Source organism: Numenius arquata, chromosome 1, assembly GCF_964106895.1.
Source record: "Numenius arquata chromosome 1, bNumArq3.hap1.1, whole genome shotgun sequence".
In the NCBI taxonomy this organism is placed as follows: domain Eukaryota; kingdom Metazoa; phylum Chordata; class Aves; order Charadriiformes; family Scolopacidae; genus Numenius; species Numenius arquata.
Genome location: NC_133576.1, coordinates 39720053 through 39773174, shown reverse-complemented (window position 1 = coordinate 39773174; position 53122 = coordinate 39720053). Strand labels below are relative to the sequence as shown.

The window sequence follows — 53122 nt, the reverse complement described above, 5'->3', positions numbered from 1 at the left end:
TCCTGTTTTCATAAGCCTTTCACGTTTTTGAAGACTATAATGTTGCCATCAAACTTCTTTTTGCCAGAACACATAATACCATCTTTCTTCACAAAGCATACTTTTTGTCCTCCGCCTGACTTTTTCCAGCACTGGATATAGCTCTCCACATGGCCTTACTAGTGCTAAATAGCAGGAAGGATTATTTTACGTTTCATGGACTATAGTGTGGTTTGTGTATTCTCTATGGCATTTGCCTCTTTCACAACAGTGAGACATTGACTCATTGACAGTTTATGACCCATTATAAGCCTCACATTTGTCTCCGTTCACCTAGACCAGTTTTCCTTAACTTTTCTATGACAATATCTTGTAAGATATGAAAAATCTTACTAAAGTCAAAATATAACCTACCTAACCTACCTTTGTCTTGTGCACAAAGTTCATCGATGTTCACTGAAAGGAATTAGATCAAATTTTTCTTAATACATTGGTATTCTGAAGCTGTGATAGTTTTTCTATATAGCTTTGGAAGCTAAAAACATTACAAATGAAGTATATATTAAAAAAGAAACCAACCCACCAGCTTCTTTCTCAGCACTGTGTTTGAACATGTGGGCTCTATTTTCACATTTCTTGGACAAAGTGTGATTGGACTGCTGTGCTCTCATGAAACCCCACTTCATAAAAGTTAGGTATGTCCCCCCCTTCCAAATAGCATGGCATGAACTATAGCAAGGCTACAGTTAAGGAGTTTTCTGCAAGTAAACGCTTTTTTCAATGTAGAGAGGTACGTGTTTATGCAATGCAAGTTCTTCCTCCACGTGTTACAAGCAATTTGCTTTTGAGACTTCAATCTCATTGGGACTGGGATATTTCACATTGAGGAAAGCAACATAATAGCAGTTCAATTTTTCCAAAATATTTCGATCTCCCTTCTCATTCTAATTTGCGCTTCAGTCTGATCAACTGCTCTGTGGCTTTTATTGTAGCAAAGATTAAATGGTGGGGTGTTACATCCCTGGTTCCTGCATCTTTGCAGGTTTGTACCATAGTGGGAATTTCTTCCTTAATTTTACTGGTATTGTCCAGGACACGATTATAATTTGAGATGAGAACTGATGAGCTAACTTAAGCCTTCCAGGTGGTGCTTCTCCTCTACCTTGCAATCTCAATCTCTTTTTCTTCTGCGGCTTCTTAAGGGGTAAAGAATTCCTCCATATGGTCCAGGTGTCCAGGCTTCAGCCACCATCAGAGGAGCAAGTGAGTTCTTTAGGGTAATGAGGACAATACCTGACACCAATTTTAATCTTTTTATTAGTTGCTCTAGCAAACTGCCCTTTCTCTTTAGGAAAAATGTGAGCAAGGCCTTGCTTCCAGGAGAGGCTTCCCGAGTTGTAAGAGTGGCTCTTACTGCATGAGAGTTGCAAGGCTCCAGTCCCTGCTTCTGCAGAGACTGGTGCAAAGACAAGAGCTAAAATTGTTTGTTTCTCACAGCTGCTCCCGCACTGGTGCTGAAATGACACACCATTTGCCTGCTCCGTGCACCCTTCTGGTCTCTCCTTTGGTGTGTTCTGGACATTCAGCACTGCAGGCACCAGTTTTTCAATTTTTGGAAAGGTCAGGTTCAGAGCTGGAATGATAAAGGTGGGAGTGCTACACAGCAGGACTTTATTATTACAAAGGATATTTCAAAAGATATTTCCTGCATTAGTATTTTATTCTCACACTCATGAAATTCTGGAAAGACGCTTAGGTTCAGCTCTCGACCTTTTCTTTTGACCTTCCAACCTAAGATCTACAAGGACAAAGTTGGGTTTGGGACAGATGTAATTCCGTGTATCAGAAATGTTTTTAGTCATGAGACAGCTGAATATTTTCAGCATGTAGGAAAACGCAGGTAAATAAAGCACAGGCATCTGGTCAGATGAACAGTGCATTAGGTTTTGAAGGACAGAGGGGTCATAATTTGCATCAACCAGGCTGGAAGAATGTGGAAAGCCTGCTGTCAACCTGTCTTTTTACAGCCTGTGGAGACCTGTCTGGTCTCTTCAAAATGCCCAGCTATAATCCATCTACAACTTTCATCTTCATAGATAATATTTCATAATGATCAGCAAGTTTTGCTTGGTTAGGGGGAGTTTCAGAGCCTGGTTGTACTGTTACGTCAGCATGTCTGAAAATCTAACCCATGTGCAAAGCTCCAGTTGTGATTTACATTGTCTTTGTAACTACATTACTCACACAGATTGGAAAAGAAAGTCCCTGCTCTGAGGACTTTGCAGTCTAGTTTTAAAAAGTGCAATGTAAACAACAGGAGCTGAGAGAAGGGAGTAGAAATGAGAGGCAGTATTTGTGTGATGTCAGTGTTAATGGGAAAACTGAAGAGCTGAAAGTTATTGAACAGATTCTTTGGTTTGGTGCTTTCTCCACGGTGAAAGCACATCAGTGCTGCTGGAGCCAGGATTTCCTCTGCAGGATTTCCCCAGTGGTTTCTCATTTATCTTTTTGATATCATTATCATTCCATGCCTTCAGTCTTTTACAGTAATTGCTTGAAAGCATGCAAAATTAACTTAATGAAATCCAATTTATAAGGAAGAAATAAGAAAGGACTCTGCTTAGGAAGTGCAATTGAGGAATTTCCAGTATATTGTATGCAGATGGTCAGATAAGCCTGTTGATTATTTGCAGTTCTTTCTGTAAAACAGCTATTTCCACCTTTCTTTTTCATGACGGTGCAATGTCTACGGAAGGAGCCTTGATTTGCACAGACACTCCATAGCACTTATTCAATAACCGATGATTACTAGAAAATTACATTTTGCCAAGTAATAATGGTTATTTCCCATTACCTGCCTCAGAATAAAATAAGCAGCTTAACACCACAAATTCTTATGCTGTATTTCTGGTTAAGAATCTATTTAAAAGCTTTTTCTATAGCTTGTCATGAATGTAAAGTTTCTGAAAGCCTTTCCACCTATGCTGTTCAGCAGGACTCTTTCTGGCCAGACAGCAGATGCAGATTTGCGCTCTGCAGCCAGTCAGCCTTCCCTGATGCCTCCAGGAGGGGCCAGGGAGGGAAAACGAAGCTACAAAAACTGAAAGATAAAAGAAAAATGTGTCCCTTGGTTGGCCATGGGCTCCATCCAGTGTTCCCTTTCTCCCTGAAATGCTCACTCCATTCGCTTGACTGGAACCTGCTAAACTCCTGTTCCTTCTCTTACCTCATTGCCCTCATCTGTAATCTGTTTTGTTCACCTCAAGCCTAGGCTGGTCTCCCTCAGTTTTCCCTACTTCTCCATTCCTTAATCATCCCGCTCTGCTTTGCATTTAATGTCTAAAATATTTTTCCAATAACTCCCAGGTGTTCGACGTAGTCTGTTTTACTCCTCACTTTGCCAAACCCTTGGCACGCTGTTCCAGAGTTAGCAGCGTACTTCCATACTTTGCAATTTAAATCATAACACAGTTAGAAGTTCACTAATGTTATTGATGCATTTTCGTTGTACTCTCCACAAGCTTAACTCAAGATCAGCTCTTCTTTGAAGAGGCACTAGGTGCCATGTACTGCTTGGGCTACATGTAGGGCCATGCAGCCCATTTGGGTACAGCCAGAGGCTGCACCTTGTCCCCAGGCCTGTTGGCTCATTTTACACATCCTATTGAAGCTGTGGCTTTTGTGGCTGAAGAAGAGGGCTCTCACCTACAAATGCTTTCCTGTGAGGACTCAGTTTGGATCAGGAGGACTTCTGAAGCAAACCAAACTGCAGGTCAGCCTCAAGAAAAAAAATCTGTACTGCTTTTATGAGCTTTTAGGAAAGGTTGATCTTTAAAAATAAAAGTCAGCTTTAATTCTTCTTGTGGCCCTGTGATACCTGACCTCAGTCATGCCTGTCCTCGGTGCCAGTCACAACTAGATTCCCAACTTCCCTGCAGAGCAGAAAGGAATACAAGATGTCTGAGTGGCATTTGTATGGACTAACCTTGCCTAAGAGGAAACAGTAGCCTAGGATTTTCCTGTAGTCATCAAGAAAAGAGATGCTTGTCCAGGCAGTTGCCTTCTGAAGGAGCTACTGTCTTGGGAGAGCCCAGGGAATTGCCCTTATGGGGCTAGAAATAGAGTTTCTGAATACATCACCCTTGTCGCTTAGTCCTTTTATCTAACTATAACCGATTTACTGGGTCTTAGCCCATTAAATAACAAAACACTGGAAAAACCCCAAATTCCCAGGAATAGCTAATTAGCAACACATGAGAAAAAGCTGTAGACATTAATAACTTAGCTGGGTTTTAGTCAGGTTAATATGAAATGAAGTGAACAAAATATGTCAGAAGTGAGAAGTGAAAAATGAGCCGGGCTTTCCCTTTCCATAGCGCTGTGAATTCTTCCTGTCTTTGTTGCACTGCTCTGTATTTGCACTTCATATCATGTGCCTGAAATTTTACATAAAGTTCCTTTTGTTTGTGGAGGAAGAAACTTGTTTGTCTGTGGCAGGTTCCTTCCTCTGCTGTGGATTGTGCCGGGAGGTGAACACACTCTGTTAACCTCAAGTCAGGTCTCAATGAGCACCACATGTAAGAGCTCTGAAGTACAGCTTATCACCATCTTTTTAGTCATAAACCCTCTTCTGAGGTAAGAAGAGTGAACTTTAGCAAAGAAAATAGGAGTCATCCAAGAAATGCCTTGTCTGGTTCAGCAAGCTAAATCTGTCTTCTAGCAGTCACTGAACGTACAGCTTCTCCTGTCCTCCTCACGGTGTGTTGAACAGCCTTGCTGAGATCTCTCAGGTGCTGTACATGTTTGCTGCAGGCCTTACCCCACTCCTGCTTGTTCTGTCATTACTCACACGATATCTGTCTGCTTAATTAGGGGGCTTCTCTCTTTCCCATCACTGTAGTGTCTGCATACCATAATCTCCATTTAAGAGCTGAGGAATTATAATGATAATGCAACTAAGTGCTTTTACCTGAGATGAGAAGTCAGTAACGAAGCATTAATCACAGTCCTCCACATGAATTTAACATTACTTTTTAATTCCTTTATAAACAGGAATACAAATGATGCTTTGCTACACGGCACAAATGCACATGCTGGACGCTTATGTCATAAAGGGAGAGCAAACAAGCAAGCAGACACCAGTGAAGGAGGATGCCATGACTACAAGATTAGCTTTACATGAAATAAAAGTACCAGATAATCGAATGAAGATTTCACAGAATGTCTCTCTGCCCTTTCAGGCTGATCTTTATTAAATTCTGCATTAGAGCCTTCATTTCTGTTCCTGTGTGGCATATAATTTCCTAACTTTATTTACCAAATTATATCACAGAATCACAGAATACCAGGTTGGAAGAACCTCAGGGATCATCTGGTCCAACTTTTCTTGGCAAAAGCATGGTCTAGACAAGATGGCCCAGCATCCTGTCCAGTTCAATCTCAAAAGTGTCCAATGTTGGGGAATCCACCACTTCCCTAGGGAGATTATTCCAATGGCTGATCGTTCTCATTGTGAACAATTGTCCTCTTGTGTCCAATCGGAATCTCCCCTGGAGTAACTTGGATCTGTTACCCCTTGTCTTTTCCCTGTGACTACTTGTAAAAAGGGAGTCTCCATCTTCTTTGTAGCCACACTTTAAATACTGGAACATGGTGATAAGGTCTCCCCTATGCATTCTTTTCTCAAGGCTGAACAAATCCAATTCTCTCAGCCTCTCCTCATATCACAGGCTTCCCAGTCCTTTGATCATCTTGGTGGCCCTTCTCTGGACTCTCTCCAGCCTGCCCACATCTTTTTTGTATAGCAGGGACCAAAACTGAGCACAGTATTCCAGGTGTGGCCCGACAGGCAGAGTGTAGAGTGGGATAATGACTTCTTTACCTCTGCTGGTGATGCACCAGCCACGAAGCCAGAGGTTGATTTGCATGATACCTCTATTTCTGGCTGCACCCTTGGCCTTCATTAAGGTCAGCACTCACAGAGCAGCTCTGGTGAGAAGTGAAGAAAAGCATCAATAAAACAAGTACCTCTATTTCTGGCTGCACCCATCCATAAAATGGAAGAAAAGATAACTTGGGCGTCAGTACTTTTTGCTTGCACCCCCAGGACTTTGTAGTTTTCCTTGATTCTGCCCAGGTTCTGGTTTGTGGTGTCATTCGTGCCCGTATGGAAGAGTAGCAATGGATAGTAGTCCGTGCTCTTGACAAGTTGTAGCACCCTCTCAGCAACATCTCAGACCTTAGCTCTCAGAAGGCAGTTTACCTCACATGACTCTCATCAGGCTGGCAGATGGACACCTCAGTGCCCCTTAACAGAGAGTCACCCACTACGAGCACTTGTTGTTTCTTTTCGCAGTATCCATTGTGTGCTGGCACAGTTTCTCCTTGCAGACCTTGCTTGTGGGTGTCTACAGCTGTTAAAGCTTCATATCTGTTTATGGTTGTCATGCTGGAGGGTGGAGACTGAAGAAGACTCCTGCTTTTGTGGGTTACCAGGGTCCAAGGTGCCTCATTCTGTGGTGTATGCCATAGGAGCATGGTTCTGAAGCCACTTATCTATGTCCATCTTAGCCTCTCTGATACTGCACAGCCTTTTAACCGTTTCCTGCAGCTCAGCCACCAGACACAACAGATCAACAGCCTGTGAACAGCTTTTGCTGGTACTTTCCTTTTCTCCAGGAGAAGGGTCTGGGCACTTGTTGCAACCTACCATCAGTCTTCTTTCTTACCAGTTCCATCTGGGTAGAAATGTTCGACATCACAGGGCCTTTCTCTGTAGAAACACTGGTTTTAGCTCCAAGGCGAGTGCCCACCACCCTGGCAGAGACCTCTTGAGCTGATAGGGTGCCTGGGTGCCCTGCCACACAAACTGCCGCCCCATGCTCCACTTATATTAGAATAACACAATGGTGTAGTCCAACAGCTCTGGTCAGCTTGATGTCCTCAGACAACTGGAGCATGGTATGATGGAGGGTTGAACCTTTGCTAGGATCGTACAGGTCTCTGAACTTTCTACAAACTTTGGCGACATATTGAGATGCAGAGTTGGGGAATTCATTCCTATTCCATGCTAGTTGTGGGGCAGCTGAAATCTTAATATGTTTTTCATTTTAGAATTCACTATATAAAGACTTTAATTCACTATATAAAGGCTTTTTGAAGATGATATAGACAGTAGGTTAAAGAGGGGCTCAGTTGAACATAAAACAGCTGTTTCTTTAAAGTCACCGTGTTCCATATCAAAGAAAAGTTAAACAAACAAAGCGGTCAGGGCACATCCTTCCTTTTCCCAGGTGTCTGGATGTGTTGAAAGAGGAAGCAGTATTCTGAGAACAGTCTTTCCCTCCCCTCTCATGTGATAGTACAATTGGTATTGGCAAAGACACGGGGGGAAATGCTTCCTCTTTTTAAATGAGAGAAGTGAACCTCTCAAAATTTCAGAGGTGATGTTCTTGCACACATTCTTTCTGCTTTAATCTAAAAAGACTGTTATCTCTGAATAGCCAAGATTATTTTTCTCTCTCCCCCAATATGGGTTACCGATGAACCTGTAATGAAGTGGCACAGCACATGGGACTGCCTTATCTGTGCCCTCCTCATAACCTTTGAACCAGCTGTTTGATTTCAGCTACAATTGATAGATAGTAACTTCCTGCTCTTCCATGAATCATAGAATCATACAATCATAGAATGGTTTGGGTTGGAAGGGACCTTAAACATCATCGAGTTCCAACCCCCCTGCCATGGGCAGGGACACCTCCCACTAGACCAGGTTGCTCAAAGCCCCATCCAGCCTGGCCTTGAACACTTCCAGGGATGGGGCATCCAGAACTTCTCTGGGCAACCTGTTCCAGTGCCTCACCACCCTCACAGTAAAGAATTTCTTCCTAATATCTAGTCTAAATGCACTTTCTTTCACTTTAAAATCATTACCCCTCGTCTTATCACTACACTCCCTGATAAAGGGTCCCTCCCCATCTTTTCTGTAGGCCCCCTTCATGTATCGGACAGGGCTATAAGGTCTCCCTGGAGCATTCCCTTCTCCAGGCTGAACAACCCCAACTCTCTCAGCCTGTCTTCATAGGAGAGGTGCTCCAGCCCTCCGATCATTTGCGTGGCCCTCCTCTGGACTTGCTCCAACAGGTCCATGTCCTTCAGCCAACGGATAGACAAAAGCAGCTCTACTAAAAGAGTGAGGAAAATGCAGGGAAATCTCAACCCTTTTCTCTTCTGACAGCAGCCGGCCACCCAACTAGCACATGCATTGCTCATATGAGCTATGCTATGCTTTTTGCCTTTCTGACTGCCTCCCCCCCCCAAAAAAAAAAAAAAAAAAAAAGAATATACAGAAGAAGCTGCTGCTGTGGAAGGAGGGATATGGAACACACAGGGTGCAGTCTTTTTACAGTGGAGAGGCGTACCAGACACAGGACATTTCAGGACATTGGCCTTCATTAAGCTCAGCACTCACAGAGCAGCTTTGGTGAGAGGTGAAGAAAAGCATCAATGAAACAAAATGCCTTAAAAAAAAAACCAAAATGAAAAAGTTTCCCCATTTTTCCCATATTCTACATTAAACCAGAATATGATGAAAATTAAAAGTGCAGAAAAAATGTGTGCAAATTACATGTAGCTGCGTGGCACAAACAATCAATGCCTGTTCTTACATTTTTTTCCTGCAACTGTTCCTAAGAAGTGAACATTTACACATTAACTAGCAAACCTCAAAACCATAGCCAAAAATTTTGCAATACTCACATCAAGTTATGATTTACACACAACTTCACTCATGGCAAGTTATTTTTGCTGACAGAAGTTAATTTTTAACTCTCATTTTGATGTAATAAGACACACACACAAAAATGCGCCACTCACAAAATTAGTGCACAGTGGAAAGGTCAGGCTTTATGCCCCAATGTCGGTGTGGACATAACCTTTATATGCATGAACAAGGCTATACAGGTGAGATCGTATTATCTAGCATGGGAGTCATATCAACCTGGATTTACTTTTTTTGAATATGCACCAGTTGATAAATCAAATGAACCTACCTTTTGACTCCCACTTCAGCTGTGAAGTTTCCACAGACTTTGGTGGACTCTGGGTTAGGTAGGCAAAATTTAATTAGCCATAGAAACTGCAGGGCAGAGGCTCAACAGACTGAGCAATACCTGAACACAGAGGGCTAACTGGCAGTGCACTGATATGTTCCCATTATCCTTAGCGATGAAGTATGAGTAACACCTTGCTAAGCAATTTGTATTTGCTTTATTCATACCAAGTTCATACCATCATAATAACTTTAGAATTTCACATCAGGTAAAAAAAATACTCAATAGAAAGATTATGCCACTAGGGTTATCCCTAAGAAATACACAAAAATTCTTCTTAAAAAAATAAGTCACATCAGGTCTTTCTTTACAAAATATGATTTTCTTTTACAAACCTTATACAATATGCCATTTTGATTAGCTTTTGCAATAAATAGTTCATCAAAGTTAAATTAACTAGTATTATATATATATTTGCTTTTTAAATTAATGTCATAGTGCAGTCCTAGGTATTGCTACAACTTAATGGTGAGCTACGACAAACGGTGGCAAAAATTGCATATAATTTAATTCCTCGTTTATAGTCAAGTTTCTTGTATTTAAAAAAAAAGTCATTGTGTCAAAAGTCTCTGTACAGATCTTTGTATATGAATTTTTACTGTCTTAAGAATGCAGCAATAAGAAGACAGACTCAACAGCCCATTTGGTTTTCTTTTGGTCCAAGTGAAGTATGAGGAGTGCATTTAGGCCTTTTCTGAAGCAGGTACTATTCTTGAATCAGAATCTTCTTGGTCAGAGTCCTGAAGGTGCTCTGTTGTCTTGCTGGCTTCACTGTCAGTCTCATCACTACGATTTTTGGATTCTTCTGAAATGACAGTTAGTGTGTCGTAAAAAAGCTGCTCTTCTTGTGGATGTGGAGAAAAAAACTGTGAACCACTGGGAGGCGTGCTCAAAAACTGTGAAGGAAAGAGGAAATGAGAATTAGGCTGCACCAGCCATACCACCCTGTTTGCTTAGAAATATGTTTTATATTGTTTCCCACACTTCAATCGGCTTTCTCAATCCTTGGAAGTCCCAGAGTGGCGTAAATGTAATAACCTCTCTGTTTGCTTTAACATCCTGTGCAAGGCTTGGAAGCAAGTCAGAAGTGTCTTTATTTGCAAGAAGATAACCCAGGGGTTAGTGGCTTCTTTTCAATATAAACTTTCTTAAGAAAATTAAATACCTAGGTTTTGTTTGGAACAGAAACTAAAAACGGTGACTTGTCTGTAAGTGAAGGAGTTTGCAGAGAGATTTGTCAAACAGCTCTGAGATGTGAATTGTCCCTGCCACCTCAGAGAGCTGTCTGCTCAGACACCAAATAGTGATGCTTTAAATGTCAACATAAGCCATAACCATTTAGTCAAGAAAAGCAGAGGGAGGGAGATTTTCAGGGCTGTGCAGTTCAGTGAGAAAGATGACTTCATTTTAGTACCGAAATATCACAAATTCCTCCCACTCCCTGTTCTACTGATAAGATGGAACTGGCCTCAAGAATCAACATGGACTTCACAGGATGTCATGACTGTATTTTGAATGTCAACACAAGACCAGCACACCTACTCAACACAGTACTAACAGGTCAACCACTCATTTGGGCAGCTGAAGTGGCAGTTCATTTTATTGGTATCCTCCTGGCTTGAGAAATACAACTGCATTTTGTTCTTGTGACCTGACCCCTGTCTATTACTTTAGAGCAGCTCATTTCTTATGTAAAATGCACCACTAGGAATCCAGTTCACCGTAATTACAAAAATGATATTATTACTATTAGACCATTTTCTAGCAAACTGATTTGAAATGTTCTGTCAGTAACATGCAATCTCAAATGTTCATGTAGCGAAACCGCTGCCTTTGAGGAATGTCATTTTAGGTAAGCACGGCTGCCCTTTGATTACTGTGATTGACAACTATACCCTACTAGCACAAAATGAAAATACTCCCTTTCTTGTGAGAAACCTGTGAGCAAAACGACATTTGACCACATCCTGTATCGATGAGAGCAATGCTGCCTTCCCAACAGCTGAGCTCCAGGTTTAACAAACTGCTGCGCGCTGAGCACGCGCTCAACTTAAAGCATGATTGCGAACTCAGCTGGCAGAGCCTTCGTCTGCTGAACTCTAAATGAGTCAAAAGGAAAGACCCAGAGAAACTGCAGGAAACTCAGAAGAGTACAGGTTGCTAACTTTAGCATTTGTAACACTCTGTATAGCCTTGTTTCGTGGGGGAGGTTCTGATAACAGCCTTTTTATGGTGCTATATGGGTAACAGGGTTAGCGGTATCCTCCAATGGTAATGGCTAACATTCATCTCTCTCCTTTTATCTTCAATTTTCAGACTTTGCTACATTCTTTACTTACAACTCATTATTATATCCGTGAAAGAACTTTGTTTCAGGAGAACTAATGTGCAATTTCAAGTCTAAAATTAGATAAGGGAGACGTATCTCAGTGGTTCGCTATCTAAAAAGAGGAACAGGAGGTTAACACCTGTTATTCTTTCACTTTAGAATGAAATAAAACATCCTGTTTCTAAGCCATATAAAGCTTCATATTACAAATTATGCAGTTGCTTTAGAAATAAAAACTCTATGCCAAGTTTTTAAATTGCTTAGCTTTTAAGTACTTTAGACCATTCTGTGCAGAACAGTTCAAAACGACGGTATTTTAGAGTTTATTATACACCAGTATACTTCAAAAGGAAGTCTAAATTCACTGCTTGTTACTTATGTCTGTGCAGCGCCACAGAACTTGAGGAAAAAACTGAGGTAACATTCATGCAAAATTTATTACTTTATAATGCCAGAAATTAAATATTGAACTGACTTCCCCACCTTTCTCACGCTGAAAAGTACCTTCCTTTGTCAGCTGTTTCCAAAGTTCACGACTTCAGCAGTTACACTTATTTGAATGGTTTTACTATACACAACAACAGATCATCAGCATCGCTCCTTATAGTCTATAACCCCCTCTGAAACTCCGCACTTTACAGATGGCTAACTATCAGGTATAAATGAAAGAAGGCAAAATAAAGGAAGCTCTAAAGGTTTTGGCACGGAGAGCCTTTGAAAAGCAGGTGGTTCTGCTGCAAAGGTGGATTTTAATTGTGTTAGGTAGAAAACAAACCTCTTTCAAGTGTTGTGGGAAAATATATGAAGGGCAGAAAACATGTTTGGTCAGTCGATATAGATACAAAGAGGAAAAGAAACAAGCAGGAACGGATATCACAACAACCAACATTGATCCTATAAGAATGGTCACAATTAACCACACGGGAGTTACACCTGCAAGAGACAAGAAAAAATAATAATTTAAACTGTGATTATTAATTTCTGAATATATTCTTTTCAAAGTATCACTTTCTCTATTGAATTTTAAAAGAAAGAAAACATAAAACTATTACAAAATTGTAACTGCAAACATAAATCTTTGTTTCCAGGTGCAAAATACCTCTTGGCTCTTAAATTTTTAGTCTGAATAGGCTGAGGAAGTTCTCAATAAAGTAAGCTTACAAGCCATCATATTTAGGCACTTACAGTTACACGTACTGGTGGTTCTACACGCAATACTAGGCAAATGCTTAAAGGAAAAAAGATCAATAGAACCACTCACAAGCTGATACCATGTAAAAAGCTACTGTACACTCTTTAGTGTTTCAGGAGCGTAGGAGCTGACACATAACACTACCAGAGTACTGGCTTCCACTTTTCTCTTAAGGAAATCTCTAAAAATGGCAGCAAAGACAAGACAGCAGGGGACAGAAGTCTGTAAAATTCTCAACTAGTGAGCCTTTAAAAAAATTACGTCATGCACCGGGATTTCACAACAGGCAATGGGAATGGAGATGTATCCATACATCACTGTATAAATGTTTTAAACCAACCTATGCTTGCTAAGCACTGTTTTAGCCACAAACTAACAAGCAACACCACCACCAAAACGCACCTGTAATTCAACTGCAGTGCACGCAGATAATACACAGGTAGGAAAAAATATATGAGGAAACATTTTATGAGGAAAACCATGAGAAACAGGTTAGCCCATCAGCCTCCCCAGGCTTCCCAGAGATGGCTTCCTCATTAACTTGTGTCTCTGATTTTTCCGCATGCTATCTGAGGGTGTAAATTAACTGAAATGCATATTATGCCTGTGAATGAGACAGTATCTAGGACCCCATCCTTTCTTTTAACTAGGGACATGAAGCTCCCTGCTTCATGGATCAGACCATGTGGTGGCTGTTCCTGGACTTCACAGACAGCGGCTAAGGTGGCATGGCTGGAAAAGAAAGCACTTTTGGTACTTAACTGCCTTCAAAATGAGAAGGAAACTATCTAAACAAAATATATGTTTATGTTATTGATTAATAACTGCTGTGTTTCACAGAGAAAGAGCATCATGGCCTAGCATGGTGACAGACACTGGCAATATCGCCACAGATGAAGCAGAATTCAACACAGGGTCCAATTCCTTTCTCAGTTACAGATATACGGAACAAGGGCTTTCATAGCATAATGAACACAGTAAAAGAAATTCAGACACAGTGTGATCAGTGAAGAGCCTCTGCTCCATTTAACTCTGATTTTCAGAGTGTGAGGAAGCAGGGGCCTCTGCAGCAAAGGAGAGCATCATGCCACTGGTGCCATATTGCGTGTAGCTCACACGTGTTAACCACCAAACAGTACTAAAGTAACAAACATAAGCGTTTTTGGAAGGTTTACACGTTACATCGATTTTCACTTTGGATGGCTTTGCACATTTCCCAGTTCCCTACAGTGCGTGTCCCATTCTGATGCACCAGGTATTACCGTTGTGGGTTGTCTGCTCGCAAAGCTCCCCGCTCCGTTCCCCTATTTTGTTCCACTCGGGGATAACTGCTTGCACTTGAATACAATATAGTGTCCACGGCTCCAACTGAGATAATATTTCGGAGTTATGTTTAGTATCTATGTGATTTACCTAATAACAGAGAAGAATACAAAAAAAATTTGAAAAGCACGAGTGCAGTGAGCGGACTGGCGAAGTCATTAAAATTACATTTAGTAGGACAAATCCTAGCAGTTATAGCCACTATGCGAAGAAGGGTTTTAAAGGCAGAATGAAATGCGCTGCCAATGTCACATAACTGATTTCGCCTACGGTTAGAGGAGTGTGAGAACATTGACATCACTGACTTTCTGGCTGCTTCTAGAGGCATTAATGGAGTTTTTAGGCTAAAGATAAGTGATAAATGAGATCTGCTTGCAGAGAGAAACGATTGCTTAACGGAGTGAGATTAACTAAGAGTACTGTTACAGGCAAACATAATTTAATTTGAGACAGAGCAGGTAGGATGGATGATCTAGACACAAAACCAAAAAACCAGACAGAGAAAGAAAAAGGCTTGTGGAAGCCATTATTAGGTGACTGACAGCAGACGCAACTTACTGTTTAGAGGCACAATTGGTTACGTCCCTGTAACTATATGGTCCCTGCAGAGGATAGGAATCCCTACAGCATGCCCCATTACGTAGTTCCAGATTCTTTCTCAGGGGTGGGAAGACTCTACAGCTAGGTTTCAACATTTTGAGCAAGCACCCACTTCAAAAAACAACCTATGAAGTTTATATAGTCTGTGCCTTTTGCTTCTTTGAACCCTATGGAAATTTCCCAGATTTCCGCTCTGAAGTGTTACAAGCACAGATTATATCTGAAGTTCCCACTTTCTCTGGTAATCTCCCTAAGCTTGCATCCCATATGCAGAAATACCTTCATTTTTTGTAGTTTGGGAATTTCAAACCAGTCTGGGTCTTGGGAAATAATGATCCCTCCTTTTTTGGAATTGAATGCCAAAGAATTTTGCAGGGTAACAAATACAAATCAGAATTATATGTAGTGGAGTCCTACTATATAAAAATTGTACTGATGTACAAAGCACTAATTATACTATGACTGATATCTTCTGGTAAAAGGCTTCCTTTTTTTCCTGTATTAGAACTCAAGATCCTATAACTAATATATGATTTATGATTTTTCTCTTCATGTTTTGTATGGAGAAGTCTTTTGAGCTGAGCAACACATCTGCCTGTGGAAGAGGCTGCCCATGAGAGAAAGAAAGCAAATTACAGCTGCTAGAAATGGAAGAGGTGAAGGTGACCACAGTTAACATAAAGCCTCATCCACGGTGGTATGCAAAGCCCAAAGTCCCACAAAGAACACAAATACGTGAACCACATCAGATTTGAATCAAAGTCAGCTTATTGCCATGATCACAGAGACTGCTTATGTTACAGCTTCTAAGTTTGCCCTTGCTTGTACGTGTGAAATATAGAGATTTGGTGGGAAAGAAGTTGTTATGACTAGGCTTTATTACACTGTAATTAGTAGAGATGTATTTGTATTTCAGTACCATCAGCTTTCAGAACTTCATCAGAATGGTATTTTACCAAGAAGGGCATATCATCACTCATCACTCTCTACAACTACTTGAAAGGACACTGGAGAGAGGTTGGTGCTGGTCTCTTCGCACAGGTAACCAATGACAGAACAAGAGGGAATGGCTTCAAGCTCCAGCAGGGTAGGTTTAGACTGAACATTAGGAAAGAATTTTTCACAGAAAGAGTGGTCGGGCATTGGAATAGGCTGCCCAGGGAGGTGGTTGAGTCACCATCCCTGGATGTGTTTAAGAGACATTTAGATGTGGTGTTGGGGGATATGATATAGGGGAGAACTTTGTAGAGTAGGGTAGATGGTTGGACTCGATGATCCCAAGGGTCTCTTCCAACCTGGATGATTCTATGATTCTATGATTCTATATCTCAAAGTCATGGAGTCACAACATCCAGGAAGCAGAAGTTACCTTTTTATTGCTGTCTTTCTTCCAGTACAGTATTCTGTAATTCCACGAGCCGTAATATTGCTTTAGAGGCCACTTGTCATGTTCATGTTCAGCAAAAGGGCCTATGAAATCCACATGCAGGGACCCAGAGTCTGACTTCACTTTTACATCAGGTGGCCCGATGACTGCTGGAATGTTGGAATGGTGGAAGAGAAGAAAGAATGGAATTCAGTTTCACACTGTTTTCAATTTGACATTTTTACACACTGTATGACAGTTCACACTTTAAATAAATTATCTATTACAAAAAAGTAATTTCCTTTTATGGGTCAGGCATAAATAAATCCTTTCCTTATAGAACTGGTCTTGAAAGGGTTTTATTTTTGCAGTTAAATAACATATATTTTTGTAGACTACTTTTCCCACACACTAAATTAACTCAGTTCTCTTTTGCCAGCTGTGGTGACTCCTGGGAGAGGAAGGATTATTTCTATAAGTTATTTCTCACTTCTCATTCTGGACCAAGCTGTTGAAACACATGTCTTTTCTGAGGAGACCCTCTAGTGAAGTGTTCTTATGTTTCTTTCATTGTGAAATTGTTATTTTTTTTATAAACTGAAACATTTGAATTATTTCTTCATGTCTTAAAGACTGAATATTACATGATCCTATTTTGAAAATGGCTTGTCCTTATGTTTTTGTGCCACTACCTAAATTAATTAATGCGTAGCTTACTTATCAACTACACTGTGTCTGGAACGAGCTCTCCATTCAAGTCTCCTGTAATTCCAACAAATAACTCCGCCTTGGCTGCGTCTGCTGAAGTTCTGCCTGGCTGTAGACACACTATCAAATGTCTAAGAAAGGAAGAGCTCAATATACAAAGAATTTTGCATTCCTCTAGAAACATGCATTTCTTTAAGCAAAAATTAAAAAAAAAAAATATCTCCTTGCTGGACCACGCATTCATGTAATGCTCATGAATATGTTGTTGAACTTCTGAAAAATAATGTGAGGACAGTTTTGTTTCTTAGGCTATTCCTACAATACAGTGTGAAATTTCTAAAAACAAACTGGCAGAAATAATAACACGGAAAGGAACATCAGGTATTTTTATTATGCTGCCCTGCTCAGATCAGCTATGCCAACATGAAAAATCCTCACGTCCTCCTCAGAGATTTGGCGAATAATCACAGGTCTTTCTTTGCAGGTAGTTTTATGTCCAGATTTTCTCAGTTCAGAAATAAGCTGTCTTTCCAAAACCAAGCCTGCTCTGAAGGCCACATGCTCTTTCAAATATATGTCAAACTACAACTCTGTTAATGTTTAACACATTTGCTCTCTGCTCTGAAAATCCATCCGTACTTTTTGTATTGCACTTTCTTTTGACTGTAATTTATACTTGAAATGTTGGCTTGGTTTTTTTTATGTGCTATGTTTCAGTGCTTCTGTTCTAGGCAGATAAAATTATAGCAACATGATGCTTCTGGAGACAGATAACCAATAAAAGCATTTTGAAAAACAAGGCTGTTAACTGTAAAATTACACACTGATATCCAAGGAACAGAATGATGAAATTCAAGAAAATGAAGGCAGAATGAGAAAGAAAAGGATTTTTAAAAGTTTTTCTCAAAGATGAGGTGGAACAGAAGCTTCCTGCATAGTTTTGTTTTAACAGCTGTGAGGAGAAAAAAAGCCTTGGGTAAAATTAACTACCTATTTTAAAATAATTTGACTTTTACGAATAAGTGGAGTAAGAGTGTACAAAACAAAGGACTCCCACTGGTAAAAACCACTCCCTCACTTCCAAGCTCAAGCGACAGCAACATAATTAACATCTCTGTTGTGCGCTCCAAGGCAAGGCAATGTCTAAATCATCTCTCACAAAAGACTGTAAAGCTTCACTAAAGAGAATGGCAATATTGTGCAATAAAGATTTCTTAACTAAAAATAGTGTTTCTCTGTGAAATTAATTAAAAAATAAAAACAAAGCATTTTTCCTGACACATCAATGAAGCAGAACTTATTTAGATACAGGAAGTCTGAATCCCTGAAGAAAAGCTCTCCCTGGCTGAAAATAAATCATCCTTATTTTAAGGGAAAAATGCATGGTTTTTGAAAATGTCCTCAAATGATGTTTCAAGTATCTAACATCTAGCTGTAACAGGATATCTACCATGTTTTCTGACAGCAATTTCTGCCTTCAAAAATGAAAGCGTCACAACCAGGATTTTGAAGTTCAATGTAATTACATTTAAAAATTAGCTGCATGCTGTAGCTTTCCTATGGCGCGAAATGGTAAAGGTGCATTAATAGCAGACAATATTTTTTTGTGGAAGATTGGAAAGAGGCTTACTGTCATGCATTGGCTTAAAAGTGACGGACTCCCAGTCTGAATGGTTATTTTCTGACTCCGCTCTGACCTGTAAAATGTAGTCTCCATAGGCAGACAGAGAAGAGACATCACACTCTGTGAGTCTCAAGTTTGTGCTCACATTTGCATATGCGTTTCCAGGGAAATTGACGCTGTATGGAAGAGAAACAAAATGTGTAAATTACAACTAACTAAATGTCTTTCCTCTCAACTAACTGGAAAAGTACCATACCTCTCTGTTAATACAACCAATTACGGCTCATGAACAAGAAAAACTAGATCACATGTGTAAGAAACATCATTAGTAGTGTGTACACACACACATTAGAGCGTTTTATATGCATCTATAAATTCACGATAAAGTTAGAGATTTAAACTATGATAGTTCAGCAAATGGAGGCCATGTTCTTGACAGTGGTTACAAAACTCGATTCAACACACAGTAGTTATCAGACAAGCCTGCAAATATTGAGGCAATATCACATGGCTTTGCTGTCTAACTCGGACTTTGTTCAGAACTGTCTTTCAGATATGCATATATGGAAAAGCCAGAGGAAATAGAGCCGAAAAACTGACTGGGAACGGTGTAATAAGTGACATTCTTTCTGTTTTGCATCAACAGCCCACCTGGGAACGTAGGGATCAACAGGTAATTAATTGCTACCAGAACCCAGAAAAATCTTCTTTTGACTAAGATGGCCCATACCCTCGGTTTGGACATTTCTCAACCCACCAAAACCGACAAAAGGAGACCCCAGAAAATGTGTCTTAAGTTTAAGGCACTAAACAGACGAGCCACCTGCCTACAGTTCATCATTAAGCGTTTCCACCAAGGGGGCAGGCAAGCTGGCTGGCTGCATTGGTGCAGAGCACAAAATGCTGCTGGAGTGAAACATCAGATAAAGTCCTGATGCTCAGCAGGACTAAGTCTCAAATTGCAGGTAACAGCTGCACGATAGAGAAAAAACACACGCACGGCTCATAACAGCCAACGTTAAAATGTTTCTGGTTCCAGACAAACCATACGTACAAAGCTGCGCTGGGTACGAAATGTATAGAAAATGCCTGTGCCTTGTTATTTAGCTCAGAAGATAAGCCTGTCACAAGCTAAAAGGAAGGGAGAGCTACTGATCTTCCTATAAAAAAGGAAACAAATTGGAAACACATGCAGCTGTAAAGTGGGAATTAAAGAAAGCACAACTCCCCCAGACTTACCTCTTAGACTGGACAGTGTAACTTATGTTCCCTTTGTGAAACCTAGGTGCATCCCACTGTAAAAAGCTACGAAGATTAACTGAAGTAATTCTTACGTTTTGGGGTTTTGGCATTATTCCGGATACTGTGGAAGCAATCAAAACCAAACATTTTAGTATGTGTTCTTCCAGAGACTTTTCGGTCATCCAAAACTTAAATACGGGCTTCTTTCTCTTCCTTGCCTCAGACACTTTTTTTTAAAAAAAGAGATTTTAATATAATTAATTTAAATCCTGATGCCTATTGTTCCTTCTGAGCATATGCAACAAAACCAAACTAGCCAGCGTCAATGATTTCCAGTAAGCACTGTCTTTACGATATCATCGTTTATTATGCATGCCTAACTTGTGAAGACTTGGGGTCCATCAGGCTACAAGCATGAAATCTCACTGAGATTGTCAACATCAAATTTTTTGAAGCATTGCTCCAGTAGCACTATGGAAACAACATGGGTGTGTGGAGTGATTCGGTTTGGGTTTTTTTTTTTTCTGAAGAGGAACATGAATAGTCTCTCGACATAGGCGTGGGTATAAGATTGAAATAATTAAAAAAATAATTAAAAAGCGTGTTTATATCATCACTGCATGGGTTAGCATTGCCATTTAAAAGGCTTTACTCATTCTGTTATTAAACCACCCTTTTGCAAAACAGAGATAAACAAGAAGTACCTTCAAAGGCAAGAGAGCTATTAAATATACCATACAAACGTATCATTAATCAGCACTCTTCACGAGTGACCAAAACAGGTTCCTTTTGCTTTATTGAAACTGAAAAAAGGAAACCCTGACGTAGCATTGATGAACAGCCCATTACTATTATGATTTAATTATTTTAAAATAATTGTCAGTATTGAAACTAAAACAGAAAATATTTTGCCCCATTTTTGCAACACACCTGATCAATGCAAACAAACCCTGTCAAATCAGATTAGTGCTTAAGTGCCACAGGAGTAAAATCTAATGACTATGTTCTATGAAAAAAATTAAATAACGTATTTTATATGTCTATAGTTGATGCAGAAATACATTAAATTAATGTCAATTATCCACCTTTAGCAGGCAAGAGTTTAAAATCCAAACCCTGTTAAATAAAACCCATTTCACCAGCTTAATTCCTACAACGTTACCTTCACACTCAACAAATCAACTCAAATGTGCTCCACTGGTTGCGTTCCTGTCCAACCTGCTTTAGGTGAACCTGCTTTTGGCAGGGGAGTTGGACTAGATGATCTCTGAAGGTTCTTTCCAACCCCTACCATTCTGTGAGTCACATCAGAAAAGCAGAAGTTGCTTGCTGCCTTGTGCCCTGACCTCCTTGGGAGACGCTGTCCCTGTGCAAAGGTTCTCGCACCAGCGCCCACCTCGGGCACTCACCTGCAGAGATCTCTGCCTGGGCACACACTGTGGCCCTTTGGAGGCACCTCTGACCTCCTGCTCCCACACCTGCTCCTACCTGCACTATCCTAGGTATGCAGAACGCTAAGGAAGACGGGCGCAGGTAACAGCGTGAACAACACGGCTGAAAAAAGATCTGGCTAGTACAAGGCATCTGATTTCTTCTCTCCTGCACAACATGGTCCTAGCTACAAGGACCCTCTCTAGGGCGCTGCCTGTGCTTTGCGGAAGCTCCCTCCAAAGGTTTGAGGTAGGCTTGTAAATTCCCAGTAAAAAGCATGATGCCTTTGAAGGCCCACTTCCCTGACAAGGTTTTCTACAATGAAAAGCCTCCAGGTAAAGTATTTTTTATTCCGCGCCCAAAGAGATCACGGAATGGTTTGGGTTGGAAGGGACCTTAAAGACCATCTATTTCCAACCCCCCTGCCATGGCCAGGGACACCTCCACTAGACCAGGTTGCTCAAAGCCCCATCCAGCCTGGCCTTGAACACTTCCAGGGGTGGGGCATCCACAACTTCCCTGGGCAACCTGTTCCAGTGCCTCACCACCCTCACAGTGAAGAATTTCTTCCTAATAGCTCGTCTAAGTCTCCCGATGAGAAAACGAATTCTGGGTTTTGTACTCTGTAAATAAAAGGTTTGTATACGGCTCAAACCACAGGCTTCTAAGACTTCTATGGCCAGTTTCGGTGGCCGTGGTGGCTGGGCTGCCCGCCGAGCACTCGCCCGCTCTCGCCGTTCCCGGAGCAGCAGCAGCACCAGCTCCTCCAGAGGCGGCCGGTCCGTCCGGGCTTTGCCGGTACCGCTACACCCGCACTCCCACGGCGGAGCGGGGGCCGCGGTGCCGGGAAGAGGGCGGTTCCTCTCACACGCCAAGATTTCATCGCTGGGACTTGCACAAGCGTCCACAACCGACAGGGAAAGATCCAGCTTCCCAGCACGCACGCAGCCTTCGGGGAAGAAGAAACCAAACCCAAACCCGCGTGGGCGGCGGGATCCGGGACCCCGCCGACGGAGCATCCCGCCGCCGCCCCCAGCCAAGGCCAAGGGGGGCGGGCGGGCGACAGCCCTGTCCCCCACTTAGCCCCTCACGGCAGCGATGCCCCCCGGTGAGCCGCCGCTGGTGGCCGCCAGCTCCTTGCGGCCCCGCCAGCGGCTGCCGCCGGTCTCCCGGGGCAGCGCGGCCCCTGAGAGCGAAGCCGGCGGCCTCTAGCGACCCTCGCTCCCCGCCGCCGGACGATCCCCCCGCCCGGGCCCCCCCCCCCCGCCAAGCCCGGTGCGGACCCACCGCAGAGCAGGAGGCAGCTGGAGAGGGCGCACCGGAGGGCGGCGGCCATGGCGGCTCCCGGCGTGGGCCTCCCTCAGCAGCGGAGGAGCCGACGGCGCCGCGCCATGCATGGCACCGGGCGCTGCTCTCCCGGGGCCGCCCCGAAACCCTTCCGCCTTCCCGCGGCGGGGCGGGGCGGGACGGGGTGAGGGCACGGCGGCCGCCCGAGGCTGCGGGGCTTCCCCCTCCGGAGCTGGGGCTGAGCATCACTGGCGACGGCGGTGGGCTCGCTCCGGCTTTGCGAAGTCTCCCCCGTTCGCCAGGGTGGCGTTCCCCCGGCCAGGAACAGCACACCCGGCCCCTGAACCTTCCCCGCCGCTTTGGAAAGCAGTTCAGCCGTGCTGTGTTTTAAAACATATAGGTGATGCCCGGCTGCTTGGGTACCCGTAACCTCTAAAGTGCGTTTTTCAGCATCCCGCCTGGCACCTGGGAAGACAGGAGGGTTAGCATAGAGAGGATAAATAAATAACTCATGAGCAGACATCAGATGTTCCATAGCGTCAAACCCGCTCTTGAGTGCGATTCCCGCTGCAGGCAATAGGAACGTTACCTGAGGAAAGGTTTATCTCCCGCCACTACTTCTACCAGAACACTCAGCGTCCCTGATCAAAGCCAGCATAAACTTGGGGGAAGGGAGCAGTTTTATTATTCACAGAGTAAAAAGGGTCCTTTCTCAAAGCTATTACTGTTGCCAACTGAAAATACCAGTTCGTTGTGGGGGTTTAATACATTTGTTTCTGCCCCATCTATCACCTCCTGTTATTAAACGAGGCAGGTTTGCCCTTCCCCGGGACGGGCACCGTCTCAGCACCTTCACTTTCATGTGAGTGATGCCCCCGGCTTCTGCCACGGCAGAGGTGTGCATGCCACCACCGCCATACAAACAGCAGAGCAGCACAGGGTCACTAGGAGAGGAAGTGTCACCCACTAATTCTATGGATGCATAAATCTGCAGATAACTAACTTGTCAAGATCCCAGCTGTCAGGTACTGACACCTACTTAGCTCTTAACAGCAGCGTGGCAGCTGAATATATTCCAGCACCTCAGAAACGACTCTTGGCTATCCCGACCAAAAGAATGACTGCCACCCGCGGCAGCCAGAAACTAGTTGTGGGCAGAAAAGTACCTAAGCAGATCAATACAAGGGTGAAAAAGGTTGTTTTTGCAGCTAGGTGATACCCAAAAGCCTTCCCATAAAGACTAAATTCTTAGCAGGCTAACTCGCGCAGCTTTTTAAAGGCATGTTAGGAGCCACAGTAAAAATTCAGAATGGGATATGAAAAAAATTGCCTTTATGAAGCAGAAATGCTGAAGTATAACCATACACTTTTAAATGACATAAAAAGATTTTTAAAAAGTGCAGTATTCAATAATTGCACAAGATGATATATAAAGTAAAAAAAGGTACATGTGACGTCTTGATTCACAGCAAGAATTCTTTTCTCCGTTGAGTATTGTTATCTCTGTCCCCATTATTTCCCTTCATCAGCTTTCTCTGCAAAATGTAGAAATCAGTTCACTGACTTGAATACAGCAATCCATCCAGCAAAACAGGTCTCAGAGTAATCCATCAACAGAGCTAAAGAATAATAGCAGAGTCCTTTCAAATTAAAAAAGTGGTCTGGTTGAGAGACTGGCCACTCACAACTCCCTCTACTACAAACCAATTTCTCACTTGAGTTAAAAGTTGCTTTATAACAACTAAAAGGTATAATTTAGTATCAAACTGCAAAATGAAGTAACTACTCTTTCTGCTGCATCTGAACTGTCATTTCTGTTTCTCTGTGGATAACCCATCCGGAATCATTCCTGGAGAGATCCGAGAAATATTTGTTAAAAATGAGTGTTGCATATTTTCAGTGTTCAGGTATATACTCAAAGAATGTTAAAAAAAATAAAAAGACAAGATAAGTACGTTGAGTCCAGAAATAAAGTTGGACAATATAAATTTTTATGTTATAAAATAATAGTGGTCCTCATTTATTCATCTTCTTATGTATTCAGTTTTTTGGTCCGTATCTGAATCTGATGAGTCGCTTTCATCAGAAGAATGAGAGGACATTTGCCATTCCTGAGAGCTCTTGCGACAGAGTGGTTTCTGCGTATTTTCGGTGCCATCCAGGGGTTTTGCTCCAAAAGCATGAGTACACTGACACTCAACTGCATCTTCTCGGGAAGAAAGTAGAGCTGCAGAACTATCCACGTTCTCTTCAGAGGCTCCCAACTGCACAGTTTTTAAGTTAATGGTAAAGCAAGCACTGCTCCTTCGCCTAGAGGAATAGTTACAGTTTACCTCGGAGAAAGGATTAAGTAACTCACTACTTGTGTCTTTGTCTTCTTCAATGTCCATCTCGTGCTCTTCAAAATCTTCTGGGTCAATGTCTGGATGTTCACTTGCCTGGCTGCTGCTGCTGCTGTCACATGTACTATTTGTAGAGTACTGCACGAATGTATGTGGCGTACCAGAGGAATGAAGTACTCTACTTATGATATCACGCCTCGTGTAGTCATGATTACTTATGGCATCGCTGTCACTGTCATCGCTGTCATCTTCATCACTGACGCCACCACTGGAATCCTTTGCCTTTTTTTTAACCTCTTTGTAAATAACCTCTACAGAGGCTATCTCTTCAGATTTCAGACTCCAAGATGAATAGGCTAACTTCCTGATGAATATCTGAAAGAGTAAAGTGAATTAAAAAAAAAAAAAAAAAAGATCAGCCAGATTTGTACACATGCAGAGAAAAAGATCAAAAAAAATAACCCCAATCATAAGGTCGCCAGTCAAATGATTCCTTCTATGCCACATTTCGGGCTTTTTCTGCAGAATTCAAGGCATTTAGGATTGCTCCCTCTTCTCCATTCCTGTAAATATGACAGCCTTCACTACAAATCAAGGCACACATCATTGGCACTAGTGTCATTTCTTTGAGGCTGTCCAAGCAGCGGCAGGTATGAAATGCTTTAACTCTAATTTTAAAAATACCTTCCTGAGAATAAAATCTCACTTTAGAAGTACATCTGAAACCTGAGGTGAGCCTTGCAACTCTCTTATTAGCTCTTGTAGTTACCATGCAGAAGAGAAGCCTTACATGGAAGATCAAATTTCATGCCCCTTAGAAATGTACCATTTGAAGTGATGAACCGTATAACATCCCAAGTTCCATTTTCTCCATTTAACTCTGAGGATCCTTCTGAGGATTACTGAATATTCAAAGCATTGGGAGGAAATGCTGACAATAAAAAAAATTAACCTTAAACACTGCTTGGCAAAGTCATGTTCAGCAGTCCTAGAGACATGAAGGTAATGACACAGCAAAGGACATAAACATGAGGAAAAAAAGCCTTAGAAAATTTGATACCAATCTGCTCTGGCTAAGTTTATAAAAAAAGGAAAATATTTATGCTGAAAACCACCATATAATTAAATGTAAAAGAAGTCAGACTATTAAAAAAAAAAAAAAAACCAAAACGAAGTGAAGATGGACAGAAACAAGTCTCAGGAATCTCATTATTTTTGCTTGAAATTTAGTGGTAGTTCAGTTCCTTCTATTAAAATAAAAAATCAGTTGACTCGGGACTGGCTTCCTCAAGTGCTAAAACATGACACTTGCTCACAGAAAAAGTCGAAGAAAGATTATTTTATTCAAAATAGTACTTAAACAGTATTTAAATGGGGCCTAAAGGAAAGACGGGGAGGGACTCTTCATCAGGGATTGTAGTGATAGGACGAGGGGTAACAGTTTTACAGTGAAAGAGGGTAGATTTAGATGAGGTATTAGGAAGAAATTCTTTCCTGTGAAGGTGGTGAGGCACTGGAACAGGTTGCCCAGAGAAGCTGTGGATGCCTTATCCCTGGAAGTGTTCAAGGCCAGGCTGGATGGGGCTTTGAGTAACCTGGTCTAATGGGAGGTGTCCCTGCCCATGGCAGGGGGGTGGGACTGGATGGTCTTTAAGGTCCCTTCCAACCCAAACCATTCTATGATTCTACATGTGACTACCGAGAATACTTTAGCATTTGGAAGGTGATGCAGGTACTGCTTTGCCTTGTGAACCCGCCCATCCGCTCCCCCTACTCCTACTCCAAGTATGTTTTCTTCCAGAGCTACATTGTTTCTTTTCTTTTCCTTTGCTTTTTGTTTTCATCCAACTCCAATATTCAGGTAGATTATGACAGCCTGGTCCCCAAGTTAGTTTCTATGATACTATGCCAGGTCTAGATTCTGGCAGGTATTACTTGCATATAAATATCCTTTTTTTTCCCCCTACTAAGTGTTCTACTATCAGGCATCCTTTTCACTAATGCCTGTTTATAACAGAATACAGTAATAAATCATTACTGAGACTGGAGAAGACTGACAGACATCAAGCTACCCAGAGAAGTGATCCTGAACTTGCTAGTAAGAGTTCTGGAACTAAAAACTAGGGTACTTTTTTGGCAAAGACATATCCACACATATCTGCATCCCAATCTATGCTATGAGACACACGTGAAACTGGAAGTTGGGGACCTGAAAAATATATCTGATTTCAGTAAATAAGATTTTTTTCCTTTGCCTGAGAAGCTACCATTGATGTTACAAAGCAGACTCAAGTTTCTTGAGAAACAACATGCTTTAAAGACTGCTTCCTCAAAGCAGCGTCTCATTTCTATGAAGGTCTTTGATGGTCTGTCCTTTTGTCGCCTTGCTGAGGTGAACTGAGATTAAGTTCTTATTTGTTGTGTGTGAGATCATTTCCAACAACCATTCAGATCTTGCTCTTACCAGGCTGCTGAACTGTTACTTTTAGTATTTCCAACATGCTGTCCCCGATTCCTTTTGTGGACAATAACCATGAAGCACAACTATAGAAAAAAAGAAATCTTAGAGCACTAACATGACTCTTTTCTTCTCCAGGTGTGCCTAAATAGCTGGCCTGTCTTTTGGGGACAATGAGACCAAAACTCCCAACTAGACCATTTTTATGCATCACTACAGGAACAATATGCCCATACCCAACTGGGTCTTAAAGCTACCTTTTGTCTTTTCAGCTTGCTTTCCTACGGAAAGATGATAAAGAAAAGACCTTGAAGGCAAGTTTAAAATATTTGCTTTCAGTTGTAGAATCTCTCAAAATGCCTTTAAACTCCAGCAACAAGGGACCTGGCTAAACTACCTTTGAATCTTCAGGGAATGCTCTGATCTTCAGTGTAATAAATTGGAAAAAAAAGAAATATCATAGGCGTAATTGGTTTTGTTCTTAGAGAGGACTACAATACTTCAGGGTGAAATAATGGAGGCAAAAGGTGCCAGAAACTAATTTGCTAAGGAGCAATGGATACACATAGCTCCCGAATGTTTTCGGAGCATTCTTCTTGGTGGAGAACAGGTCTTCTCCCTATGCATTCCACCTAAGAACAGGAGCAGGTGTTTTGTTTTGGAGTTATTGCCCTGGCTCGGATAGTAGAATAAATTTGTCTGCTGCAGGAAGGATTTACATATAAGGTAACTTTCAAAGGGCAAGGGGCTAGTTGTCCTACACTGGGTGCTCTGCTGGAGGATCTAGCCTGCTTTTGTGTACCATAAAGAGTTCATTTAAAGATATTTTGTGGGTGGTTTCCCCTTCACTACTGCCTGGCCCCACTAACTTCACAATTCTGTGAACAGCCCAGGCTAGAAGGGACCTCAAAAGATCATCTGGTCCAACCTTTCATGAGAGAGGAAGCCTAGATGACATTATCTACCACCCTGTCCAATCACGTATTGAAAACCTCCAGTGATGGGGACTCCACCACATCCTTGGTGAGGTTGTTCCAGTGACTGATTGTTCTCACTGTAAAAAAATTCTTATATTGACATCAAAACTCTCATGGTACAACTTGTACCCACTGTCCCTTGTCTTGAAAGCCTCTGTCCTATTTGTAGACTCTCTTTAAGTATGGAAATACTGTAATGAGGTACCCCTTTGAGCCATCTCTTCTCCAGGGAGAAAAGACCTAACTCCTTCAGTCTTTCCTCACAGGGCAGGTTCTCCAGCCCTTTGACATCTTTGTCGCCCTCCTCTGGACCCTCTCCAGTCTGCCTGCATTGTCCTTGTGCTGTGAGGTCCAGAACTGGACACAGTACTCTGAGTGTGGCCTCACAAGTGCTGAGCAGGGTGGGATGATTACATCTCTGTTAGTAACTTGTCACATAAGTAGCAAGAAACGGTTTTGAAAAAGACAAGTATTTGCTCTGCAGACAGACAAGATCTAGCAGCCTATAGACTATCTTTGACGTAGGTAAACTACAAATTAAAACATTACATGCACTGACGTAACTTGTGCCTAATACACAGGATTAGAAATTTCAGGTGGTAAACTTTGTTCTCCCAACCAGAAAGGTTAAATATGAGAATTATTACATACCAAAGTATGTGGAAGTGAGTTTGTTTGAAGAATATAACCTCCTGCATGCATACATTTCAGGGCACTAGCTAAGATCAGTGAAAAACATATAGCAGCTGCAACTGCAGCTGTATAATAATCTGCAAGTGAAAAAAAACAAACAAATAAACACACATGAATGAAGCTTCCAATGACCACATTTCATATTTCACATTCAGAATAGCTACTTAGAATAACAGAATAATTTCAGTTAGAAGGGACCTCTGGAGGTCAAAACAAGATCAAATCCCAAATTAGGTTCAGGAATTAAAAAAGAAATTACACTGTCTTTGATAACCATTTATGCAGTTACTGGAGATTTGTATGGCTCACAGGATAAACAATAGATTTGTAGCCCCAAAGTGTTTTTTTTTTTTTCTAAAAGGTTTTTAGATTTCACTTATAAATCCCCACAACATTTATCACTCAGAAGGTACTTTCTTATTAGGTTTAGGACTGACTTGAAAATCTTCCTATGCAAAAAGAAAACACACATAATCAACTCAGAAAATCCTATCCTGCACCACATCACAGTTACCTTGTTGAGCTACAGAGTCTGTAGTTACACATTTCCAGGCTGATGGGATGGAATTTTTGTTTGAAGATGCAGCAACCATAACAGACACACAGTAATTTCTATTTGGATACAATTCTTCAATGACAGTACTAAAAATTTCTTCAGTGGTTTTCTTCCATGGCCTCTGTCATGAAAGACAATGTTATAAAGTCAGCTATTTGCCTAAAAAGAGCTCCCCAGCCACTGATAAAACATTATGGCTATTTCAGAGAAATGCAAAAACTGACACAGTAACTCAGCTGTTTACCTAGACAACTGCTTCATCTCTAGTTCTAGCTGATGTCAAGATGCCTCCCTTACGCCTGTTTGTGAAATATTGTATTACCAAAGATAAACTACCTTCTGTCTCCAACTGTTGGTCACTATATGTCCCATTGGAGTAGCCTCACATAGATGCTACAGATTTGAAACAGCAAGTGATATTCTGATTCAGAAATTAGGGGAAAAATGTCCACGGAAGGCCAAGTTGTGGTCCTTCTTCTGTGACTCATGGCAGAATGAGTTAGACAGATTAAATTCGCAACAGGTACCTGTCTGACCCGCTGTTCAAAACTTCCAATACAGGCAATCCATGCTTTTGTTCGGCAATTTATTTCAGTGCTCTGCCAGCCCAAGTATTAATGTCTCTCTTGATGTTTAACCTAAAGTCTGCACAACTGCCAATTTCACTTCACTGGTTTTGGTCACAGTGAATGGTTTATTTCCTCTTTTCCTGTAGTAAATGTTTACATATTCAGAGACTCTGGCCTCTAACTGTGTTTTGCGTGCTTACACTAAGCAGTCCCTTATTATACCAGCATTTCCTCACAATTCATGTGTCAGGATCCCACACAGTCCTCATTGTTCCTTCTTGGATCCTGCTCAACTAGTCCATGCCTTTTCTGAACCCCAGACTGGTGAGGCGGAGGTGCGCTTTACAAATACTGAATACGTAAAAATATGGGTTTTTTTTAGTGACTCAGCAACATGTGACTCATGTTTAGTTTGCAATACTATAGAATGCTCTCATCCATTCTGGCAAAAATGCTGCCTGTGTAGCTGTTACCACTCTGCTTATTACACAGACAATTATTCTTAACTGTGATGCTTTACATTGGTCCTTATTGAATTATCTCCTATTATTTTAAGATTATTTCTCCATTTTGTGAGGATCATAAAATCATAGAATGGTTAGAGTTGGAAGGGACCTCAAAGATCATCAAGTTCCAATCCCCCTGCCATGGGCAGGGACACCTCCACTAGACCAGGTTGCTCAAAGCCCCATCCAGCCTGGCCTTAAACACTTCCAGGGATGGGGCATCCACAACTTCCCTGGGCAACCTGTTCCAGTGCCTCACCACCCTCACAGGAAAGAATTTCCTCCTAATATCTAATCTGAATCTCCCCTCTTCCAATTTAAAACCATTACCCCTTGTCCTGTCACTACACTTCCTGACAAAGAGTCCCTCTCCGGCTCTCCTGTAGGCTCCCTTCAGATATTGGAAGCCTGCTATGAGGTTTCCCTGGAGCCTTCTCTTCTCCAGGCTGAACAACCCCAGCCCTCTCAGCCTGTCTTCATAGGAGAGGTGCTCCATCCCTCTGATCGTCTTTGTGGCCCTCCGCTGGACCCGTTCCAACAGGTCCATGTCCTTCCTGTGTTGAGGACTCCAAAGCTGGACACAGTACTCCAGGTGGGGTCTCACAAGCGCAGAATAGAGGAGTAGAATCACCTCCTGCGACCTGCTGGCCACACTTCTCTTGATGCAGCCCAGGATGCGGTTGGCTTTCTGGGCTGCCAGTGCGCACTGCTGGCTCATGTTGAGCTTCTCATCCATGAGCACTCTCAAGTCCTCCTCCTCAGGGCTGCTCTCCAGCCATTCTCCGCCCAACCTGTATTTGTGCCTGGGATTGCCATGACCCAGGTGCAGGACCCTGCACTTGGCTTGGTTGAACTTCATGCGATTTGCACAAGCCCATCTCTCAAGCCTGTCCAGGTCCCTCTGGATTGCATCCCTTCCCTCCAGCGTGTCGACCGCGCCACTGAGCTTGTTGTCATCAGCAAACTTGCTGAGGGTGCACTCTATCCCACTGCCCATGTCTTCGACAAAGATGTTAAGTAGCACTGGTCCCAGTACCGACCCCGGAGGAACTCCACTCGTCACTGGCCGCCACTTGGACATTGAGCCATTGACCACAACCCTTTGAGTGTGGCCATTCAGCCAGTTCCTTATCCACCGAGTGGTCCATCCATTGAACCCATGACTTTCCAATTTTGAGACCAGGATGTCGTGTGGGACAGTGTCAAACGCTTTGCATAAGTCCAGCTAGATGACGTCTGTTGCTCTGCCCTTGTCCACCAAGCCTGTGGCAGTATCACAAAAGGCCGCCAAATTTGCCAGGCACGATTTGCCCTTGGTGAAGCCATGTTGGCTGTCTCCAATCACCTCCTTATTTTCCATGTGCCTTAGCACAGATTCCAGGAGGATCTGCTCCATGATCTTGCCAGGCACAGAGGTGAGACTGACTGGTCTATAATTCCCTGGGTCTTCTTTTTTGCCTTTTTTGAATATTGGGGTTATGTTCCCCTTTTTCCAGTCAGCAGGAACTTCACCAGATTGCCACAATTTCTCAAATACGATGGAAAGCAGCTTAGCAACTCTGTCCGCCAGCTCCCTCAGGACCTGTGGGTGGATTTTGTCAGGTCTCATGGACTTATGCACCTTCAAGGTTCTTTAAGAGGTCTCGAACCTGATCTTCTTGTACTGTGGGCAGTTCCCATTCACAGAGCCCTTATTTTTGGCTTCTGTGACTTAGGCAGTGTGGTTAGAGCCCTTGCTGGTGAAGACTGAGGCAAAAAAGTTGTTCAGTAGCTCAGTCTTATCCATATCCTGGGTGGCCAGGTCTCCCGTTCCCTTCTGGAGAGAGCCCACAACTTCCCTAGTCTTGCCTTTATCCCTGACACATCTATAGAAGTTTTTCCTATTGTCTTTCATGTCCCTGGCTAGATTTAGTTCTGCCTGGGCTTTCGCTTGCCTGATCTGGTTCCTGGCCACTTGGACAGTTTCTCTATATTCTGCCCAGTCTACCCGTCCCTGCTTCCACCCTCTATAGGCCTCTTTTTTGGTCCTGAGCTTGTCCACCAGTTCCTTGTTCATGCATGCAGGCCTGCTGGCTATTTTGCCTGACGACTTCTTTTTTGGGATACACCTCTCCTGAGCTTGGAGGAGGTGATCCTTAAATACCAACCAGCTTTCTTGGGCCCCTCTCCCCTCCGGTTCTTTTTCCCACACTACCCTGCCAATCAGATCTCTCAGGAGACCAAAGTCTGCTCTTCTGAAGTTCAGGATAGCAAGCTTGCTGCACACCCTCCTCGCTGCCCTATGAATCTTGAATTCTACCATTTCGTGATCACTGCAGCTGAGGCTACCTTTGAACCTGATACTACCCACCAGTCCCTCCTTGTTGGTAAGGATGAGATACAGCACGGCTCCTTTCCTTGTTGGCTTCTTGATCATTTGGAGAAGAAAGTTATCATCAATGCATTCCAAGAACCTCCTGGATTTCTTGTGCCCTGCTGTGTTATCCTTCCAACAGATATCAGGATGGTTGAAGTCCCCCATGAGGACCAGGGTGTGTGAGCATGATGGTGTTCCTATCTGTCTATATAGAGGGCCTCATCCTCCCTGTCACTCTGATCTGGTGGTCTGTAGCAGACCCCTATTGTAACATCACCTGCCCCTGTGCTCCCTTTAATCCTGACCCATAAGCTCTCCGGCCCAGCTGGTCATTGACATAGAGGGCAATACTCCCTCCCCATCTGCCCAGCCTGTCATTTCAAGTTCTAGTCATTCCTATCTACCTCTCTATTTCAGCATGCAAACCCTCCTCTCCCAATTAAAAAGTACCAGACCTAGAATAGGTTGTTTCAGAAACTAACTGGATATATTTTTCCAGTTTGACAGAAGAATACTGAACTGCTTTCTGAACATATTTTCCCATCAGCTGTTCATAAAGCTGACAATAGTTTCTGCTAAACTGTCTTTCCCTTCATCTCCCCAGAGAATAATTACTTGAGCCAGTGCCCTGTGCTTTATTTCAAGTAAGGATACAGGACAACTAGTATTCCTCTTCTAGGTCTGCTATTCTGCAGTAAAAGGAAGCCAAGATTACGCTGGTCATTCTCTTTGTTTTCTTCTAAGCATCTTCTATTGACACATTTGCTTCTGTGAATCTGCTAAACATCTGAGCCATTCTATGCTTTCTGTATTTCTCTTCTAACACACCGATAAAACAAAAAGTTCTTTACCGTATGCTCTCCATCGAGTGTTTTCAGTGTTATACCATAATCAAGCTCTTCATATATATCAATTAAAGACCATAGACTTTCATTTTTTCTTAAGTGAGAGGCTGGCAACTTTATGGTGACTTTTATGCAGTTTAGACAGGAACTGATATTAACTTCTGGTGGTCCTAGGAATGCTATTGAAAAGAAAGAGAAAAAAAACTGAAGGAAAAAATATACACTATGTATTCAGTACCAATTCTATTCCAGCAATGGATATATAGCTGACTAATCCAATTCCGGAATGTATCACTGTTGTAAATCTACAAGCCCTTGCAACATTTAAGTTCCACGGTCAAATGATCTTTTCCCACGACTAGATTTTAGAAACAGAAGGCAGTGCAAGGGAGGGAAGAAGCAGAAAAGTGACAGAGGCTTTGCTTCAGCTCCACAGAGATGTGACCTTTTTATCTATTTGAGAGGAGAGCTGAGGTTAATGTATAGAAAAAGCTGATTACTTTTTTGCTCATCATCATCTTCTAGTCACTCCCTGTAGAAATGCAGTGGTGTGTAGCCCTGCACATATTCATTCTATATATTCATCCTATAGCAAGAATGGCTATAGGTCTAAGCTTGACAGCTGAGCTCTGAAGGCTAAAAACTCTACTGACAACTTAGGGAAACATTTACACTTCTGTGAGACTTTCATTTGGTTCAAAGTAATCTCTCAGGTTCAGGTCCTCAGAACATGCATGTGTTTGAAGAGCCATGCACACTAATTGTCTCCTCTCTCCAAAATCTACACATCCATCAAGGTCAGAGGAACATCCGTACTGAATCAAGCCTAAGATCTTTTCTCCAACATGGGAAAGAAGTAGGAATGTTGGAAAATAGTGTAAAAACAAACTATCTCCATAACCCTTCATGTCTGTGGTTGTGGGGCAAAAACCCATGAAAACTTAAGAGTTTGCATTTTGTCTTTTCCAGAAGCATGTACACTTTGATCAAGGTGGAGACTGGTTTGCCAACCTCTGCAAAATTTTAAAAAAGCAATATACATTTGCTAACTACTTCCGTTCCCGAAACAGGGTAGAAAACAAAAAAAAGCAAAAAAAAAAAAAAAGTTTAATACTTAGAACAAATGCGAGCTTTCACCTGCTCTCAAAGAGGAAAGCACGTCCTAGTCAAGTGGTTGCACACTTACTCCTTTCTCATCTTTTAAATTATAAATAAACATTAGCTTAAAGCTGGTTACAGTCAAGTGCAGCTGTTCTCCCGGCTCTTTGTTATGAAGCCTTTCTGCCTTTGCTCAAATCCATCTGTCAACAGGAGTGAGATTCCATGGTATTTGAAGGTAGATATCAACTACACTCAGTAGGGAAATATCTCAGAATATTGATTCCTTCCTATTCAGGCACTGTAAACCAAGAAAAAAACTACAGGGTTCATGTAAGTCCCATGCCCTGAGAAACATGACTTCATTCAAGTTTGAACTAGAGAACTATTAGCAAAACGTCCAATTTCAACTTACAAGTTGCCAGTGATGGAAAATCAGTCATAGCACCTGACAGTTTGTTCCAGTGGTCAGTTCAAAATATGCCTCTTGTTTCTTGCTAAAATTTATCTAGCTTCAGCTTCCAGTTAGGGCATGCTGTTATACTTTGTTTACAAGACTGAAGGAGCCTGCCATCATCATTAACTAGTCGTAAGTGCAGTTTCCAATCCTTCTCTTTATTAAGCTAACTGTGGAAAGACTGAAGGCCTCCACCTCAGAGGGATGTTCTGAAATTCTTCAGTTATCCTTGTGGTTATTCTCCCCATCCCCTCCAATTTTCCATAATTTCTAAGACTACAAATGGACACGCAGCAGCTACCTCTGTGCTGAATTCAGAGGTAACATGACCTGTATCTCCTCCATAGTCCTCCAATTCTTCCTCAATCTGTTTCTGTTACTTCAAAACTGAATACTAAGCACAACTAAGGGTGAAGCCACCTCTGGCCCTAGAAGGTGTCACAGCTAATAAGCATCTTCTTTCCGCAAGGAAAGGGAAAAGAGCAGGTTGATGATCAAACAAGTAAATCTCTTCACTTACACCTAGTGCAGACATGGTATTTCTTTAACTCTTTATCACTGACTACTTGAAGACATAAAACCAACGTGGTTGGGTTTTTTTAAAGTTATGTATCCTATGCACTTAAAGATTTTTTTACTCTGTGTTGGTCAATGCTTGACACAAGGCTATCTCCTCTATATTTATGTATATATTATTTCAAAACTAGAGCCCCATCCATTTATCAGAACTAACGTAGCCACTAATTTTAGAAAGCTATCTATATATTCTATGTCTTGTAACTGATATGTGATACATTATATACAAATTCATGTTCTCTTAAGTAAACGAATAAGCTACTGACCAAGTTAATTTGGAGTATCTTACTGTAAAGCTAGCAGAATATCATTTATACATCAGCTACAAGAAAAAACTACTAAAATGAGCAAGTGCAGACAGACAACTTACTGTCAGTAAGTGGCTCAAAATCAAGTACAGAAGAATTGAATACTTTGGTTCCTGTGAAGCTCTGAACCAATGCTAAATACTCAGCATGAATATCTTCAAAATCATCTGTCAGATTACAGGAGAGTTGTGTAATATTTGAACATTGTTTAGCAGCCATCCAGTTCCTGTAAATCAAGATAAGTTAAAAAAAAATTCAAGATAATCTATCCAGGTTCTCTGTTATAAGAAAGCATTGGGGTGAGGGGGTGGGAGAATTTCTGAGGGGAAAAACAGACAAACAAACAAGAAAACCCCAGCCTTAGTATTTTGAGTTGATAAACATTAAAAGTAAAATTTCTGTCTTATAAAATAAGACTTGCCTGCGATCACTATACAGTACACGATAGTATGTTAGCACAGTTGGATCAGTTTTTGCCTGCCAAGACAAAATATGCTGAAAATTGTGAGATTCCATTTGTAGGTTGTGAGGTGGCTCTCCCAGAACTTTTTCTAGAAAAGGAAAAAAATCCATAAAAACAAAGAACCCACCAATATGGATGGTAAATGTGAGATTGCAACAATTCTAGTCAATAAACTGAATTAGAGCAGTCCAATATTTCCTCTAAAATAAAGCAACCATACAACAGAGTTCAGCACAATAGAAACAACAATGCAAAGGACAGTCCTCGTGTACTATATTTCTATTAAGTTCTTTCTTCAAAAAACCACAAAGTTCTAAAATGATACTGTGTTAGAAAAAGCATTTGAAAGACAATAAAAACGCTTACCAGGCAAGCTGCAACAAGCTATAGACAGAATGCTGAGGTACGCTGGAAAATGAAGCTATGTATTAATACATTTGTATGTTTACAATATCTGACAATTAGCTTACTATTGGCAATAATTATTTGCAACAATTAGAGACAAGACTCAGTATCCCTCAGTGTAAAGGTTTCTTTCACATCATCTTCCTACTACCTTCCTCTACCCTGCCCTCCTTCCCCAGAGTATAGGATGTCCCCTTCCAACCTCTGTCATTAATTCTAAGGCTCCTAGGAGCTAGTTCATTGATAACTACACCGTGGTTCAGGCTTATGCTGATCCCTGCCAGATGAGGTTTAAGACACAGTGTGAATAAACATACTTAAGATATTCTTATCAAATATTCTCTTAGAGGATTCTGACTATATTTCACTCTATTAAACACAGTTTTAAGTCCCAACAAGAATCTTAAAACTGGTCTGGGAAAAGATGCTATTACTGCTTGATGAACATTATTCAGTCTTTTTCACAGATGTCCTCTGCTAAACGTGGGGAGTACTCAAGGCTGTAGTTTTAACAACTTTGGTATATTAGTCACTGTCTTCAGTCAGCTAACTCCTGTAACTCCCTACTTCAGGCTTTATTTCGTAACTCCCTCTCTATTTTGTGTCCTGTTTCTGTAACATTTCCCTGTGGGAAACTCTGCAGCATTCTATTCTCTGCCTTCAAAAGAAAAGAAAAAAAACCCACCAACAGACGCTGCAACACTTCTTCTCTGGCCACATTCAACCTGTCAGTCAGGCCTACTGTCTAGATAATCTCTTGAACCCAGCCTCCTTGCAAATCCTAACATTCTAGGAGTCCCCACATCTTCTTGTATAACCTCCCTAAGAGACTGTTCATTCATCCAGATTGTCACTGTATCCAGAATTCTTTTCCTTGACCAACCCAGTCTTGCATCATTCATATCTTTTCAGCATGGCACTTCAAGACATTCTTGAAATTATTGTTCTGATGCTCCTAATTTTTTTCTCAAGATCCTTTAGCTCCCTTCTGCTTTCTAAGTGCAAATACGAACTTCCTGTCCTTATTTTAAAAGGGTTTGTGGCCTGTCCTCTTACTGAGATGCTAACTCCCATACTCAGTTGGCCAAATAAGTTATTAGTTTAATTTCAAACATGCATGCTTTTTCTCATGCTTTAGATGAACTCCCTGGAAATATTTGCAAAATTACTTCATTATTTTCCCTAAAACTGTTCTTCATGAACTCTTTCTTGTCTTGGCATCTAAACCCTCTACCCAACTATGACAATACCCAAAGCACCACTGGCCTGATACCTCTGTTGAACTGTGCTGATTAACACTGCCTTAACGTGTTATTTTATTCTCCTTATCTCACTTAGCATGGTAGCTTCTGTAGCATGAGCAATGTCTTTGACTTCATATTTGTACAGCAACTAACACAGTAGCACTCTGGTCCACAACTGAGGTTCTCAGGTGCCACACTATGACAAATAGTGTAACAGAACTACTTTACGCAGGAACAAGATGCACCACAGTAAGAACGATCATGAAAAGAGAAAAGAATTCTGGGACATACCTTATAAAAAATTAAAACCATTTTTATGGAGATCTACAAATAATGTAGACAGGACCATCACAGAGTGGCTGTGGCTGGAAGGCACCTCTGGAGGTCATCTGGTCTAACCCCCAACTATGTGACCCATAGTACCAGAATACACATTCTTGGCAAATTAGAGGGGATTCAGAATAGAAGTGGGTCAGTGGGAACTGTCCTGTCCCAGACACACTGGGAGAATTTCCTAGTGGATTAAATGCAGTTATTTTATGAACCTTGTCTACTTTTGCAGAGAGTAAGGAAGGGGAAAGGAAAGATTTCCTACTCAATTAATTAAAGAGAAATCTCCACAGAATCTTTATGGCTGCAGAGAATTGTCTTAAAAAATTGCCCTTTAATTAGCAGTGGCACACAGAAGCACACACAAGCGCACTTGGGCACCTAAGTTTGTTGAAATCATTTGGGATTGATACTTAGTCTAGTCTCTTATAAGTCTGGCTCTTCGGACACCCGTCTCACAAATATTAAACTATGCTCCCAGCATCCCTTCTGAAATCAGTTGCAAAGATATTAAGCAGCTCACTTGAGATGCACAATCAGCAAATTTGTTTCCACAAGACAGAAAACTCATCTCTCTCAAGCTTCATTTTGCCATTCAAACCACAGACATCCTCTCTTGTACGTCTACGTCTTCCTTCTGCACTTATTCTTCTACATTATTACTGAACAATAAACGCCCCCTTAGGGAAGTGCAGCTGAAGGCAGAACAATTGATTTCTTGCCATGTAGTAACAGATCACCTATCCAGAAAAAAAATCCAGGGGATATGAATAACAAAGCAATACTTTAACAGTTATTACTCTTTACCTGAATGCAAGCTCAGATTCGTAATCATTTGTGGCAGGAATTCTCCCTTCTCTCAACAGGCACACAGCCTTTAGCAAATTAAGGCTATTCCCATTTTAGAAACACAGTGTCAGGGTACCAACTTGAGTAATGACACACTTCCTTGGAGCAAGCTCTTTGAATTAGGAGATGCAAATAGTCTTTTGCCATTCTCTGTTATGCCAGCCAGCTCACGTGTGTCAGCTATCTTGCTGATATATTTCCTGTTGACAAAAATGTTTTTCTATTCTGTCCATATTTGTGATTTTTAAATGCCTCTCCCCTGTCAAAATCAAACCCTGTTCATCTAGAGTTCAAATTGCCTCAGAACTTTGTTTCAACAAACATGTTTCGCAAAGATAGCTGGAGAGTTGCAAAATTTTGTCAGTTACACTCTTATATAAGAGAGACAGAAAAGAAAATAAAACAACAATCTTAGATGAAATAACTGGGTAACTTCAGACTGGAGAAATAAAGATGGGCTGTAAACTGAATGGGGAATCTTCTTTACCATCTGATCCTTTTTACAGAATTACATGATCCTATCAAACAGTTTCCCCACTACAACTACAGCTCAGTGAACAAAAAATGTTTGTTGAAAAAAATTAGAACAAGAAATGAAAAACAACACATCCAACTAAGAGTTCACCGGATGCTTAGAGAGGCAGAATGCAGAATGCTGTTTCAAAGCATTTCTTCCTCATGGGATAATCATGGTTTATGTATAGAATAGAGTATGTTGAATATAATACACTATATTCTTAATTCTGTGAATTATTCCAGGGAGAGCTCTGCAAGACAATGGTATTTTACTTCAGTAACTCAGAAGGAGCATTAGTGAAAAACTAGCAGTACTACTCCTCTTACAATATAAAGGTACAGGCAACTTACCAAGTTGATAAAAATACATTGGTCCACCCATCAGTGTTTCCAGAGTGATTAAGAAATATAACCTACTGACTGCAAAATAAACATTTTGCTTCTGTACCTGAAAAGACATTAAAAACAATCACATTCAGCAAATTATTTTAGTAAATTACTTGCAGGTAAAGCGAGGTCTATGTACAAAGTTATTTTAACCTCTTCAATGTTTGGGGGAAGGCATTGGTCTTGAAACTGTTACTGCTACTGGGGGGGGGGAGAAAGCGAGGCAAAGATCCTCAGGTTATCCTCAGGCAATTTTATGACATTAGCACTTTCCTTTTTTCACATGGAAAGGGCTCTTACCATTTTAAATAAATACAGTAAGCATTGTATGATTATTTGCATTAATTATGCATGAAGATAGCATCTGAAAATTCTATGCCACTTACTCCAACTTATTAAATACAATGAAAATAAACATTGCTCGGCTTTCTTTGAAATATTACAAGAACTCATCATTGTTTTACGAAATGTTTCCAGAAAGAGGGTAGATCAAGATGAAGGTTAGAAAAAAACCTAATTATAAAATTATTAATTATAAGGAAGTGATGAAGTTTATGTTACAACTTTTTAATACACAAAATCTATTAAGGTATTCCCTCTCCTCAATGTTATTATTTTACTCATTATCCTCATAGCATTAATATTTGCAGGATCTGATTCTGAATGACAGGCAAAGTACTATGGAACAACTGTGAATCTATAAATGGCTGGGCAAGGGTATAACTATTTCCAGAGAATCTTCTCCCCCAGATTTAATATAAATATATTATTTCTAAATTTAAAAATATTTTTAAACACAAGTTAGTTTCTCTGCAAAACAAAACAGTTGAAAATTTAAAACCCTCATCTGAGATGTAAATCTTGCTCTGATCAAAGTTTTAGCATAATTATAGAAGTCACTGGATAAATGTTGAGAACCTGTATCTATGCAACTGATAATCATAATTCCACAGACGAAGAGAACGTTCTTTTCATTTCAGTTTGGTTTATTTTATTAACTCATTCAAGCATGAGGAAAATTTAGGAGATACAAAATAGCAGTCTTCCTCTTTTCAATCAAAATTAAAAATTATGGGTAAGAAGGTAAGAAAGATTTACTTGTGACAAAATCTTTAAGTTAATTGCTTTCTAGTTTGCCAATATCAGTGATAAAGTAATACATATCTATCATGTCCATTTAGTTTTGGCACTAGTGGGTGTGACAGAAGATAAAATAATTTGACTGACTTTCTCATTCAGATCAAATTTACAGATTCCACAAGTAGGAAAAAAGTATTCAACAAGGTTACCAGCTTTGTTCAGAAGTCACACAGAAACCTAAAGCCAAAGCACGTTACTTTCACAGTCGCTTTAAAGAACAGTTACACCTGCAGGATCTGATTTTTCAGACTGTTCAAAATTTTCTCTTAAGGGGAAAGTTTAGAAGATCCTGAATTCACTTAGCAAAATATTCCTTTATGTCTTAATCCTTGCAAATTATCACAAGACGTGTTCAAAGCCCTGCATATATAGTATTATGCAACAGATGTATTTGCCTACCTTTGATCCTTGTTGTTCATGCTGTCATGAATAACAACTATCCCAGTCTTGGAATACGAAGTGACTCGTGCATGGCTCTGTACACTGAACATGTTTATCTTACAATATGCATATTCAAAGCCAAGTTACGCATTTAGAACCTTAGAATATCTAAGAAAAATGTGATAAAACAGGTTTATCTCCAAGTTTGCAGGTTGTCTAAATCTGGATGTTCTCTGCAGATCTATCAATGCCAGTGAAATTCCAGGGGAAAAGCATTTCTGTCAGAACTCTGATTAACTTTTGTTACTCCTCCTCTTCAGAGCTTCAGCAATCCCTGGAAAAAAACCATGGAGTCAGTCCAGCCCTCACTCACCTCATCAGCCTGGGTTCACAGTAACCCCCCTGGGAGCTGCCTGAAGCCCCCAGCACTATCAAAACTCAGCTTCACACTTCCACATCATCCTCAAAGACAGCTCATTTTTAACTGGAGTTCAGGCTGGTTTTGTATTTGCTCCCACTCAGAAATAAAAAGCAAGTTTTGAAGTTTTTAAAGTCACTGGCCTGTATTTCAGAAAAGCTCCATATCGATAGAGCAAAAAACATACCCTATTCTTTGAAACAAGCAGATGGTGTATTTATTTATAGAAATCTACTTATCTGAATATTGAGAGAGACAGACATGACAAGAGATGTTTCAGGCAGAGAAGTGTTCAAAAACCTACACAGGTAATACAATGTACGGATCAACTTTACTACTGAAACCATGTGAACTAGGTGATCGTACTGTGGGGCTGTTACATTATACCCATGCACCATTTCTGACTTTGCCGGAAGATTTTGGACAAGCGCTTTGAAGGATATAAAATCATGTAACCTTAATACTCCACGTCCATTCACCAGAAGCCCGTTTTTCCATACACTGCCAGCAGCGCTCCTTCTAAGCCGGACGTGCCCCTCGAGGAACCAGCGTGGAACATGCAGTGTTGAAACATACCAACAGACTCCTGGGCTGCCCTGCGCCGCTCCAGCACAGCAAGGGGAACAAGGAAACGGCGCTTGCCACAAGCTCTGTCAAGAGTCTACCATCGCGTATCTTTCCTTACAAAATTCCGGCCTTGAGCTACACAATTACCTGCATCGCGACCAGCTACAACGCACTTCGCAGACTATCGCTGGGGTCAATTTTGCATTCAGTGACACCGCCAAAGAAACGACCTAAACAAGCCGCTGCGTTTATGTGCGATTCAGCTGGTATTACGCCAAAACGTTCTGCGGGGACACGGCTTTCGACCTAACTGCCAGCCCCCACAACGCTCCCAGCAAAGCGCTGACAGAAAACAGGAACCTTTCTAGGAAATCCCAGCAGCCGACCAGAGCTCGGGAAGCCAGACCTGACGCCCACGGACGCCTGCCCTGGCCGAAGGAGAGGAGGGGCACACCGAGAGGGGCCAGCCCGGGCCCTGAGGCTGTCTGGGGCCGCCGCAGACCTCGCTCCAGCCCCTCTACCTGAGCTCCCGCAGCTCCAACGGCCCCACCATAGACGCGAGCCCCCGCCCTCGCCCCCGCACCGCGGGCAGCAACCCGCTAAGGGAAAAACGAGGGGACACTGCCGACACCCTCCCAGCCGTACCTCATAACCAGCAACCTCCTCTCTCAGGACGAGGGAAATGGCGGAGGGGGCGCCGCGGCGCGGGGCTGGCTCCGCCCCCGGCGCGCGGACCGGCGCTTTGCCGCGCGCTGCGCTGCGTTGCGATGCGATGCGGGGGGCCGTGCCCGTTAGGGCCGTGTCCGTTAGGGCCCTCGGGCCGCGGCCTGAGTGGGAGGGGCTGCTTCGTCCGGAGGAGGGGCTGCGCCTCGCCGGCGGCCGGGGACTGCCCTTGGCGAAGCGCCCCTTCCTTCCCCGCCCTCACGGGAAGCGGTTTCTGCCCCTTGTTTCGCTTTCTTTTACCCGCCTCGCCCCTCCCCTCGGTCGTCGATGGTTGTTGTGAAGGAAGTCTGGGCGGAAAGCTGCGAAAGCGCTTCCTGATCCCCATCCTCGTTTGTGGTTTCCTTGTCCTCAGTGTTGAATGAAGGGGCATGGTGGCGGTGGTGGTGGTGTGCCAAGCATTTCATAAGGACAACAGGAAACGGCCTCAGGTTGTGCCTGGGTAGGTTTAGATTGGATATTAGGAAAAATTTCTTCATCAAAAGGGTTGTCAAGCATAGGAACAGGCTGCCCTGAGAAGCGGTTGAGTCACCATCCCTGGAGGTATTTAAAAGATGCGTAAATCTGGTGCGTAGGGACATGGTTTAGTGGCGGAGTTGGCAGTGTTAGGTTTGCAGTTGGACTTGATGATCCGAAGGGTCTTTTCCAACCTAAACAATGCTATGGTTCTAATGGGCACCCAAATGGATGAGGTGTCCTGTCCCAAGTATTTTCTGATAGTGGAAACAGCACCAACGTGGTATTAAAAATAGCCTGTATCATGTTGTGTGAGGGATCTTCATGAGAAGATCTTGGTACCTACCCGAGGCAAGCGAGGGGTAAGAAACCAGGTCTAGTTAGTGGCCATGACCCGCTGCACCTGCAGCCTCACTGACTACACCTCCTTGTCCTCCTACAACTCTGTCAGCCTCTGTTTCTACACTGACAGAGATACGTGTGACTGTGGGAGTTGTTTAGCAGTTGGACATGAGGTTATGCTGCGTCTCCTTAAGCTATACGAGGCAAAGCAAACCTGAGATTTCCAATCACCATCTTTTAGGCTTCTATAAACTTTCTGGTTAAATATATACATTGCTTTAACCCATGAATAGCTCAAAAGTAGTGAAGATGGTTTTTCTCCATTTTACTTCATGAAGAAATAACCTTGGATCTGAGATGCAAACTGAAAAAGTCTGAGTTCTGACTAGAAACTCCAAAGAGACTAAATTCACTGTATCTATCTGCATGAGTTTGTCTCGTGAGTGAATATTATATGTGGCACCATTATCTGTGTTTGTCGATTCCAGTTTCAAAGTAACTTTTTGAAGGGCAGTTTACCTAGAAGCAGTGTCTGGAATGAAAATCAGAAGGACAATCAAAATTCTAGTGAGATTCTGCCGTGATCAGTTCTGCCACAATAGTACTGTGCCTTTCGGCATGCCTACATCTCCTTTATACTTCTGACACTACCTTCGCATGGCTCACTCAGCTTCTGCCTATCCAAACATAAAGGTTTCCTAAACTCTAATTTTTATTTTGTTGTTTCACTTGCTCCAGCACACATTGTTTTTTCTTTAAGTTGTTTTACCTGTGAGGCTATTTTTTATTAACTGCTTTTTCAGCATTATCTTTAGTGAAACCTCTAATTTCCTGCCATCTTTGCAGAAGTTCCCCAATCTCTTGTTCTTTCCTGCCTATCAGATGAATTCAGTGGCTCTTGTGGTCTCTCAGCACTTCATGCTGAAGACTCTGAAATTTAGCTGCGCTTTTTTTCTGTTTATGTTTCCTTCTCCCTGTTTCTGATCATTCTTTGCCTCTCCACTTCTTTAAAATATAAATACAGGAAAAAGTGAGATCTTCAGCTTTCTCGCCAGCCTTCCTCATAGTCTCCAGTGATAATGCTGTCACTTGGTTATCTAGTAAATCTTCTGTCTGGCCTAGGTACAGGAGGGATGAAGCAACCTTCAAGTCACTGGCTCCATTGGATGGGGGAGAGAGAGTGGTGAGGGGAAAAAAAAGCTTAAGTGAGCAACAGCGGGAGAGCAAAGAGTTCAGCAGCTTTGGCTCATGCAGGAATCAGCTACTTTCCCTCTGACTTTTCAGATGCAGGGACTCCTTCCCCTGCTTGCCTACCTTCCTACCTTGTGATGAGGAAACCAGCAAAAAGGAGACCATGTTATGGGAGATTGTTGTTCACCAATATTTGTGGACTTAAAGGGAGAAAAATTTTGCTGGGAGGAGTAAGGACACCAGCCTTCAGCCTGACTGATTGGCAAAAAAGCCAGAAAAACCTTGAAAAATGTTTCCAAGGAAGTATTTTGTAGCAGAAGATTCAGTGGACTGGGTTCCCTTTTTATAGGTCCCCAGCTATTGGCTACAGGGAACTGTTTACATCCATGCAGTGACTGCTGAGTAAGCTTGTTTTGCAAACCTATTGCAATAAAATTGCAGTTTAATCTATCAGTTGTGTGCTGGCATCTGTGTTAAGCTTTACCCATGCTCAAAGCCAACTTCATGATCTCTGGTATCACTTAAAATTTTAACTTCAAGATATGTCTTTTTTTTTGCCTTTGCTTTTTCCTTTCCATGGCTGCTGGATTATTCTTTTTGCTCAGTCTAACAGAGAACCCAGAGCTGAATTGTTCCCTTGGCTGTTGGCGTATAGAATCATAGAATCATAGAATTGTCTAGGTTGGAAGGGACCTTTAAGATCATCTAGTCCAACCATCAACCTAACTCTGATAAAAACTATCACTAAACCATGTGACTAAGTACCATGTCAGCTCGTCTTTTGAATACCCCCAGGGATGGTGCCTCAACCACTTCCCTGGGCAGCCTGTTCCAATGCTTAATAATGCTTTCAGTGTAAAAATTTTTCCTAATATCCAATCTGAACCTCCCCTGGCACAACTTGAGGCCATTTCTTTTTGTCCTATCACCTGTGACTTGGAAGAAGAGACCGACCCCTGCCTCTCTACAACCTCCTTTCAGGTAGTTGTAGAGAGCGATAAGGTCTCCCCTCAGCCTCCTTTTCTCCAGGCTGAACAACCCCAGCTCCCTCAGCCACTCCTCATAAGACTTACTCTCCAGACCCCTCACCAGTTTCATTGCCTTTCTCTGCACCTGTTCCAGGACCTCCATGTCATTTTTGTGGTAAGGGGCCCAAAACTGGACACAGTACTTAAGGTGGGGCCTCAGCAGTGCCGAGTACAGGAGGACGATCACCTCCCGAGTCATACTCACCACGCTGTTCTTGATACAGGCCAGGATGCTATTGGCCTTCTTGGCCACCTGGGCACACTGCTGGCTCATGTTCAGCTGACAGTCAACCAACACTCCCAGGACCTTTACTGCCAGGCAGCTCTCCAGCCACTCTGCCCCAAGCTTGTATCGCTGCATGGGGTTGTTGTGACCCAAGTGCAGGACCCGGCACTTGGCCTTGTTGAACCTCATCCCATTGGCCTCAGCCCATCGATCCAGCCGGTCCAGATCCCTCTGCAAAGCCTTTCTACCCTCAAGCAGGTAGAAATATCCTTGAGCTGCAAGGTTGCTGAATTACCTGAAGAGCACTTGATCCTTTTAATAAATTAAAATCCCTTGCACTTACATGCAGTGGATGTTCTTGTTTCTTCCTCCATGCAGAATGTTTGTCTTTCCAACTAGCCTCATTCCTGGAATTATGCCTTTCCTGCATTTGTTTATTTTTAAAGAATGAAACTCTTTCTTTATTTGGACTAATTTTTCATAATATCATACTTGTTCTTTCTATTTATGTAGGGTTTTCTTTCCATGGGCTTCAGAGCCCTTTGCAGGGCATGGAAAATGTTACTATTTCATAGGTGAGAAGACCAAGGCAGAGAGGTAAGAAGGTCTGTTTTCAAAGGTGCTTGACCCTTCCAACCTGGGGATTTTAGGGTGAGTTACAGGTTGTTGGCAATTCTTGTAACTAGGATTAAAGTCAGAAATTACTTGTCTAAGTTTATCCTGTGTGTTGGTGGTGAAGGAGAGCTAGAGCTCAGTTTTCACAAATTTTTGGTCAAGTCACCAGGTCATAGCTATTACCATTATAAATGTAAATTGCCTCCCATAATGATCTGTCTGTGACTTAGAGGTAAATATATCCTTGAGTGCTGAAATATTCCTTCCACTCCTAGCTGTTCCTTATTCTGGAGCACTCGGCAAAGTACTCTCACTCAGGTACTGACCCAGTGCAGACAGGGAGGAGGGCAGGATTACAAGCAAGGAATAGTGAAGATTTGGCTAGTGCAAAAGTATAAAACCTCTCAATTTTGGCAGCTCAGCTTTTATTTCACATGAAAGACAAAAATGTGCCGAGGTCACAGGGATGCTCAGCTATACCAGGAATAAGATTCTGTAATGAAAACTCCAGTAGTTTTGGGGGGAGGCTTGTTTGGTTTTGGTGTTGGCTTTTTTTTTTTTTAATATAGAGAATGGCTCCATCTGTTGTACTTCATGTGAAAAATTGTCTGTAGACTTTGTAAGTGAAATGAGGAGCCTGGCCTTGGGCTCTGCCGTAGTAAACACTGACATTATTCTTCAAAGAAAATAGCGAAGAAATCACACAGACAAAATACACTGGTATCACACACAATCAGTTTCTTAGTTCTGTTGATGTGTGTGTATGTATGTGCACGTGTGTGTTTATACATAAATTTCTATTTGTGTACATGTAACTGGTTGATCAATTGCTCTCTGAGAGATCATCTGATACATTACTTGTACAAAGTCAATGCTGGATGGAGAGCAGCTTGTTACACGTGAAACACACTGTGTAAAGCTGATACAGGGGAGGAAGGAAGGCATTTTGAGGAAGTAACCGAGATGCTAAATTTCCTATTCAATGAAGGCATCTGCCCTCTATTTCCCAGTTTCTCTTGCTGTAATATAAGGTTACATAAAATTATCTGGAGAATTCACTGCTTCATCTGTTACAATGAATCAACTTTAATTCACAGTTAAATTACTCCTCAGGAATGACAGACCATTGTCACACCTCCTCTCTTGTGGCTGCTCAGTTGTGCTCAATAGTTTTTACCATGAAAGAGGATTATGTGTGTATGCCATACCCCAGGACAGGCAGTAGGATGAAAGTAATTCAAATGATCATTTTCAAAATAGTTCAACAAGCTGGTATTTGTCCTGAAGTTACGCACTGGTACATCTGTTTATTTCCCTCATATGAAGGAAATTCCTAGTGTGCATGTAGGCCTTGTTTGGCTTGACCTAATTTCTGCTCATAGCTTCTTCTGCTCACACACCCTGAAACATCCTGTTTTCTGCTGTTCTTAACACCATGTTCACCTTTTTGATTGTATTATTGTTATTGGGGATTTCAGGTTGCAAAATAATTGCTGTAGTAGTTGGCTACTGATAGGTTTGTTGGTAAAACTGGCACATTGCAAAGAAAGAGAGAATAAAGAAAGAAGTAGAAAGACAGGACTGAGGTGCTCTTTCTTTGTGAATTCATGGGTTTTAAAATTCATTTTATCTCACACATCCAATTGAGATATCCTCAACTTTTCCATTTCCTGTGTTACTTCATTTCTTCTCCTTACATCCTATTACTTTCCCACTGCTGATACCTCTAGTAAGGGCCAATCCTCCCTACAGGCAGGTTTTCACTGAGTATATAAGTGCTGGGAATTAATTAAAACTAGTATAAAGTGCTGTGAACCTGTCTTCCAATTGCTATACTTACTGTCAATGTTAGTACCGGTGCACCTGATTTAGTGATAATATTAGGGAGAACATTGTTATACAATTTCCAGGCATAGGCCTCTATATATAAATTTCCCTGATTATTTACTTGACACATTTATTTCTATTAAATTTTATTTCTGTTTCTGCTATCTTTATTTTGTTCTGAGCTCAACTGTGTGGACTGGACAGTGCACTGAATGAGTGCACCCTCAGCAAGTTTGCTGACAACACCAAGCCGTGTGGCGTGGTAGACACACTGGAAGGAAGAGATGCCATCCAGAGGGACCTGGACAGGCTTGAGTGGTGGGTGTGTGTGAACCTCATGAAGTTCAACCAGGCCAAGTGCAAGGTCCTGCACCTGGGTCATGGCAGTCCCAGGCACAAGTACAGGTTGGGCAGAAAATGGGTTGAGAGCAGCCCCGAGCAGAAGGATTTGGGGGTGTTGGTGGACAAGAAGCTCAACATGAGCTGGCAATGTGTGCTGGCATCCCAGAAAGCTGATTGCATCCTGAGATGCATCAAAAGAATTGTGGTCAACAGGTCGAGGGAGGTGATTCTGCCCCTGTACTCTGCTCTCATGAGACCCTACCTGGAGTACTGTGTCCAGCTCTGGAGTCCTCAACATAAGGAGGACATGGACCTGTTGGAATGGGTCCAGTGGTCCAGTGGAGGGCCACAAAGATGATAAGAAGGCTGGAGCACCTCTCCTGTGAAGACAGGCTGAGAGAGTTGGGACTGTTCAATCAGGAGAAGAGAAGGCTGCAGGGAGACCTTATAGTCCCTTCCAGTACTTAAAGGGGGCTTGCAGGAGAGATGGGGAGGGAGTCTTTATGAGGGAATGTAGTGATAGGACAAGGGGTAACAGTTTTAAATTGAAAGAAGGAATATTTAGATTAGATACTAGATAGAAATTCTTTACTGTGAGGGTGGTGATTCACTGGAACAGGTTGCCCAGAGAAGTTGTGGATGCCCCATCCCTGGAAATGTTTAAGGCCAGGCTAGATGGGGCTTTGAGCAACCTGGTCTAGTGGTCCCTGCCACGGGGTTGGAACTAGATGATCTTTAAGGTCCCTTCCAACTCTAACCATTCTATGATTCTATGACTGTTCTGAAACTTCAGTGGATCCAAAACTTGCATAAGCTGCCCCTTCCACATATTTTTTTTTTTTTAAATTTATGCACAGCCATATAATATTTTTTGTATGGTCATGTTTTTCAATCTAGGACCAGAAATAAATAAAACGTGCAAGATTTTGAGAAGTAATGTTAAAAATTACTGTCTAAAGAAATTGGAATGTGATCTTTTTTGGCCTGAAGGTGATGCTGTTTCTCTAGGAAAAAGTACTGGAAAAAAGCATTGAAGAGTACTTTGGAAATCTTGTAGAAAGTACTTGAATTAAAATTAGATATACACCTATTTATGCTCTTTGACTTTGTGTTAATAAGATTTCATCAACAGTTTGGAAGACTGAGACCTCTATTAGCAAAACTCAAAAGTACTTTATTAAAATTTCCAGCATATCATGGACCAGCACACTAAAACCAGGAGCCATTAAATGTTTTTTTTATTATTATTCATGCATATCTTTAATCTCTCTTCTAGTGTGGGTCTCATATGTTTTGACATGCTTTCAGATTTGTTGGTGTGAAAGAGGTGTGGTTTCTGTGCAAGTCCCCGCAAAAGATGCTGATGCTTATTTGTTTTGAAAGATTTCACTGTGCAAAGCTGAGAGACAGAGTAGGTTTCCGGTATTACTTCAGAACTTTGCAAATGACTCATTTTAGTCAGCTTTTACCACCTTTGTGTTTTGACTCAAATTGTAATATACAGGCAAATTTCTAAATTTTGGTCCAACTTCCTTTTCCCTTTGTATGAGAAACTGGTGAGATCCTTCTCCTTTTTACTAAGAAATCTTTTGTTCCTTGAAAGATTGCTTAAAATCCAATTCCAGTCTTAAATGTCTCTAGGATGTGGCCTGTCACCTTCAGGTGTCACCTGTGTCACCCCTGTGTCTCACCTTGCAGGCCAATTCATCCTGATGGGGGAGACAACTTGCCACCCCTTGCCTTTGGGTGGGTGGATGGGGAAAGGTGTGTCACCTGCTGCCTTTGGTGGCGGGCACTGAAAGTGCCATACATTCCTGGTGGGGTGCCAAGCACAACTCTTGGTTATTTTTGGCGTATGAGGGAATATAGGACTCTAAGATACATTGAACAGTGAGTGTGGGATATTTTTTTTCCACATAGGCATGTGTTGGGTCTGCACTGTTCAGCATGTTCAGAAATCACCTGGAAAAGGGAGCAGGCAGGCAAAGTTTGCTGCTAGTGTGAAAATTTGCAGGGCAGAAATATTTTGCAATAGTTCCCAGCTGTCGTTGGGCTACTGGATAGATTGAAGTGGCAGATGAAATTAACTATTAAGGTATGACTAGGTACTTAATCCAATTTTACATCATTCATAAGGTCTGTGCTGCTGGCTGCTGTATGAGACAGGGCACAGGTATAACCGATGATGAAGTCTGACTGAGCTTAGGTCCTTACAGCTACAGAACCAGGAGGACAGACTCAGACTGCAGGACATCCAAGCCAGGTCTGCTTAGGGATAACACGATTTTGTGAACATGGGCTTTTTCAGTGCCTGTGAACTCCTGGAGGTTCCTTGTGGAGTTTCAGGTACTGCAAAGGCTCCAAACTCCATGTGAACCTAATAGGCATAATGGCTCCAGGAATATAGCTGAGTTCCTACATACAACTGCCACGTAGAAGAAGTAAAATCCACAGGCATGCCAAGACACATGAAACTCAATGTCAGGTAGGCCTGGTGGCATTTCACAGGGAAAGATTCTGTTTCATGTTTGCAGAAAATGGCTTGTCCGTCAGATCTTTTCCTTGCCTAAGGCTGCACCCTGAGTTGTAGATGTCCCTGCTGTACAGGTTTTTTACACGCCTTGGACTGTGTCCTGTCTGCATTCTATTGTGAGTCATGTAGGTAATGAGCTCTCCCTGGGTAAAGATAGCTGTCAGTCCATGTGCATATAAAAGGTGATTACCGCTGATTTCTGATCTTTGGCTGGGATTTTGAGACACTTATGTAACAGCAATGACAAATATCCGCTTTCAACACTTTATTCTAGAGAACCTGCTAACTTTTCTCTGAAAACTGCTGCCTTAAGTAACTTCCATCATTTTCTCAGGGGATATGCAGGTGCTAGACTGAATCTTTGCTTACCAGGATCTGCAAAATTTAATTTGATCTCTACATGGTTTATTATGTAGAGAATCACAGCTAGAAACATAATACTGTACTTCCCTCCTTGGACTTGGGAGATGTAGAAGAGGAATGGTGACTCCTTGTTGTCTAGTAAACACCTTTCACCCTGGAATGTGTCCCACATTCTTTGTCAGGAAGAAAAGAGCTAAAGATGGGAAGCATTTTCTCAGTTTTATAGTGACTTTTGTGTCCTGTCTAAAATATGGTTTGTGTTTGAAAATGGAGGGCTGAGTAAGCCTTTCCTTTCTGGTTGGATAATCGGTATTGGCAGCTTACTGCTTGTTAAGTGGTCTTAACAAAAGTCTGGTTAAATTTCTGTGCAACTTGATATGACAGATAGGAAAAGAGTGCTAGACAGTACTTGCCCATGGCCCCACTCTTTCGCTGTCACCCACAGTGCAATGTTCTTATGAAAAAGCGAGCACTTAAAAATATAACTCATGCCTGCGTTGAGACTTTGGCTGAAGATCTATTCAGGGATTAAAAAGAAAGTTTTAAGGAAATACAGTGAAATATAGTTCATTCAGTATTTCACAGTTCTAGGACAGTTCTAGGGGCTGCTATGCATGAGAACCATGTATATATATACTTCCCAGGGGGGTGGGCAGGAAACAGTACTTATCCTTGCCTTACAGTGGCACAATGAAAGTTCATGATTATGCTTCTAAGTGGGACACTTATTTTGGTTGAGAAGATGAGGCCACTTTCCAGTGTAAAATTAGCATTTCAGGAAGTACCACACCTACTTTCCTAAAAATGGTGGTCTCTGAAGTCTAAGCCTTGAAAAAAAAGTGTAATG

The 53122-nt window shown here is 41.9% G+C and overlaps 2 protein-coding genes across 2 annotated transcripts; both read right to left on the bottom strand.

The window, feature by feature from the left end:
• Positions 1–9772: 9772 nt before the first annotated feature.
• IL10RB (interleukin 10 receptor subunit beta) lies at positions 9773–22240 on the bottom strand. Its single transcript, XM_074154988.1, has 7 exons — positions 22192–22240; positions 19471–19594; positions 18238–18407; positions 15886–16069; positions 13873–14024; positions 12194–12351; positions 9773–9985 (listed from the first exon to the last, which is right to left on the bottom strand). Exons 1-7 carry the CDS (start codon positions 22238–22240, stop codon positions 9773–9775), a joined length of 1050 nt encoding a protein of 349 aa, XP_074011089.1.
• Positions 22241–23502: 1262 nt separating this feature from the next.
• On the bottom strand, positions 23503–43484 carry IFNAR2 (interferon alpha and beta receptor subunit 2). Its single transcript, XM_074152494.1, has 10 exons — positions 43278–43484; positions 41666–41981; positions 40091–40187; positions 36762–36803; positions 36354–36483; positions 35995–36158; positions 33500–33672; positions 29176–29338; positions 28620–28738; positions 23503–24908 (listed from the first exon to the last, which is right to left on the bottom strand). The coding sequence occupies exons 3-10, from the start codon at positions 40119–40121 to the stop codon at positions 24216–24218; spliced, it is 1515 nt and encodes a 504-aa protein (XP_074008595.1). The 5' UTR covers positions 40122–40187; positions 41666–41981; positions 43278–43484; the 3' UTR covers positions 23503–24215.
• Between the last annotated feature and the right edge of the window lie 9638 nt (positions 43485–53122).

Coding starts and splice junctions, on each gene's coding strand:
- IL10RB (XM_074154988.1), bottom strand. CDS start 22,240: ATGGCCGCCGCCCTCCGGTGCGCCCTCTCCAGCTGCCTCCTGCTCTGC. Junction 19,595..22,191: donor CAGCTGCCTCCTGCTCTGCG/GTGGGTCCGCAC, acceptor TTGCTTCCACAG/TATCCGGAATAATGCCAAAA. Junction 18,408..19,470: donor TACACTGTCCAGTCTAAGAG/GTAAGTCTGGGG, acceptor TCTTCCATACAG/CGTCAATTTCCCTGGAAACG.
- IFNAR2 (XM_074152494.1), bottom strand. CDS start 40,121: ATGGGTGGACCAATGTATTTTTATCAACTTG. Junction 36,159..36,353: donor GTACTGTATAGTGATCGCAG/GCAAGTCTTATT, acceptor CTTGATTTACAG/GAACTGGATGGCTGCTAAAC. Junction 24,909..28,619: donor ACTCACTTCCACATACTTTG/GTATGTAATAAT, acceptor TTACTCTTTCAG/ATATTCATCAGGAAGTTAGC.